The sequence below is a fragment of the Somniosus microcephalus genome, unplaced genomic scaffold, assembly GCF_052327205.1.
Source record: "Somniosus microcephalus isolate GS21.2 unplaced genomic scaffold, FLI_Smic_1.0 unresolved_chr3, whole genome shotgun sequence".
In the NCBI taxonomy this organism is placed as follows: domain Eukaryota; kingdom Metazoa; phylum Chordata; class Chondrichthyes; order Squaliformes; family Somniosidae; genus Somniosus; species Somniosus microcephalus.
The window spans coordinates 71,659,798-71,731,886 of NW_028225181.1; the positions used below are offsets into that span (position 1 = coordinate 71,659,798).

At 44.8% G+C, this 72,089-nt stretch overlaps 1 gene segment (V, D, J or C); it reads left to right on the forward strand.

Annotated features, from left to right (window-relative positions):
* The first annotated feature begins 14,016 nt into the window (after positions 1-14,016).
* Positions 14,017-46,756, forward strand: LOC147091956 (Ig heavy chain C region, secreted form-like). The segment is given in 9 exon segments: positions 14,017-14,106; positions 24,166-24,462; positions 25,030-25,344; positions 27,455-27,763; positions 28,261-28,590; positions 31,090-31,398; positions 31,898-32,227; positions 46,011-46,138; positions 46,279-46,756. Coding segments are annotated over 9 exon segments (2,046 nt in total).
* Positions 46,757-72,089: the final 25,333 nt, after the last annotated feature.

Genomic DNA, 72,089 nt, shown 5'->3' on the forward strand with positions numbered 1-72,089 from the left:
TATCTAACCGGTGCAATACCTGCCCTGGGAGTGTTGGATGGGACAGTGTAGAGGGAGCTTAAATCTGTATCTAACCGGTGCAATACCTGAATAAAAACAGCAAATGCTGGAAATATTCAGCCGGTCAGGCAGCATCTGTCGAGAGTGAAACAGAGTCAACGTTTCAGGCCGATGACCCTTCGTGAATACTGGAGAAAGTTGACGATGTAACAGGTTTTTGAACAAGTGTAGGGTCAGGGAGAGGGGGAGGTTAAGAAAGAACAAAAGGGAAGGTCTGTGATTGGATGGATGTCTGGAGAGATTAAGAGACAAAAGGGATGATGGCGCAAGGGAAAAGGTGATGGTAATGGGACAAGTTAAGAAACAATGGATGACTCTAGATGAAATGTAAATTGCACTGGCAGGGCGATCAACAGCTGCCTTGTGAGAGAGAGAAAAAAATGATTGGGGCTGAGGTTATGGTCTGAAATTGTTGAAATCGATGTTGATTCCAGAATGTTGTAAAATGCCTAATCGAAAGTTCCTCGAGCTCACGTTAAGCTTCATTGGAACCGTGTAACAGGTCGAGGATGGAGATGTCAGAGAGGGAGTGGAGCGGAGTATTAAAGTGACAGGCTACTGGAAGCTCGGGCTCAACTTTATGGATTAAATGGAGGTGTTCAGCAAAGCGATCACCCAATCTGCCTTTAGTCTGCCTATTGAAGAGGGGACCGCAAAGTGAGCGGCGAATACAGTATAATAAATTGCCAGAAGTAGAAGTAAATCCCTTTTTCACCTGGAAGGGGTGTGTGGGTCCTTGGACAATGGGAAGGGTGGAGTAAAAGGGCATGTGTTGCATCTCCTGTGCTTGCAAGGGAATGTGCCATGCGAAGGGGAAGTGGTGAAGGTGGTGATAGAGGTGTGGCCCAGGTTGCCGCGGAGGGAGTGCTTCCTTCAGAATGTTGAATTGGGAGCTGAGGGTACAATGTGCTTGATGGAGGTATCATGCTGGAGTTGGCAGAATTGGTGTAGGATGATCCAATGAATGTGAAGTATGGTGGGGTGAAATGTGAGGACAACGGGACACTATCGTGGGTCTGGCAGGGAGGGGACGGTTTGAGATCAGAAGAGGAGGAAATAGAATTGACTCTGTCAAGGGCCGTGTCAACCAAGGTAGAGGGGAATCCTCTGCTGAGGGAAAAGGAAGACATATCGGAAGCACGCATATGGAAGGTGGCATCATCAGAGAAAATGAGGCGGAGATGGAGAAACTGGGAGAATGCAATAGAGTCCTTAAAGGAAGTGGGGTGGGAGGAAGTGTAATACATGTAGCTGTGGGAGTCAGTGGGCTTATAGTGAATGTTTGTCAATAGCCTATCGCTATGTAGGCAGAGAATGCGAGAAAGAGAAGGGAAGAGTCGGAGAAGAAGAATGGGAAGGTGAGGGAAAGGTGGAAATTGGAAGCAAAGTGAATGACATTTTCTAGATTAGGGCCAGAGCAGGTAACGGCACAGATACAGCCATCAATGTACCAATATCGGCCCTGGAAGTGTTCGAAACGCAGTACAGAGAGAGCTTTACTCTGTACCTTACAGGTGCTGTATCTGCTTCGGGAGTATTTGACGAGATAGAATAGAGAGAGCTTTACTCTGATGCAGGAAGGCTGTTCCCAATGGCGGGGGAGTCCAGAACCAGGGGTCACAGTCTAAAGATAAGGGGTAATCCATTTAGGACAGAGATGAGGAGGAATTTCTTCACCCATAGAGTGGAGAACCTGTGGAATTCTCTACCACAGATGGCAGTAGAGGTCAATTCATTAAATATATTCAAGAAGGAGTTGGATATATTTCTTAAGGCTAAAGGGATCAAGGGATATGGGGAGAAAGCAGGGACAGGGTACTGAATTTGGATGACCAGCCATGATCGCATTGAATGGCGGAGCAGGCTCGAGGGGACGAATGGCCTACTCCTGCTCCTATCTTCTATGTTTCTAAGCTGTACAAGTTCTGGAATTGATTGATGGGACAATGTAGAGGGAGCATTACTCTGAAAATATAGCTTGCTCTGCTGCCCTGCGAGTGTCTGATGAGAATGTGTAGACGGAGATTTACTCTGAATGTAATCCGTGCAGTACATTCCCTGTGATTGTTTGAAGGGACGGCAAAATGGAGCTTTACTCGGTATCTAGCCCATGTTACACCTGTCCTGGGAATGTTTGATGGGGCATTGTTGAGGGAGATTTAATCTGTATCCAACCCATGCAGTAACTTCCCTGCGAATGTTCCATGGGACCTTGAAGAGGGATTTTTACGCTGTCTCTAATCCATGCTGTGGCTACCCTGGGAGTGTTTGATGGGCCAATATAGAGGGGGCTTTACTATGTATCTAACCCATGCTGTATCTACCCCGGAATGTTTGATGGAATAGTGTAGATGGAACTTTACTCTGTATCTAACCCTTGCTTTTCCTATCCTGGCAGTGTTTGATGGGCATTGTAGGGGGAGCTTTAATCTGTATTTAACTCACCCTGTAACTGCCCTGGAAGTGTTTGATGGGACCCTGTATTCAAAGCTTTACTCTGTAACTAACCCGAGCTTTACCTGCCCTGGCAAATTCGGATGGAACATGGTACATAAGAACAAAAGAACATTGGAAATAGGAGCAGAAGTAGGCCATTAGTCCCCTCGAGCCTGCTCCGGCATTCAATAAGATCATGTCTGATCTGATATTTGCCTCAAATCCACTTGCCTGCCCATTCCCCATAACCCTTGACCCCCTTGTCATTCATAATTATTTCTATCTCCACCTTAAATATATTCAATGACCCAACCTCCTCAGCTCTCTGGGGTAGAGAGCTCCACAGATTCTCAACCCTCTGAGAGAAGAAATTCCTAACATCTCCCTTTTAATTGGGCGAAACCTTATTCTAAAATTATTGCCCCTGCTTCTAGTGTACCCCACGAGGGGAAACATCCACTCTGCATCTACCTAGTCAAGCCCCCTCAGCATCTTTTATTTTTAATAGGATCACCTCTCATTCTTCTAAACTCCAATGAGTATAGGCCCAACCTGCTCAACCTTTATTCATAAGAAAACCCCTTCATCTCAGGAATCAACCTAGAGTGCCTTCTCTGAACTGCTTCCAAAGCAAGATAAAAACCCTTAAGTAAGGAGACCAAAACTGTATGCAGTACACGAGGTGTGGTCTCACCTATACCCTGTACAGTTGTAGCAGGACTACCCTACATTTATACTCCTTCCCACTTGCAATAAATGCCAACATTCCATTTACCTTCAAAATTATTTGCTGTACCTGCATGCTAACTTTTTGTCTTTCATGTACAAGGACCACTAAGCCCCTGTGTGCTGCAGCATTTTGTGATCTCTCTTCGTTTAAATAATTATTTGCTTTTTTATTTTTCCCACAACGTGGATAACCTCACATTTCCCCACATTATATTATCCCAGCCAAATTTCTGTCCGCTCCCTTAGCATGCCTATATCTCTTTGCAGATTATTTGTGTCCTCTGCACAACTTGCTTTCCCACTTATCTTTGTATCATCAGCAAATTTGGCTGCATTACACTGGCATCCTTCATCCAAGACATTAATATAGATTGCTATTAGTTGAGGCCCCAGTACCGATTTCTGTGGCACCCCACTAGTTACAGTTTGCCAACCTCAAACTGATCCATTTATCCGGACTCTCTTGTTTCTGTCAGTTAACTAATCCACTTTCCATGCTAATATATTACCCCCAACCACTTGAGCTCTTATCTTGTGCGGTAAACTTTTTATGTGGCCACTTATCGAAAGCCTTCTGGAAATCCAAATACACAACAGTTACTGGTTCCCCTTTATCCACCCTGCTCGTTACATCCTCAAAGAACTCCAGAAACTCTTACTCTCTGTTTTTATATCTCTTGCTTGCTTACTCTCATAATCTATCTTCTCTCTCTCTTCATTAATTTTTTAGTCATCGTTTGCAGGTACCTAAAAGTGTCCCAATCTTCTGGACTACCATTAATCTTCGCAACATTTTATGCCATTATAACAACAGAAAATGCTGGAAAAATTCAGCAGGCCAGGCAACAGCCGTGGAGAGAAAATAACGTAAACGTTTCGGGCCAAACCCTTTGTCAGGACTGAAGGCCAGGTTGGCAGAGAACAAAAGAGAAGTGAAGAGACGTTATGAGGTATTCAAAACGAGATGAGATGGTGATAGGACCAGTGGAGACAAAAGACGGCTCTAGATTAGGTGTGAAATGTGCTGGCAGAATGGGAGACAGCTGCCATGTGGGAGAGAGAAAAAGGTGGGGAAAGGGCCAAAACAAAGGTGTCGGTTAAAAACAAGTAACAATGTAACGGGGCCGAGGTTATGAGCTGAAGTTGTTGAAATCAATATTGAGTCCAGAAGGCTGTAAAGTGCCTAATCAGAAGATGAGGTGCTGTTCCTCGAGGTTTCACTGAGCTTCTGTGGAACAATGCAAAAGCCCGAGTACAGTGAGGTCTGAGTGGGAATGGGGCGGTGAATAAAAATGCCAGGCGACTGGAAGCTCAGTGTCATCCATACAGACTGAATGGAGGTGTTCCGCAAAGCAGTCCCCCAATCTGCGTTTGGCCTCCTCAATGAAGAGGAGACCACATTGTGAGCAGCGAATACAATATACTAGATTGCAAGAAGTGCAAGTAAATCGCTGTTGCACCTGAAAGGAGTGTTTGGGGCCCTGGACAGTAGGAAGGCGGGAGGTCTAAGGGCAGGTGTTGCAGCACCTGTGCTTGCACAGGAAGTTGGCAGGCGAAGGGGAAGGTGTGCTGGGGGTGGTAGAGGAGTGGACAAGGGTGTCTGGGAGGGACCTGTCCCTACGGAATGCTGAAAGGGGAGGGGAGGGGAAGATGCGTTTTGTAGTGGGATCTCTCCCAGCCTGGCCTTCAGTCTTGACAACGTGTTTGACCCGAAATGTTGACTCTATTTCCTCTCCACAGATGTTGCCTGGCCTGCTGAGTTTTTCCAGCATTTTCTGTTGTTATTTCGGATTTCCAACATCTGCAGTATTTTGCTATCATTTTATGCCATTGTTTTCAATGTGATAATATACCTTAGTTCCTTAGATAGCCACGGATGGTTCGTCCTTCTCTTAGGGTCTTTCCTTCTCACTGAAATATATATTTGCTGAGAGTTACAAAGTATCTCCTTAAATATCTGCCACTGCCGCTCTACTGACTTATCCTTTAATGTTTTGTCCCCGTCAACTGTAGCCAACTCTGCCTTCATACGTTTGTAATTGCCTTTTATTAAGTTCAGAGCACTGGTTTGTGAACCAACTTTCTCACCGTCAAACTGAATTTGGCGTCCTTTCATTCAATGCTCACTCTTTCCTAGAAAATCCTTTACTATGAGATCATTCATTAATCCTGTGCCATTACACACCGGAGGGAGCATTAACCTGTATCTATGCAGCACTGTACTGGGAGTGTTTGATTGGAGAGTGTAGAAACAGGTTTACTCTGTATATAAACCTGAATATACACGCCTGGGAGGGTTTGATGGGAAAGTTTAGAGGGAGTTTTACTCTGTTGCTAAGCGTGGGTATACCTGTCCTGGGAGTATTTGATGAGAGAGTGGAGAGAGAGTTTTACTCTGGAAATAAACCATGCTGTTCATGTTCTGGAAGTGTTTGATGGGAAAGTATAGAGTGAGCTTTAATTTGTATCTAACCCGTGCTGTTCCAGCCCTGAGATTATTTGATGCGACAGCATAAAAGGATTTACTCTGTGTCTACCGCTTGCTCGACCTGCCCTGGCATTATTTGATGGGTCATTGTACAGTCTGTATATAACACATGATGATGTAGCTGCACTGGGAGTGTTTGAAGAGAAAGTGAAGAGGGAGATTTACTCTTTATCCAACCTGTGTTGCAAATGGCCTCGGAGTGTTTGATGGGACATTGTTGAGGAAGCTTTACTCTGTATCTAACCCTTGTAATATCTGCCCTGGGAATGTTTGATAGCAAAGTGCAGATGGAGAATTAATCTGTATCTAATCCGTGCTGCATATTCCCTTGGATTGTTTGATGGGAAAGTATGAATGGAGATGTACTCTGTATCTAACCCGTGCTCTACCTGCCCTGGGAGTGTCAGATGGGATTGTATAGACAGAGCTTTACTCTTTATCCAACCAATGCTGTATCTACTCTGTAGTGTTTGAAGGGATAGTGTAGTGGGAGCATTACTCTGTTTCTAACCTTTGCGTACCAGTCCTGGCAGTGTTTGGTCGGACATTTTAGGGAGAGTTTATCTGTATCTAACGCGGTCTGTACCAGCAGTAGAAGTGTTTGATGGGACAGTGTTCAGGGAGCTTTGCTCTGTTTCTAACAAATGCTTTACTTGCCTTGGTAAAGTTTGGTTGGCAATGCAGAGGGAGCTTTCATCTTTATTTAACCTATCCTGTAACTGCCTTGAGATTGTTTAATGGGACAGCATAGTCAGAGCTTTAATCTGTATCCAAACCTTGCTAAAACTTCCTGGAAATGTTTGCCTGCAATGTGTAGAGGGAGCTGTATTCTGTATTAACCCACGCTCTAGCTGCCCTAGGAAAGATTGATGGGACATTGTAGAAAGATCTTTACTCTGTATGTAACCCATGCAATACCTGACCTGGTAGCGTTTGATGGGACAGTGTAAAGGGAGCATTAATCTCTATCAAATCCTTGCAGTACCTGCCCTGGGTGTGTTTTATGGGACAGTATGAAGGGAGCTTTACTCTGTTTCTAACCCGTGCACTAAATGCCCTGGGAGTGTTTATTGAGACAATATAAGGAAGCTTTACTCTGTATCTAAAGCATGCTAATCTACTCTGGAGTTTAGTGGGACAGTGTAGCTGGAGCATAACTCTATATTTAACACGTGCTGTACAGCCCTGGGACTGTTCGATGGGACAGTGTTGAGGGACCTTTACACAGTATTTAACCCGTGCAAAACATGTTGATAGGAGAGTGCAGAGGGAATTTGACTCTATATACAACCCGTGCTATACCTGCCTTTGGAGTTTTTGATGGGATATTTTAGAGGGAGCATTACTCTGTATATAATGCATGCGGTGCCTGAACTGAGAGAGATTAATGAGAACGTGTAGAAGGATTTTTCTCTCTATCTACACCTCGCTGTTCGTTTCCAGGCACAGTTTCATTTGACAGTGTAGAAAGAGCTTTAATCCGTATCTAAACCGAACTGTACCTGCCCTGGGAGTTTTTGATGGGCAGTGTAGAGGGAGCTTTAGTCTGTATCTAACCAGTGTTGTACCGGCCCTGGGAATGTTTGATGGGACATTGTAGAGGGAGCTTTACTCTGTATATAACACATGCTGTACCTAGCCTGGGAGTGTTTGATGAGAAAGGTTAGAAAGAACTTTACTCAGTATCTAACAAGTGCGATAGCTGCCCTGTGAGTTTTTGATATAACAGTGCAGATGGAGTGTTACTCTGTATCGAATCAGTTCTTTACCTTCCATGGGAGTGTTTGAATGGTCGGTATTAAGGGATTTTAATCTCGATCTAAACCGTGTTGTTCCTGCCCTGGGAGTGTTCGATGGGACACTGTAAAGGGAGGTTTACAGTTTTTAGAACCTGTGTTGTAATTGACCTGGGAGTGTTTGATTGGGCAGTGTGGACGGAGCTTTATTTTGTACCTAACCCTTGTTATAGCTACCACCGAGTGTTTGAAGTGCAATATAGAGGGAGTTTCACTCTGTATCTACCTCATGCTCTATGTATCCTGGAATGCTTTGTGGGATAGTTCAGAGTGAACTTTACTCTGCCTCTAACCATTGCTGTACCTGCCCTGGCAGTGTTGATGGCACAGTGTGGAGGGAGCTTTACTCTGTTTCTCACCTGGGCTGTACCTGCCCGGGGAGTGATTGATGGGACAGTGTAAAGGGAGCTTTACTCTGTTTCTAAACTGGGCAGTGCATGCCCTGGGATTGTTAAATGACATAGTGTGTCTCCAGTGCCCTTGCAACATGTTTCTATAGGTTCAACTTCCTGTATATTGCATTACGGTTTTAGCAGTTTGGTTTCTTCACATCAGCAACACACATCATCATGATGTGTCATCATCATCAAAACAATTCAGCGTCATCAGTGCCACTTGGTCACCATAGCAACATCAGTGTGACCTCTAACCATCAGCCACTGGAGTACTCGATGTGACCTCATCAGAGTGGCCTGAAATTGGACCTTGCGTTGGGGGCTGGGGACACTGCACAGGCGGTGTGGCATTGATCGCCCGTTATACGCACGGCCTGATATTCCAGTCCATGGACTACAACGTAGCTGAATATTGGGCACGTCAGATAACGGGCGGAGAACGCGATTGCGCCTGTTTTACACTCCCCACGCCCAATGTATTATTCAATATCATTATTGGAAGGAAATCCCGTTACTGTGAAAAACCCTCTGCTCATTCCCTGTAGTGCTGGAGTAAAAAACACATCAACACGTTAAAAGGGTTAAGCTACTGATTATGTGGGGATCAGCAGTATGTGTCCACAAATGCTGGAAGAGCTTGGAGAGGAAACTGTGAAGGGAGTAGTCAAGAAATAGAAGATTGTGGAAACAGAAATAGTGTGAAATTCGCTGGAGGGTAACAAGTATCATTCCTTTCCAAACGAGAGAAATATTAATCAGGGATTTACAGATTTATTAACCTCACGTCAGGAACAGGTACAGTTTCACTTTCACCATCACTTACACCAATCATCACACACTGGAGTGTTATATCATGAGCTTCTTTGTGAAGGTGAGGTGATGACTGGGCAATAAAGTGCAGAGACTGGTGGGTGGCTGCTCATTATCCTCGGTGTGATTTAATCCCCTTTCCAGCTGAATATAGTCGGAGTCATAGAGTCATAACGACACAGAAGGAGGCCATTCGACGCATCGAGTCCATGCCAGCACTCTCTAGAGCAATCCATTCAGTCACATTCCCCCGCTCTAGCACTGTAGCCCTGCAAGTTTATTTCCCTCAAGTGCCTATCCAGTCTCCCCCTGAAAACATTGAGTGTCTCCGCTTCCACCACTTCCATCGGCAGTGAATTCAAGGTCCTCACCACTCACTGCATAAAAAGCTTTTCCTCATATCCCCCCTCTATCTTTTGCCCAAAACCTTAAATCTGTGTCCCCTCGTCCTTATACAATCAACTGGTGGGTACAGATTTTCTCTGTCTAGCCTAACGAAACACGTCATAATCTTGTACACTTCTATCAAATCTCCTTTCAACCTCCTTTGCTCTAATGAAAACAAATCCAAATTTTCCAACATCTCCTTCTAGCTAAGATCTCCCATCCCCGGAACCATTCAGGTAAATGTCATCTGCACCCTCTCAACGGCCTTCACATCTGTCCGATGGTGTAGTGGCCAGAACTGAATGCCATACTCCAGTTGTGGCCTAACCAGCGCTCTGTAAAGTTTCAGCATAACTTCACTGGTTTTGTACACAATACCTCTATTTATGAAGCCCAAGGTCCCATATGCTTTGACATCTACACTCTCAATATGTTCTGCCACCTTCGGGGACTTATGCACATTAACTCCCAGGTCCCTCTGTCCCTGCACACACTTTAAAACTGTGCCTCTAAGTGTATATTGCCCCTCTCTGTTCCTTCTGCCAAAAGGAATCACCTAACAATTCTCCTTACTAAATTCCATCTGCCACTTCTCTGCCCACTCTGCTAGCTTATCTATATCCTGTTGCAGTCGATTGGTATCATCGTCACTGTGTCCCACACCTCCAAGTTGGGTCTCATCAGCAAAATTAGAAGTTCTACTCTTTATTTCAACATATCCAAATCATTTATATATAAATATATATATATATATGTAGCAAAAACCCGAGGCCCCCGCACAGACCCTTGGGGAACACCACTGTGCACCATCCTCCATTCTTCAAAAACAGCCATTTACCACTACACACAGTCTTCTGTCCTAAAGCCAACTCATTATCCAAGCTGCCACTGACCCACCTATTCCATCAGCCTCATTATATTTAAGCACAATTCTATGCAGTACTTTGTCAAACGCCTTCCAAAATCCATGTGGACAGCATCCATTGCATTCCCTTCATCAATCCTCCATGTTACATCATCAAAAAATTGAAAAAACTATTTATAATGGGAAGAGACATGCTCAACTTGGGAGCGGAATGGTCAATGTGACATTGCTTTCTAAACAAGAGCCCGCAAGTGAATGGGTTATCAATAAATGTTAAAGATATTAAAGGCTCTACAATTACATTTTGAATAAAACGAAATAAAACGTTAAAAAAAATTGTGATTTGAATCCTTTATCTTTGTTGAATTCTCTAGCAAAATTTAAGAATCATGTGTTTTGTACACACACACCGACACACATGTATATTATATACATATATGGCAAATACATTGTGTGTGCATTTTCAGTTGTTCATCTTAACCAGATGAGTTAGTGTTCTGTATGGATACTAGGACCCTTCATCAGCCCACCCTGTGGGGTCATGGTTCCAGGCTCCATCTAAAACAATCTGTGGGTTGCTCGAAAGCTAAATGGAAAATACTGCAGGAAAAATAATCCTTAACTAAAAAATCTGTGAGCAATTGGCACAGAACAACACAAGTGTAAATTTGTAAAGCTCGATCCATCCATCCATCCATCGTCCATTTATCTAATCCTCCATCCATATATATATATGTATATATATATTTATATATCTAACTACTGCCTATATATCTATCGTTCTAAATCGCTATCTCGCTACTTGTCTATCTGGCTATCTATCTAGCTAGCTATCTATCTATCTATTTATCTATCTATCTATCTATCTATCTATCTATCTATCTATCTATCTATCTATTTATCTATCTATTTATCTATCCCCCTCTCTCTCTCTCTCTCTCTCTCTATCTATCTATCTATCTATTTATCTAGCTATCTGTCTATCTATCTATCTATCTATCACTCTCTCTCTATCTATCTCTCTATCTATCTATCTATTACAGGGCTGTGAAGAGCTGGACAGATCCTCCAGCTGACTGCTGTCTGAGACGTTGGATATATTTCCATTCCTGTGAGATGGGAAGAGTTACAACTAGATATACAACTAAAATAGTTAATTTTTCTCCCGTAGTGTTGCTGGGTAGATTTGTATATAAATAGGCCTGATTGACAATGTAAAGGGTTTGAAGTTGACTTTCAGCCAAGCGGTCAGTAATGAGGAAACAGATCTTTGATTTACTGCACTGAACCCCCAGATGCTTCCTGTAAATGACACTGGGCGTTCAGCCTCGCTAACGGCAGTCGGCTGGGTTGCTGCCAAATGCTGTATGGGGCAGATTAGCGTCAATATGAATGGAATCATGATGAGATTTTACTATTTGAGCATTAAATGATTCAGTAGCGCTCTTAAAAGAAAGAAACATTTTAATGATATTAAATTGTAACAATGATTTTCGGTAAACTCCATGCTCACAATATCACAAAATAGGATCCGAAAATAGAAATTGATCCATATGGTATTCAATTAAATCTATTTTCAAATAAAGTTAATTCTAGATAATTCAGCCCATTTATTCGGCACTGCATGAAGTGCCGGGGAGAGATTTAATGGACCCATACACACAAGTTAATGAGCTGAGTGGGAATCCCAAAGTAAATAATACAGCGGTGGAATTGCCTTGAACCCGCTGGGCTACATTGTATATTCTCAGAGTTGTGTGCCTGATTTAAACTGAAGGCTCCCTTATTACTGATTAGCAGCTGCGCACTGTGCAGTTTAATTTGTGCTGATTTGGATTCCTGAACAAGCCCGCTCGCAGCCCAGCTACCAATGGGTAGAGACATGTCCAGTTTGTGATATCTTTCAGCGGGAGATAAAGCATTTAATCTTGTGACATTCTGTAACATACCGCTGTGTCCTGATATACTGTGTTCCTGATACCAGTGTATGTTACACAGTAGGTCGTTATTAAAGGTCGCTGCAAGGATTTGGATGCTGGGGTTTACTGATCGTATTATCGGTTGTCATTCACCGGCTTCTCTCTTAAGAAGCTGATCTGAAGCGGGCGGGCCCCAAATTGTTATGTGTCTCTGTCAACTCAATCCTTAATTATCAGGCAAGCGGCCTTATCATACAGCTAATTTTATAAAGGACTGTCTTAGGGTCACAGACTCGGGGGCAGTTAGAGAAATACAATGAAAGACACTTGTATAATGTGGGGGTATTGTACTCGTCTCCAGACACAAATCGTGCAGCTATAGTCATCCACATTGTAAATACAATCACATTACCCAATCCCGCATTAAGTTACATAGACCTAAAGCAGTTCATAATATAGGGGATACTTTATTGGTGCAGAGTGAAGGGAAAGGTACCGGGAGATGGAGTAACACACACTGGCAGTCTCTTTAGACCCTGATAATGTAATTTAAACTTAGAGATCCACTCCTCCTTTAATATTGAGGATATAAAGGGGTTAATTACAGACCAGATGTAAGTCCTTTCTCTTGGTGATGTGGACGGTGTGACGTGGCTCCAGCAGACACCTCTATCAGTGAATCAATAGGCGGCGCCTCTAACCACGCCCCCATCTGCCGGGTATTTAACTGCCGGTCACTGGGTCCGTAATACAAGAGTCCGGGAGTGGGTTTGTTCAGTGAGTTCCTGCCAGAACCATTTCCCACACATTGCCAGAAGGATGGGGTCGGCGATTTTTCTCAGTCTGTTGCTGGCTTTCTTATCCGGTGAGTAGTTTTTATTGTCCAAGTCTCTCACTATTACTGTTTCAGTGTTAGTCTCTCTCTGACAGAGTCGGAAATCATTTCACCAGGATTATTCCTCGGGGTTTTTGATTTTTTTTCAGGTGTCCAGTCGGATGAAATAGTGTTGACTCAGCCCGAGGCCGAGACCGGACATCCCGGGAACTCCCTGAGACTGACCTGTAAAACCAGCGGGTTCAATCTTGGTAGCAACACCATGTACTGGGTCCGACAGGTTCCCGGACAGGGGCTGGAGTGGCTGGTTCTCTACTACAGTTCATCCAGCAACTACTACGCCCCCGGGATTGAGAGCCGATTTACTGCGTCCAAAGACATTTCAAACAACATCTTCGCGTTGGACATGAAGACCCTGAAGACCGAAGACACCGCCATCTATTACTGTGCTAGAGCATCACAGCGAGAGAAACCAGGGCTGGACCCGTACAAGAACAGACCGAGGGGAAATTCAGCAACTTCCATCATAACCTGACGGTCAGTAATTGTATCAAATGCAATATTAACGGCCGTGTTCAGAACAAGATCACAAGCCGCTTGTTACAGAAATAACAAACTGAACATTCAATGGTAAATGTCTAACCCACTAACCGATGTATGGAGATGTTCTGGTTGTGCTCCTGTTTACAGTTAACAGTGTCAGCAATTGTAGAGCTGGATATGATGCTCGGTTCAATCTGACTGATACCAGGAGGGAGATGGTTGGAACTGTGTTCAGTTTCATTCAGTTTTGCATACTGTTGGAGTAAATTCTAAACTGGATCAGAAATGAATGTCTATTTGAAGTGAATGTCTATTTGAAGTGAATGTTGAGAGTCAGTACTGCACAGAGAGTGAGTGCAGTATTTGTGCGGGTTCCTGTCACTGTGGGAGGATACTGGGATGGCACAGCAGTTAGTGTCAATACAAAAACCCCTCAGCACTTATTGACAGAGTTTGGGTCAGTGATCGCTTTTACAATCCAACTGTATATGCAATAGAGTATTATTTGTGTCCAGCACTGTCCTACTAGCACGTTTCAATATGAATACACTGTGATATTTATTCATTCAACAGTTGGTGATTTCGATAAATGTTCTTGGGCTACTCTGTGAAACATAAACCATCACGTTATTTTGTGAAGAGTGAAAAGTTTCCATTAACGCATTTAGCATTTTATGAAGATCCAGCGTGATTTTCTTTGCCCTGGGATATGGATATTTAAACTAATGTTGTGTTTCTGTCTCTTCCCTGCAGTGCCGGTTATTGTGTGACCAGCCCGGGGAATGTAACACTGTGACTATCTCGACTACTGGGGACAAGGGACCATGGTGACGGTGACTGCAGGTAAGAAACATGCACTCATTCAGTAACTGTTGTCTTCGTATTTTGATTTTATATTTCTGTTAATTTTAACAATGAATTCATTCACTGAAACTTGGGCTCGGTCGATCCTGTATTGAGATTTTTTGCAATGTGTTATTTGATTCTGCTGCAATGGGATCATCGATTTAAACTGTTTCTTCACTGAAACTGCTGTTGAGGGCTTGAGTCTCTGATTGATGTGATTTGTTGTTTATCGGCTGATGAGATTGTGGGCCTGGGTTACTTTAAAAACCTAACGGTTTTTAAACTGATAGGAGTTTTTGCAATGTTTAATCTCGGTGACATCGATTTTTCTACAGGTTTTCTGATCAAAACCAAACATTGTGTTTAAATGTGTCTGAAAGGAGATTGTAGGCACAAAACAGAGAGCGTTAGTGCTCAGAAATAACCTTAAGATATTTTAACGATTTTTTATTTGTGATACTTACAAGACATCTATTAATCTAATGTTCATGAACGTTTATATTTAGTACGTGATATGTTACTGTAATTAAGAAATTCAAAATTAACAAATTAGCAACCGGAACAGAATTAAATTAATATTACTTACAAAATTAGTAATATCACCCAATATTATTAAAATATGCTATAAAATCAATATTAATGTATTGAACATGATCTGTCTAATCACAACTCTGCCATCATTATTATATATTCCTGCTTATTTCAATAATGAATTAGGTCAGTGACAAGCGGATTCGTTGGATTGTGTATTGAGGTTTTATGCAATGATACATTTGATTCTGCTGAAAGAGTTTATAGAATTAAGCAGCTGCTCCATGAAAGGTTCTGTCGCGGGATTCAGCCCCTCAGTGATGTGATTTAGTGTTGATCTGCTGAGGAGAGTGTGGATTCAGCCCCTCAGTGATGTGATTTAGTGTTGATCTGCTGAGGAGAGTGTGGATTCAGCCCCTCAGTGATGTGATTTAGTGTTGATCTGCTGAGGAGAGTGCGGATTCAGCCCCTCGGTGACATGATTCAGTGTTGATCTGCTGAGGAGAGTGCGGATTCAGCCCCTCAGTGATGTGATTCAGTGTTGATCTGCTGAGGAAAGTGTGGATTCAGCCCCTCAGTGATGTGATTTAGTGTTGATCTGCTGAGGAGAGTGTGGATTCAGCCCCTCAGTGATGTGATTCAGTGTTGATCTGCTGAGGAGAGTGTGGATTCAGCCCCTCAGTGATGTGATTCAGTGTTGATCTGCTGAGGAGAGTGTGGATTCAGCCCCTCAGTGATGTGATTCAGTGTTGATCTGCTGAGGAGAGTGTGGATTCAGCCCCTCAGTGATGTGATTCAGTGTTGATCTGCTGAGGAGAGTGTGGATTCAGCCCCTCAGTGATGTGATTTAGTGTTGATCTGCTGAGGAGAGTGTGGATTCAGCCCCTCAGTGATGTGATTTAGTGTTGATCTGCTGAGGAGAGTGTGGATTCAGCCCCTCAGTGATGTGATTTAGTGTTGATCTGCTGAGGAGAGTGTGGATTCAGCCCCTCAGTGATGTGATTCAGTGGTGTTCTGCTGAGGAGAGTGTGGATTCAGCCCCTCAGTGATGTGATTCAGTGTTGATCTGCTGAGGAGAGTGTGGATTCAGCCCCTCAGTGATGTGATTCAGTGTTGATCTGCTGAGGAGAGTGTGGATTCAGCCCCTCAGTGATGTGATTCAGTGTTGATCTGCTGAGGAGAGTGTGGATTCAGCCCCTCAGTGATGTGATTTAGTGTTGATCTGCTGAGGAGAGTGCGGATTCAGCCCCTCAGTGATGTGATTCAGTGTTGATCTGCTGAGGAGAGTGTGGATTCAGCCCCTCAGTGATGTGATTTAGTGTTGATCTGCTGAGGAGAGTGTGGATTCAGCCCCTCAGTGATGTGATTCAGTGTTGATCTGCTGAGGAGAGTGTGTGTCTGGTTACTCTGAATACCCAGAATTTGTGAAACTATTTGCCGTTTCTACAATGTTTAATCTGGGTGACATCGACGGGCAGCAGGTTTCTGATCTAAAGCAAACATTATATGTGTTTCAAACTATCACAAAACAGGAAGGTTTTAGAAATAAAAAGTAATTGAAGGGTATTTAAAGTATCTTTATATTGAAGTGATAATTATGCATTTAACTATTAATCTATAGACTATTATGCTCATATTTAATACGTGAAATGTTACTGTAATTACTATCTACATCATTAACAAGTGTTCAGGTTGTAGTTAATTTTAATTAATATTAATCAGCGATAATAACGCGATAATGTCTCCCAATATTACTAAAATATGCTACAGTAAAAATATGAATTACTAAAGTTTATTCACCTTCCACAGTTCTGCAGTACACTGGGAAAATTAACATGAGCGGAAAAGTTTATTCGCCTTCCACAGTTCTGCAGTACACTGGGAAAATTATCATGAGCAGAAAAGTTTATTCGCCTTCCACAGTTCTGCAGTACGCTGGGGGAAATTAACATGAGCGGAAAAGTTTATTCGCCTTCCACAGTTCTGCAGTACACTGGGGAAAATTAACATGAGCGGAGAAGTTTAGAGGCTGGAGAGAGTTGTTAATTATGCCTGCAATGATTCTCATAACATCCTGATTTCACCGCTGTGTTCAGATGGATTAGGGATGTTTTACACAGATGAATGACGGGTTGTATTCAAATACTACTTAAATCCGTGTTGTAAATTGCAGTTTGTCAATTTAATATACGCGGCGAGTTATGAAATTCATACTGTGCTACCAAAACCATATTATTCCTTCAATAATATTGATTGTTTGACAGTGAGACAATTATCACTAAACTACTCAGCAAGTCCAAAGTCTAAGAGAAAAAAGGTCGCTGGCAGTCAAATAATTGTTCATGTGATTCTATTTTAATTCAAGGAAGGTTCAGACTGCGTAAGGCTGGAGACAGAAAAATAATCTATTGAAAGTCAAACACTTTAATTTAAACACAAGAGGTTCATATTATCTTAAATTTAAAACAACATCCTGTCTCCCATAGCTCTGCTCTATATGGGATAGAACGAAAGGCAAAGGACAGATTATTTCTGAGAGTTATGTTTCATTCTTATTAATATTAAATTGATTAACAATATTTCTCCTCCAATTGCTCAATAAGTTTCAGTGCCGCAGATGGTCTGAATGAATTGTTCTCCTCCAGTTTTATTTGATCATAATGTAAATAGCAGACTATATATAATAATGAATTTACGGGCATTCTGTGTTACAGGAGTAAAATATAAAGGATTGCCTGTGTTATTAAATAGCAGAGGCTATGTTACTGACTGCAAACTGCACCGGTGGTTTTTAATTAATACAAATATTTGTTATTTTTAAGATTGAGGAGAATATTTCAACTCGAGAGTCCAGCTTTAGGTAACAGGTGGTGTTACAGCCCGTCGGTAGTTAGTGAGATGTGACCCCGGCCGGAAATTGTACTATTTAAAACAGTCCACTCCGAAATCCATAATGTGAAATACACTCTGAGAGTAGACAGACTTCAGTTTATATCAGAGTTCAGAAACATGATGAGAATGAATACGTGTAGGCAGAGAGCTGGAGAGTATTACATTTTCCTGATCATTTTTAATGATTCAAATGTGATTGGATTTAAGTAAAAATAATACATTTATCTGATTGTATTGATGTATTATACTATTTAATATTTTAATTATGTCGAATTATCCTTCCAATTGAAGTAAAACCCTATTATATCAAAAATAGTCAGAATTAGGTTTAAAATTACTATTAATTAATTTTATTAATAAGGCTGCAGATGACAGGCAACACAATGAATTTCAAGCAGATTCATTTCATTACACAAGTTCCAGGAGCGGGTGGTTCTGAGGAGGAAGGTCCAGAAAGGCTCACAGAATATTAACACGAAATCACCCGTGGGGACCCGAATTTCTGGCCCAATGAATTGATAATCTTTAAACATTTTGAGTATCAGCTAATTATTGAATGAGATTGGCGTGATCCTGAGCTCACTTTCTGAATAAACATTTTCAGGAAGTGACGGTAACGCTCCAGAAAGCAGCGCCGATTCTGATCTTCCGGGAAGCTGGAAGTTATTTTGACAATTTAAACAGATAGTGTAATGCTTTACTCAGTATCTGACCCGTGTTGAACCTGCCCTGTGAGTGTTTGATGGGACAGTGTAGAGGGAGATTTGCTCTGTATCTAACCCGTGCTTTAACTGCACTGGGAGCGTTTGGTGGGACAGTGAAGAGGGAGTGTTACTCTGTACCTAACCCGTGTTGTACCTGCCCTGGGACTGTTTGACGGGGCAGTGTAGAGGAGGTTTTATTCTGTATGTAACCTGCGCTGTACCTGCCCTAAGTGTGTTTGATGGGACAGTGCAGAGTGCGCTTTACTCTGTATCTAACCCGTGCTGCACCTGTCCTGGGAATGTTTGATGGGACAGTGTAGAGTGAGCTTTACTCTGTATCTAACCCGTCTTGTACCTGCCCTGTGAGTGTTTGATGGGACAATGTAGAGTGAGCTTTACTCTGTATCTAACCCGTCTTGTACCTGCCCTGTGAGTGTTTGATGGGACAGTGTAGAGTGAGCTTTAGTCTGTATCTAAGCCGTGCTGTACCTGCCCTGGGAGTGTTGATGGGACAGTGTAGAGTGAGCTTTGCTCAGTATCTAACACGTGCTGTACCTGCCCTGAGTGTGTTTGATGGGACAGTGTAGTGGAGATTTTAGACTGTATCTAACCTGCGCTGTACCTGCCCTGAGTGCGTTTGAAGGGCAGTGCAGAAGGAGATCTAGCCTCCTACTTACAATGACGTGGAGGTGATGGGCACGTTCAATACAGATTCACCTTCTATCCAATCATTGCTATATGTGAGCTGGAACGCTTTAATGAAATAGTGTATTTGAAGCTTTATGTTGTATATAATTGTGCTTTACCTAACTGAGCAAATTGTAAAAGCATTTTATGGAGAAGTTATTTTGTATCCAAACTGTGCTTTTGTAGAGCTGGGAATCGTTGATGGGACAAAATGGTAAAAAGTTTTACTCTGTTTCTGAACTGAGTATCAACTTGCCGCACAGTCTTTGGTCGGACCGTGTAGAAGGAGGTTTACACTGTATGTAGTTTCTGTTGTATGTGAGCCGTGAATATTTGCCTGGGCAGTGCTTATGGAGCTGTTTTCTCTATCTAACTCGTCTTGAATCTGACCTGGCAATTTAAAAATATATCTATCTCTTACTATATTTGACCCAGAGAGCCTGACAGGACAGTGGAGAGGGAGCATTTCTCAGCATCCAAACCTTGCTACTCCCGATCTGACCAGCAGGTTAATTCAGAGCGATCGTCATTCTATCTTATCCGTGCTATATCGGACCTGAGAGTGCTTGGTCAGACCCTTAAACTGCAGCTAACCAATAACTTGAGAGTGCTCGAGTCAGATATATAACAATAAATTGTTCCATTGCCCAGGTTGAACAAGGCACATTTATTGATGGCAACATTTTTTGGAAAACATGCCCAAATTTGAATAAAGTGTTAATGTTTAATCATTTTGGATATCAGCTAATTATTGAATGAGATTGACCTGATCCTGAGCTCACTTTCAGAACAAACAGTTTGAGGAAGTGGCTGTAGCGCCAGAAGGCAGCACCTGTTCTAATCTGATGGGAGGCTGGAAGTTATTTTAAAAATTTAAATGCAGAAAGTTGATAGTCCCGCTCGGTGTAACCATCTTGGGAACTTTAAGTTTGACATCATAACTTCGTTCATTTTTCTTTTGAAAAGGGACAAATTCGACCGAGTTGCAGTTATTGGACTGGGTCACAACACAAGGCAGACAGTAACTGAGCTGCACTTCTGTGAAACAATTAAAGATTTACATTCAGCCTGCAATGAGTCATCATTCACAATGAGCTTTAAGCCTTTATAATATAACCAAGTCACACATTTGCGTCAGATTGCTCAGATCCCTTTGTTTTAAATATCCTTTCATTGTAACAAACAATAAAATAGATCTGATAGAAGTGGCATAAAAATAAAACAAAAAAGGTGACTCAATCGCGGCTAACAAGGGAAATTAGGGACAGCATAAGATCCGAGGAGAGGACATATAAATTAGCCAGAAAAAGCAGTAAACCTGAGGACTGGGAGCAGTTTACGATTGAGCAAAGGAGGACAAAAGGATTAATTAAGAGGGGGAAGATATATTCTAGAGTAAGCTTGCAGGAACATAAAAACTGACTGTAAAAGCTTCTATAGGTATGAGAAGAGAAAAAGATTGTTGAAGTCAAGCATAGGTCCCTTGCAGGCAGAATCAGGGGAATTTATAATGGGGAACAAAGAAATGGCAGACCAATAAAATACATACTTTGATTCTGCCTTCACAAAGGAGGATACAAAGAACCTCCCAGATATGTTAGGGTACATAGGGTCGAATGAGTGGGAGGGATTGCATGACATCAGTATTTGTAGGGAAATGGTGTTAGGGAAATTGATGGGATTGAATGCTGAGAAATCCCCAAGTCCTGATAATCTACATCCTAGGGTACTTAAGGAAGTGGCACTGGAAATACTGGATGCATTGCTGGTCATCTTCCAAAATTCTATAGACTCTGGAGCAGTTCCAATGGATTGGAGGGTAGCTATTGTACCTCCACTATTTATAAAGGGTGATAGAGAGAAAACGGGGATTTATATACTGATAAGCCTGACATCGGAAGTGGGGAAAATGCTAGAGTACATTATAAAAGACGCAATTGCAGAGCACTTGGAAAACAGTGACAGGATCGGACAAAGTCAACATGGATTTAGAAAAGGTAATTCATGCTTGACTGTTCCACTGGAAGTTTTTGAGGATGTAACGGATAGAATAGATAAGGGAGAACCAGTCGATGTGGTGTATTTGGAATTTGAGAAGGCTTTCGAAAAATCCCGCATAAGGGATTAGCGTGCAATGTTAAAGCACATGGGATTGGGGGTAAGGTAATAACTTGGATAGAAAACTGGTTGGCAGAAAGGAAGCAAAGTGTTGGAATAAACGGGTCTCTTTCTGAGTGGCAGGCAGTGACTAGTGGGTACTGCAGGGTTCAGTGCTAGGACCCCAACTATTCACAATATATATTAATGAACTAGACGAGGGAACTAGATGTAATATCTCCAAGTTTGCAGATGGCACAAAGCTGGGTGGGCGTGTGTGCTGTGAGGAGGATGCAGAGAAACTCCAGTATGATCTGGACAGGTTGGGTGATTGGGCAGATGCATGGCAAATGCAGTATAATGTGGAAATATGCGAGGTTATCCACTTTGGTGGCAAAAACAGGAAGAAAGATTATTATCTTAATGGCAATAGATTGGGAAAAGAGGAAGTGTAACGAGACCTGGGTTACCTTGTTCACCAGTCGCTGAAGCTAATCATGCAGGTGCAGCAGGTGGTTAAGAAGGCAAATGGTATGTTGGCCTTCATAGCAAGAGGATTAGAGTAGAGGAGCAAGGATGTCTTGCTGCAGTTGTACAGGGCCTTGGTGAGACCATACCTTGAGTATTGTGTGCAGGTTTGGTCGGCTTATCGGAGGAAGGATTTTCTTGCCATGGAGGGAGTGCAGCGAAGATTCACCAGGCTGATACCTGGGATGTCGTATGAAGAGAGATTGGATCGATTAGGCTTATATTCGCTAGCGTTTAGAAGAATGAGAGTTGATCTCATTGAAACTTATAAAATTCTGACAGGACTAGACAGACTAGATGCAGGAAGGATGTTCCCCATGGCGGGGAGTCCAGGCCCAGAGGTCACAGTCTACGGATAAGTGGTAAGCCATTTAGGACTAAGAGGAGGAGGAATTTCTTCACCCAGAAAGTGGTGAACTTGAGGAATTTTCTGCCACACAGGGCAGTTGAGGCCAATTCATTACATATTTTCAAGAAGGAGTTAGATATATTTCTTAATGCTAAAGTGATCAAGGGATATTGGGAGAAAGCAGGGACAGGGTAATGAGTTTGGATGATCAGCCATGATCTCATTAAATGGTGGAACAGGTTCGAGGGGCCGAATGGTCTACTCCTGCTCCTATATTCTATGTTTCTATGGTTCAGGATATGAAGTGTTTCCTTCCATTAAATCGGGAAGAACAATTTCCGCTGACTCCTCTAGAATCAGAGCAACGTACATCACAGGAAGAGGCCATTCGGCCCGTCCTGCCTGTGCCGGCTCTGAAAACTGTCCAATTTCCTCAAAAACCCCAGCCTTTTCCTCCTAACCCTGCAAATGGGTCCTCTTCAAGTACATGTCCAGCCAGCTGGTGCTTTCCAGTAATTAGCAACCCTCTTGTGGGAAATACCCCAATTGTCCCGCTTGATCTTCGGGAAATTATTTTAAATCTGTCACCTTCGGTTACCAACCTACTTGCCAAAGGAATCAGTTTCTGCCTATTTGCTCTAGCAAACCTCCCATAACTTTGAACAGCTCTGTTAAGTCTCCACTTAACCTCTGCTCTAACTAGAATATCCCAGCTTCTCCAATCTCTCCACAACTGAAGTTCCTCATCCCTGGTAACTTCCTGGTAAACCTCTTCTCTACCCTCTCAAAGGCCTTTCATCCTTCCTGAATTGTGCTGACAGGATTGTGCTCAATACTCCAGCTGAGGCCTGACCCCTGATTTGTAAAGGTTTTGCATAGCTTCCTTTTTTAAATAATCCGTGTATCTATTTACAAAGCCCAGTGTCCTATACGCCTTCATAACAGCTTTATCAACTTTCCCCGCCAACTTCAATGATTTGTGTATATGCACATCCATATCTCTCTGTTCTTGCATCCTCTCAAAATAGTACCATATAGATTATACTGCTTCTCCATGTTGTTCCTCCCAAGGTGCGTCGCTTCACACTTATCCACACTAAATTGCACCTACCATGTGCCTGTTCTTTTCACTAGTCTGTAAGTCCTCCTGAAGTCTGCTACTATCCTGCTCACTATTTGCTACTTTGCCAAGATTTGAATCATCTGGGAACTTCAAAATTGTACTCCGTATACCCAAGTCCAGGTCATTTTTATATAACAAGAACAACAATGGTCCTCATACCGATCCATGGGAGACCCCACTGCATTATTTTCTACAGTTTGTACAACATCCGCTCACCACTACTCCCTGCCTCATATAAATGTATAATATTTAAGTGTTACCAATATTAGATTTTTATAGAAGAAACCTCTCCCCATGATTAGATTATGCTCGATACAATCAGCAACAAGAGGTGCCTGTTACGACCCAGAAAGCAGCGCCTGTTCTCACTGGTGGGAGGTCATCAGGTACTTTTGTAACTAAAATGGGCCATTTAAAGAGACACTACCATTAACCGGATTTCGGAATCATATATTATAGTCGGATAATTAATTGAGTGGGAGCGAGGAGGAACTTCATGAAGCATCCATTCAATAGAATGGGACAGAGCACAAATGACAGGGCGTTGAAGTACATCGCTCAAATACTGAGCAGGAAAGAGATAGATTCGACCCAATCCCGATTCATCTGCAGCTTTTATCTTAGAAACTAGCCGTGAAAAAGTTTCCTGTTCAATTCTGTGTGTGTCGGATTTGAGCTGATGTTTTGCTAGTTTTATAAGCGCGGATTACGCTGTTACTTTTGAAGTAGAGTAACTGCTGTTTTGTAGGGAAAAGCATTAGTCAATTGACACAGAGCAAATTTCCAAAAACTGCAATGAAGTAAATGACCAGAAGTGGTGTTGATTGATAAATAAATGCTGGCCGAAATTGCAGGAAAAACTCTCTGCCCTTCTATTGTAAGATCGAATGAAAGATACCTTATTGAGGTGAGGTGAAAATGTTCTTATATTTGCAATATGATAGAACTCGGACAGAGAGGTGTGTTCCCGACCAGGGGGTCGACAGGCGCGTATGATGGACCTGACAAAAGCGCAAATGCCGCTGTAGTTTTTGATCGTCAAATGATGGAAAGAGTTTATCCTGGAGTCAAATTTCGCGTTGTTTGGTTGTTTTATGAGCCCGGATTACAGATTCTAATTTGCCTAATTGGCCATTCTTTCCCAGCGACACCATCTCCTCCCAGCCTCTACGCTCTACTCTCCTGTGAACCACCCAACACAGACGGCTCCATCATTTTCGGCTGTTTGGCAATGGACTACAACCCCGAAATCACCAGCGTTTCCTGGACAAAAGATAAACAGCTGATCAACACTGGATTGATGACTTATCCATCATTGCTCAACAAGAGGGGAACCTACACACTGAGCAGCCAGTTAACCATCACCGAGTCAGAAATGGGGAGCAGCACAATCTACTGCGTGGTTCGACGAAAAGATTCCGTGTGGATCGTTCCAATGCCAGGTTAGTGTAGTGGGATGCAGGGGCAAACTGTGAAAAGCAGGGAAGTTATGTTCAACTTGAATAGAAACTTGGTTAGTCCACACTTAGCGTATTGTGAACAGTTCTGGTCTCCACTTCACACTTAGAGTACGGAGCACAATCCTAGACTCCATATCACACTTCGAATACCGTGTACAGTCCGGTTACCTTCTCACACTTGCAATACTGTGCAGACTTCTGGTCACCGTATCACACTTAGAATACTGTGCACATTCCTGGTCTCCATATCACTCATAGAATACTGTGCAGAGTTCTGGTCTCCATATCACACTTAGAATACTGTGCAGAGTCCTGGTCTCCATATCACAATTAGAATACTGTGCAGAGTCCTGGTGTCCATATCACTTTTAGAATATTGTGCACAGTCCTGGTCTCCATATCACACTTCGAATATCGTGCAGAATTCTGGTCCTTGGAAATGCCTTGCTAATGTGTGCCAGATAGTAAAGGACTTGTTTAATGATAAGGACACTATGCATTTCTTAATCATTTATTTTGCAATGAATGTCCAAAACATGTATTCCCCAGAACGTGATACAGTGGTCCATCCAACTGTTATCCTCACGGCGAGTTCCAGTGACCAAATCACCAGCAGCAGATATGCAAAGGTCGTGTGTTCAATCATGGACTTCCATCCAGAGTCACTGACCGTGAATTGGCTGAAGAATGGACAACTCATGCATTCGGGCTTCGTCACCTCTCTCGTCTGTGAAGTGAACGGGACCTTCTCGACCACCAGTCTGCTGACAGTCCCCGCCGGCGAATGGTTCAGCGGCTCGGTCTACACCTGCCAGGTCACTCATGAAGGGGTTACCCAAAGCCGAAACATTGCCAACTCTCAGGGTAAGAGGCACAGTCGGGGAGTTCCAACCCATTTCCAGTGCCGCTCTGAGTCAGAATTTTATTGGAATTAGTCCATAGCACAGCACAGTTTCTAATTTACAAGCAAACACTTTGGTGTTTCCTTCCGATGTAAGTGGGATTCCTCAAGGTTTAGGATTCCATCCCTTCACCAGCAAAGAAGAATTCCCTCAGCTGTAATGTCAGACAGTGAGTGAGGTGTCCTTATTTTCAGATTTACCCTGTGTTAGCTCTAATTATAATATACAATCATGCAGTTTGTGTTTCCTTCGGATGTAAAAGATAATAAAGAATTGGCTTTATACAGCGCCTTCCGGGACCTCAGACTGCCGCAAATCGATTGACAACCAATGAATTACGCTTGAAATGTGGCCACTGTTGTAATGTACAAAATGAGGAAGACATTTTGTGCACAACAAGCTCCCACAAACAGCAATGTGATAAAGACCAGGTTTTTTTTTTGTGATATTTGTTGAGGGGTAATTATTTGCCATGGCACCGGGACAACTCCCCTGCTCTTCTTTGAAATGGTGCCATGGGATGTCTTACGTCCAATTGAGAGGGCAGATTGATCCTCGCTTGAACACCTCATCCAAAATACAGTGCAGCGCTCAATCAGTACTGCATTGGGAGTGTCAGTTTCCATTCTGTGTTCAAGTCTCTGGAGTGGGACTTGAACCAACCATCTTCATCAATTAGGATTCCTCACAGTTCTGGATTTAATAACCTCGCTATAGGTTTCCCTCGACTCTGATGTCAGACAGTGAGTGAGGTGTCCTTGGGCTCCGGTTTATCCTGAGCTGGCTGATCATATTCCGAGCGGCAGTAGGTGTCTGGAGGCCTTTACTGATAATTTTCCAGGAACCCACTGCTAGAAAGGTCATTTACCCTATTTAGAGAACTGTGTTCAGTTCTGGGCTCCACACATCAGGCAGGATATACTGACCTTGGAGGGGGTGCGTTGCAGATTTACCAGAATGTTACGGGGCAAGAAGTATTACATTTTGAGGACATATTGCACTGACTAGGCGTGCATTGCTTTGAGTATAGAAGATTAAAGGGTGAACGAATTAAGATAATTTTTGGAATTGGTGGTCATATAGAGATAAAGTATTTCCTCTGCTGGAGAAGTCCAGAACAACGGGGGATAATCTTAAAATTTGAGCTAGGCCGTTCAGGGGTGAGGTCAGAAACCACTTCTTCGTGCAAAGGGCTGTGGAAATCCGGAACTCTCTCTCCCACAAAGCTGTTCAAGGTGGGCGTCAATTGATAATATCAATACTGAGATTGATAGATTTATGTTGGGCAAGGGTTACAGAAACATTGCAGGTAGATGGTGTTGAGGTGCAGATCAGCCATGATCTCATTGAATGGTGGGCCAGGCTGGATGGGCTGAATGGCCTCCTCCTGTTGCTGTGTTTCTACTGCTGCCATGAGGTCATATTTCATTCTGAGTCTCTCTCTCTCACCAGGCATGAGAAAAGCTCACTATGACAGAAATAAACAAACTACCTCACACCGGCTTTACAAATTATTCCCCACCAAAAACACCCCTTTGGAATTCCAGCTCCCGACATTTCACTTCTACTCTGAGTATTCCTACACATTTTCATCGCCCCAAATATCGGAACAAGAAACCAGAAGATTCAGTTTTTTCTTGTTGCACCGAAAATCATGGATTTTATTTGACAGCCTTTTTGAAACTGTGTAATTTTCGTGAAGAGCTCTTGAACCTGGGGACAGAGACATTATAATGAGCGGAGATGTGTTCGGGCACCAGGATGTATGGACGGGCATAAAGGAGCAAGGGATTATGGGAAGAGCTGTTTTCAGTGCGTAAATAAATTGCACCCGAATTTATTCATTGTTTAACGCCTGGTAATTGCTTCACAGCCCATTACAGGAGTTCTGGGGGCAAATACACAGGAAATATTAAAGAGTCCCCCAGAATCGTTGACAATTTATTGTCATTCCAATAACGCTGGTGCTTAATCAACAGGGAGATTTATTCTGCTTGAGTCAGAAATGGGTGAATACTGGTGTCCTGATTCTGAAGATGAAACATTGCTTGACTTTCATTTCTGTTTCACAGATTGTTCCTCATGCAGCGATCTAGTGATTACTCTTCACCAACCGTCACTAGAACAGGTCTTACTGGAGGCGACGGTCACCTTAACCTGCGTCCTGTCTAATGGTCCTTATGGAGTCACCGTGACCTGGACCCGAGGAAAGGAATCTTTGAAATCAGAGATTGCCGTTCAACCTGGAGAGGATCCCAACAGCGTGATCAGCAAAATAAACATCTCGACACAAGCCTGGCTGAGTGGGGATGAGTTCTACTGCGTGGTGAGCCATCAGGATATGCCAACTCCTATCAGAGATTCCATCCACAAAGAAACAGGTGAGCAGTGAGAGTGTAGCAATAAGTGAGACACTGTGGCTGTTTCCTAGGTTTGAGTAAGGACCAATTCGTTCTATTATGAGTTCTAATGGACCACTCTGATCATTCAGATTGATAATTCCACTAACTAAATACCCTGGGAATCGAGGTAATGCACTTAAGGGGAAGATAGATAAGTTCATGAGGGAAAACAGAATCGAAGGATATGCCATTAGGGTTTAGATAAATGAGGTGGGAGGTGTCTCTTGTGGAGCATAATCACCGGCTCAGAGCTGTTGGGCCGAAGAGCCTGATTCTGTGCGGTAAACCCAACTCTTCAGGCTCATAGAGAAGGATTGCATATCAGTCAGCTCAGGCTTGGAAACCGAACAGGGTCCAGAGGAGAATATAAATCCTTTAAAAATCGGCGTGAAGCACATTTCTCTCACATCTAACCACCGCTTCCATTGTCTCTGGAATTCTCCAGCTTATTGTTCTTTATTCTAATTGTCCTGCAGCTCAAGATCCGCGGCAACCGTCCGTGTCTGTCCTCCTGCCCTCGGCAGAAGATGTCTCCGCTCAGAGGTCCGTCACCCTCACCTGCTTAGCGAGAGGTTTCTCCCCACGAGAGGTCTTCGTCAAGTGGACCGTTAATGACAAGCCGCTCAATTCCAGCAACTACAAGAACACCGAGGTGTTGGCGGAGAACGGCAGCAGTTCCTTCTTCATCTACAGCCTGTTATCCATTGCAGCGGAGGAGTGGGCCAGCGGCGCTTCCTACTCCTGTGTGGTGGGACATGAAGCGATCCCCTTGAAGATCATCACCAGAACGGTCAATAAATCCAGCGGTAAAGAATGCTAATGAACATTTCCCTTGTACTGATGGACTCCGTTAATTCTTGTCAATGAGAAATACTCGCTTGCATTTAAGTTCTTAAATAAACATCAATAAAGGTCTTTTCTTCCATTCCTGAGTTAAAAAAACACCTTTCAATTAATTTTGTTTCCATTTTTGCCAAGGTTTCAGGTCGATTACCTTTCGGCAGCCCGTTTTGATGAAGGGTCGTCGACCTGAAAGCTTGACTCTGTTCCTATCTGCACAGATTCCGCCTGACTTGCTGAGTTTTTGCAGCCATTTCTGTTTTTATCCCAGTTACCATTGTTGTCCATCCCTTCAGAATTGGGGACATTTACATTTCAATAATCGCAGCAACTGCGAACTGATGTGAGGGCCACAAACGAGCACGAAATGTACCCCCACCAGAGAGAGAGGAAGGCCAATTGTTAACCCACAGTAGCCTCACTGTCCCACCAGAGAGAGGGTAAAGGGCAGTTATTAACCAACTGTACCCCCACTCTCCCAGCACAGAGAGGGGAAAGGGCAATTGTTAACCCACACTAGCCACACTAGCCTCACTGTCCCACTAGAGAGATGGTAAAGTGCAATTATTAACCCACTGTACCCACACTCTCCCAGCAGAGAGAGGGGAAAGTGCAATTATTAACCAACAGTACCCCACTGTCTCACAAGATAGAGGGGAAAGGGCAATTGTTAACCCACAGTAGTCACACTGTCCCACCAGAGAGAAGGGAAAGGGCAATTAATAACCCACTGGACCCCTACTGCCCCACCAGAGAGAGGGGACAGTGAAAATCTTCACTCACTGTATCTCCACTCACCCAGGAGAGAGATGGTAAGGGCAATTGTTAACCAAATGCACCCACACTCCACCACCATAGATAGGGACAGGGCAGTTGTTAACCAACTCTACCGCCACTCCATCACCACAGAAAATGAAAGGGCAGTGTTTAACCCACTGTGCCCCACACACCCTCCAATGATAGGGCAAGGGCAGTTGTTAACTCGCTGTACTCCACTCCCACACCATTGATAGGGAAAGGACAATTGTAAGCCCACCGTATCTTCAATCGCCCAGCAGAAAGAGGGGAAATGGCGACTGTTAACCCATGAACCCCACTCTCCCACCAGAGAGAGGGGAACAGGCTATTGTTAACCCACTGTACACCCACTACCCCACCAGAAAGAGGGGAAAGGGGAATTTTTAAGCCAGTGTATCTCCACTCACCCACCAGTGAGAGAATGAAGGGCAATTGGATTACCACTCTACCTCCCACTCCCCCAACAGAGAGAGGGGAAAGTGCAATTGTTATACCCACTGTATCTCCACTCACCCACCAGAGAGAGAATAAAGGGCAATTGTTATACCACTGTAACTCCCACTCCCCCAACAGAGAGAGGGGGAAGGGCAATTCTTAACCCACTGAATCTCCACTCACCCACCAGAGAATGAGGAAAGGGCAACTGTTATACCACTGTAACTGCCACTACCCACCTTCGAGTGGGGAGAGGGCAATTGTAAAGCCACTGGTTCTCCAGTCATCCACCAGTGAGAGAGGAAAGGGCATTTGTTATACCACTGTATCTCACAATCTCTCCCCCAAATGATGTTGAGGATGGGCGGCAACTGAAAATAGCAAAACAGAGATTGATAGATTTTTGTTAGGCAAGGTTATCAAGGGTTACAGAAAGAAAGCTGGTAGATGGTGTTCAGGTGCAAATCCGCCATGATCTCATTGAATAACAGAACAAGCTGGATGGGATGAATGCCCACCTCCTATTCCTGTGTTCCTATTGCTGCCCTGCGGTCATACTTCATTCTGACTGTCACACCAGACATGAGAAATGCTCACTAATGACACAAATTAGCAAACTAACACACCACGGCATTTCAAATCATTCCCCACCACAAAAGAGGCCTTGGAGCTCCATTCTCCCGACGTATCACCTCTCCTCTGATGGGGGCTGCAACAGGTTCCTGCACATATTCATCGCCCCAAAAATCATAACAAGAAAACAGGAAATTCACTTTTTTCCTGTTTCACCTAAAATCCTGGATTTTATTTGACAGCCGTTTTGAAGCAGTGTAATTTTCGAGCTCCTGACACCTTGGGGCAGATGCATTATAATGATCAGAGATGTGTTTGGGCACCAGGATCTATAGACGGGCATAAAGGAGCAATGGATTTCGGCAAGAGCTCTAGTTAGTGCGTAACACAATTGCGCTTGAATTTATTCTTTTTTTTACGCCACGTATTTGCTTCACAGCACATTACAGGAAGCTCTGGGTGCAAATACTCAGGAAATGTTAAAGAGTTAGCCGGATTCGGTGCCATTTCTTTGTCTATCCAATAACGATGGTGTTTAAGCAACAGCGGCAGGGTGAATTCACAATGGTGATTGAATCTCCTTGAGCCAGTAATGGCTGAATGCTGGTGTCCAGATTCTGAAGATGAAGCTTTGCTTGACTTTCATTCCCATTTCACAGATCCTATCACAAACAGCGATCCACTGATTATGCTTCGACAGCCATCACTAGAACAGGTCTTACTGGAGACGATGGTGATCTTAACCTGCGTCGTGTCTAATGCTCCTTATGGATTCACCGTGTCCTGGACCCGAGGAAAGGAGACTTTGAAATCAGAAATTGCCATTCAACCCGGAGAGGAACCCAACAGCGTCATCAGCAACATAAACATCTCGACACAAGCCTGGCTGAGTGGGGATGAGTTCTCCTGCGTGGTGAGCCATCAGGATATGCCGACTGCTATAAGCGATTCCATCCACAAGGAAACAGGTGAGCAGTGAGAGTGTAGCAATAAGTGAGACACTGTGTCTATTTCCTGTGTATGTATACGGGCCAATTCATTATAGTAAGAGCTTTAATGGACCACTCTGATAATTCAGATTGGTAATTCCACTAACTAAACATTCTGGGACCCGAAATAATTCACCTAAGGGGAAAGTAGATAAGCCCATGAGGGAAAAGGTAATAGAACGATATACTATTGTGGTTAGATGAAGTAAGGTGGGAGGTGTCTCCTGTGGAGCATAAACACCTGCCCAGATTTGTTGGGCCGAATGGCCAGTTTCTGTGCTGTGAATTCAACTATTCAAGCTCTCAGAGAGAAGCATTGCATATCCCTCAACTGCGGGTTGAAAACCGGACAGGATCCAGAGGGGAAAATATGTACTTTAAAAGTCAGCGTGAATCACATTTCCCTCACATCTAACCACCGCTTTCATTGTCTCTGGAATTCTCCAGCTTATTCTCCTTTATTCTAATTGTCCTGCAGCTCAAGATCTGCGTCAACCATCCGTGTCTGTCCTCCTGCCCTCGTCAGAAGAAATCTCCACACAGAGGTCCGTCACCCTCACCTGCTTAGCGAGAGGTTTCTCCCCCCGAGAGACCTTCATCAAGTGGACCGTCAATGACAAGCCGCTCAATTCCAGCAACTACAAGAACACCGAGGTGTTGGCGGAGAACGGCAGCAGTTCCTTCTTCATCTACAGCCTGTTATCCATTGCAGCAGAGGAGTGGGCCAACGGCGCTTCCTATTCCTGTGTGGTGGGACATGAAGCGATCCCCTTGAAGATCATCACCAGAACGGTCAATAAATCCAGTGGTAAACCAAGTTTTCTGAACATTTCCCTTATACTGATGGACACCGTCAATTCTTGTCAATGAGAAACTCTCGATTGCATTTCCGTTCTTAAATAAATATCAATAAATGCGTTGTCTTCCAACTGTGAGTTAAAAACACAGCCACTTAGTAAGTTGTGCTTCCCATTGTTGTCAAGGGGCGGGCTTTGTATCTGAAGTTGGGAGTTTTTGGGTCTTGGGTCCATGGCTTGTATAGTCAGCGCTCCCTGCTCAGATTCACCGTGAGTTAGAGATAAAATGAAGCTTTCTCATAAAACTTTACTCAACGTAACTTCAGCAACTTTCCTCCCGCTGGGGGAAGCTTAAAATTCCCATTTCCGATAAACAAAAGCAGCAGATTAAGATCTCGGTCTCCGCATTTCTCGTTCAATAGCAGAATACTGCAGATGGTGGAAATCTCAGATAAAAACAGGAAATGCTGGAAATTCTCAGCATTCAGGCGGCATCTGTGCAGAGAGAAATAGCTAACGTTTCAGGTCGATGACCATTTGCCTGCCTGTTGTTAACCCAATGTACCACAACACCCCTACCAGAGAGAGAGGAAAGGGCATTTGTTAACCCACTGTGCCACAACTCCACTACCAGAGAGAGGGGAAAGTGCAATTCTTAACCCACTGTACCACAACTCCCCTTCTAGAGAGAGGGGAAAGTGCAATTCTTAACCCACTGTACCACAACTCCCCTTCTAGAGAGAGGGGAAAGTGCAAGTGTTAACCCAATGTACCACAACTCCCCTTCTAGAGAGAGGGGAAAGTGCAATTCTTAACCCACTGTACCACAACTCCCCTTCTAGAGAGAGGGGAAAGGGCAATTGTTAACCCAATGTACCACAACTCCCCTTCTAGAGAGAGGGGAAAGTGCAATTCTTAACCCACTGTACCACAACTCCCCTTCTAGAGAGAGGGGAAAGGGCAATTGTTAACCCAATGTACCACAACTCCCCTTCTAGAGAGAGGGGAAAGTGCAAGTGTTAACCCAATGTACCACAACTCCCCTTCTAGAGAGAGGGGAAAGTGCAATTCTTAACCCACTGTACCACAACTCCCCTTCTAGAGAGAGGGGAAAGGGCAATTCTTAACCCACTGTACCACAACTCCCCTTCTAGAGAGAGGGGAAAGTGCAATTCTTAACCCACTGTACCACAACTCCCCTTCTAGAGAGAGGGGAAAGTGCAAGTGTTAACCCAATGTACCACAACTCCCCTTCTAGAGAGAGGGGAAAGTGCAATTCTTAACCCACTGTACCACAACTCCCCTTCTAGAGAGAGGGGAAAGTGCATTTCTTAACCCACTGTACCCCAACTTCCCCACCAGAGAGAGAGGAAAGGGCAATTGTTAACCCACTGGACCACAACTCCCCTACCACAGAGAGGAGAAAGAGCAATTGTTAACCCAGTGTACCACAACTGCCCTACCAGAGAGAGGGGAAAGGACAATTGTTAACCCAATGTACAACAACACCCTGCCAGAGAGAGAGGAAAGGGCAATTGTTAACCCACTGTACACCCACTCCTCTACAAGAGAGAGAGGAACGTGCAATTGTAAACCCACTGTACCCCCACTCCCCCACCAGAGAGAAAGGAAAGTGCAATTGTGAACACATTGTACACCCACTCCCCCACCACAAGAGAGAGAGGAAAGGTCAATTGTTAACCCAATGTACCACAACTCCCCTACCAGAGAGAGGAAAGGGCAATTGTTAACCCACAGTACACCCACACCCCTTCAGAGATAAGTGAAAGGGCAAATGTTAACACACTGTACTACCACACCCCTACCAGAGAGAGAGGAAAGGGCAATTGTTAACCCACAGTAATCCCACACCCCAACCAGAGATATGTGAAAGGGCAAATGTTAACCCACTGTACGACCACACCCCTACCAGAGAGAGAGGAAAGAGCATTGTTAACCCACTGTACACCCACTCCCCCACCAGAGAGAGGAAAGAGCAATTGTTATCCCACTGTACACCCCACCCCACCACAAGAGAGAGAGTGGAAAGGACAATTGTTAACCCACTGTATCACAACCGCACAACCAGAGAGCGAGGAAAGGGCAATTGTTAACCCTCTGTACTCCCACACCCCTACCAGAGAGAAGGGAAAGTGTAAATGTTAACCCACTGTACTCACACACCCCTACCAGAGAGAGAGGAAAGGGAGATTGTTAACCCACTGTTCCCCGACTCCCTCTCCAGAGAGAGAGGAAAGGGCAATTGTTAACCGACTGTTTCTCCACTCCCCCAAAAGAGAGAGAGGAAAGGGCAATTGGTAACCTACTGTTCCAACCACGCACACACCAGAGAGAGAGGAAAGGGCAATTGTTAACCCAATGTACCACAACTCCCCCACCAGAGAGAGGGGAAAGAACAATTGTTAACCCAATGTACCACAACTCCCCCACCAGAGAGAGGGGAAAGAACAATTGTTAACCCAATGTACCACAACTCCCCCACCAGAGAGAGGGGAAAGAACAATTGTTAACCCAATGTACCACAACTCCCCCACCAGAGAGAGGGGAAAGTACAATTGTTAACCCAATGTACCACAACACCACACCAGAGAGAGGGGAAAGTACAATGGTTAACCCAATGTACCACAACTCCCCCACCAGAGAGAGGGGAAAGTACAATGTTAACCCAATGTACCACAACACCACACCAGAGAGAGGGGAAAGTACAATTGTTAACCCAATGTACCACAACACCCCCACAAGGGAGAGGGGAAAGTACAATTGTTAACCCAATGTACCACAACTCCCCCACCAGAGAGAGGGGAAAGTACAATTGTTAACCCAATGTACCACAACTCCCCCACCAGAGAGAGGGGAAAGTACAATTGTTAACCCACTGTACCACAACACCACACCAGAGAGAGGGGAAAGTACAATTGTTAACCCACTGTACCACAACTCCCCCACCAGAGAGAGGGGAAAGTACAATTGTTAACCCAATGTACCACAACTCCCCCACCAGAGAGAGGGGAAAGTACAATTGTTAACCCAATGTACCACAACACCACACCAGAGAGAGGGGAAAGTACAATTGTTAACCCACTGTACCACAACACCACACCAGAGAGAGGGGAAAGTACAATTGTTAACCCACTGTACCACAACTCCCCCACCAGAGAGAGGGGAAAGTACAATTGTTAACCCAATGTACCACAACTCCCCCACCAGAGAGAGGGGAAAGTACAATTGTTAACCCAATGTACCACAACACCACACCAGAGAGAGGGGAAAGTACAATTGTTAACCCACTGTACCACAACTCCCCCACCAGAGAGAGGGGAAGGAACAATTGTTAACCCAATGTACCACAACTCCCCCACCAGAGAGAGGGGAAAGAACAATTGTTAACCCAATGTACCACAACTCCCCCACCAGAGAGAGGGGAATGTACAATTGTTAACCCAATGTACCACAACACCACACCAGAGAGAGGGGAAAGTACAATTGTTAACCCACTGTACCACAACACCACACCAGAGAGAGGGGAAAGTACAATTGTTAACCCACTGTACCACAACTCCCCCACCAGAGAGAGGGGAAAGTACAATTGTTAACCCAATGTACCACAACTCCCCCACCAGAGAGAGGGGAAAGTACAATTGTTAACCCAATGTACCACAACACCACACCAGAGAGAGGGGAAAGTACAATTGTTAACCCACTGTACCACAACTCCCCCACCAGAGAGAGGGGAAGGAACAATTGTTAACCCAATGTACCACAACTCCCCCACCAGAGAGAGGGGAAAGAACAATTGTTAACCCAATGTACCACAACTCCCCCACCAGAGAGAGGGGAATGTACAATTGTTAACCCACTGTACCACAACACCCCCACCAGAGAGAGGGGAAAATACAATTGTTAACCCACTGTACCACAACTCCCCCACCAGAGAGAGGGGAAAGAACAATTGTTAACCCAATGTACCACAACTCCCCCACCAGAGAGAGGGGAAAGAACAATTGTTAACCCAATGTACCACAACACCACACCAGAGAGAGGGGAAAGTACAATTGTTAACCCACTGTACCACAACTCCCCCACCAGAGAGAGGGGAAAGTACAATTGTTAACCCACTGTACCACAACACCACACCAGAGAGAGGGGAAAGAACAATTGTTAACCCACTGTACCACAACTCCCCCACCAGAGAGAGGGGAAAGAACAATTGTTAACCCACTGTACCACAACTCCCCCACCAGAGAGAGGGGAAAGAACAATTGTTAACCCAATGTACCACAACTCCCCCACCAGAGAGAGGGGAAAGAACAATTGTTAACCCACTGTACCACAACACCACACCAGAGAGAGGGGAAAGTACAATTGTTAACCCAATGTACCACAACACCACACCAGAGAGAGGGGAAAGTACAATTGTTAACCCAATGTACCACAACTCCCCCACCAGAGAGAGGGGAAAGAACAATTGTTAACCCAATGTACCACAACTCCCCCACCAGAGAGAGGGGAAAGAACAATTGTTAACCCAATGTACCACAACACCACACCAGAGAGAGGGGAAAGTACAATTGTTAACCCAATGTACCACAACTCCCCCACCAGAGAGAGGGGAAAGAACAATTGTTAACCCAATGTACCACAACTCCCCCACCAGAGAGAGTGGAAAGTACAATTGTTAACCCAATGTACCACAACTCCCCCACCAGAGAGAGTGGAAAGAACAATTGTTAACCCAATGTACCACAACACCCCCACCAGAGAGGGGAAAGTACAATTGTTAACCCAATGTACCACAACTCCCCCACCAGAGAGAGGGGAAAGTGCAATTGTTAACCCAATGTACCACAACTCCCCCACCAGAGAGAGGGGAAAGTACAATTGTTAACCCAATGTACCACAACTCCCCCACCAGAGAGAGGGGAAAGAACAATTGTTAACCCAATGTACCACAACTCCCCCACCAGAGAGAGGGGAAAGAACAATTGTTAACCCAATGTACCACAACACCACACCAGAGAGAGGGGAAAGAACAATTGTTAACCCAATGTACCACAACTCCCCCACCAGAGAGAGGGGAAAGAACAATTGTTAACCCAATGTACCACAACTCCCCCACCAGAGAGAGGGGAAAGTACAATTGTTAACCCAATGTACCACAACTCCCCCACCAGAGAGAGGGGAAAGAACAATTGTTAACCCACTGTACCCCTACTCCCCTATCAGAGAGCGAGGTAAAGGCAATTATTAACCCATTGTACCACAACACCACACCAGAGAGATGGGAAAGGGCAATTGTTAACCCAATTTATCACCACTCCCCTACCAGAGAGAGAGGAAAGGGCAATTTATAACCCACTGTACCAAACACCCCACCAGAGAGAGAGGAAAGGGCAATTGTTAACCCACTGTACCAAACACCCCACCAGAGAGAGAGGAAAGGGCAATTGTTAACCCACTGTAATACCACTCGCCTACCCAAGAGAGAGGAAAGGGCAATTGCTAACCCACTGTAACACAACACCCCACCAGAGAGTTGGGAAAGGTCAATAGTTAACCCAGTGTATCTCCACACCCCCCACCAAAGATACAGCAAAGGGCAATTTTTAACCCACTGTACCACAACTCCCACACCTGAGAGAGGGGAAAGAGCTCTTGTTAACCCATTGACTGCCCCACCAGACAGAGGGCAAAGAGCAAATATTAACTCACTGTACCACACATTCCCCCACCAGAGAGAGGGGAAAGGGCAATTGTTAACCCACTGTACCAAACACCCCACCAGAGAGAGAGGAAAGGGCAATTGTTAACCCACTGTAATACCACTCGCCTACCCAAGAGAGAGGAAAGGGCAATTGCTAACCCACTGTAACACAACACCCCACCAGAGAGTTGGGAAAGGTCAATAGTTAACCCAGTGTATCTCCACACCCCCCACCAAAGATACAGCAAAGGGCAATTTTTAACCCACTGTACCACAACTCCCACACCTGAGAGAGGGGAAAGAGCTCTTGTTAACCCATTGACTGCCCCACCAGACAGAGGGCAAAGAGCAAATATTTAACCCACTGTACCACACATTCCCCCACCTGAGAGAGGGGAAAGGGCAATATTTAACCCACTGTACTTCCACACACACACCAGAGAGAGGGGAAAGGGCAATATTTAACCCACTGTACTTCCACACACACACCAGTGAGAGGGGAAAGGGCAATATTTAACCCACTGTACTTCGACACACACACCAGAGAGAGGGGAAAGGGCAATATTTAACCCACTGTACTTCCACACACACACCAGAGAGAGGGGAAAGGGCAATATTTAACCCACTGTACTTCCACACACACACCAGAGAGAGGGGAAAGGGCAATATTTAACCCACTGTACTTCCACGCACACACCAGAGGGAGGGGAAAGGGCAATATTTAACCCACTGTACTTCCACACACACACCAGATAGAGGGTAAAGGGCAATATTTAACCCACTGTACTTCCACACACACACCAGAGAGAGGGGAAAGGGCAATATTTAACCCGCTGTATTTCCACGCACACACCAGAGAGAGGGGAAAGGGCAATATATAACCCACTGTACTTCCACACACACACCAGAGAGAGGGGAAAGGGCAATATTTAACCCACTGTACTTCCACACACACACCAGAGAGAGGGGAAAGGGCAATATATAACCCACTGTACTTCCACACACACACCAGAGAGGGGAAAGGGCAATATTTAACCCACTGTACTTCCACACACACACCAGAGAGAGGGGAAAGGGCAATATATAACCCACTGTACTTCCACACACACACCAGAGAGAGGGGAAAGGGCAATATTTAACCCACTGTACTTCCACGCACACACCAGAGAGAGGGGAAAGGGCAATATTTAACCCACTGTACTTCCACACACACACCAGAGAGAGGGTAAAGGGCAATATTTAACCCACTGTACTTCCACACACACATCAGAGAGAGGGGAAAGGGCAATATTTAACCCACTGTACTTCCACACACACACCAGAGAGAGGGGAAAGGGCAATATTTAACCCACTGTACTTCCACACACACACCAGAGAGAGGGTAAAGGGCAATATTTAACCCACTGTACTTCCACACACACACCAGAGAGAGGGGAAAGGGCAATATTTAACCCACTGTACTTCCACACACACACCAGAGAGAGGGGAAAGGGCAATATTTAACCCACTGTACTTCCACGCACACACCAGAGAGGGGAAAGGGCAATATTTAACCCACTGTACTTCCACACACACACCAGAGAGAGGGTAAAGGGCAATATTTAACCCACTGTACTTCCACACACACACCAGAGAGAGGGGAAAGGGCAATATTTAACCCACTGTACTTCCACACACACACCAGAGAGAGGGGAAAGGGCAATATATAACCCACTGTACTTCCACACACACACCAGAGAGAGGGGAAAGGGCAATATTTAACCCACTGTACTTCCACGCACACACCAGAGAGAGGGGAAAGGGCAATATTTAACCCACTGTACTTCCACGCACACACCAGAGAGGGGAAAGGGCAATATTTAACCCACTGTACTTCCACGCACACACCAGAGAGAGGGGAAAGGGCAATATTTAACCCACTGTACCTCCACGCACACACCAGAGAGAGGGGAAAGGGCATTTGGTAACCCACTGTACTTCCACACACACACCAGAGAGAGGGGAAAGGGCATTTGGTAACCCACTGTACCTCGCAGTCCCCCACCAGAGAGAGGGCAAAGGGCCATTGATAACCCTCTTTAACCCACACTCCCGAGAGAGAGAAAGGGGAGGTGACCCAATATCTATTGTATGTACTCAGTTATCGTTAGTTAAAAAGCAGCTTCTAACTCACTGCTCAAAACTGTTCAAAATGCCGCATGAGAATCATATTGTAAAAAAATATATTCAACATGCTATTTTTATATAGGGTTTGGGATAAATTTGTCCCTTTTATTTGTAAAGTAATATATTATTATGTTAGACCAGATACATGCTGATGATTGACTCCACTTCTCATTTATCATGGTTGTGTCCCTGATGTTGCTGAGGACCATCAGTTGAAATGTTGCATTCCACCCTCTCTGTGCACACTTACACTTAAACACACACAGACACTCATATTAACACACACATCAATACACACACACTAGCACATCAAAACACAGACTCTCACCCTAACACACACATCAATACACTCACACTTACACATCAACACACAGACACTCACCCTAACACACACATCAATACACTCACACTTACACAAAGCACACACAGACACCTGTATTAACACACACATCAATACACACACCCTTACACAAAGCACACACAGACACTCACCCTAACACACACATCAATACACTCACACTTACACATCAACACACAGACACTCACCCTAACACACACATCAATACACACACCCTTACACAAAGCACACACAGACACTCACCCTAACACACACATCAATACACACATACTTACACAAAGCACACACAGACACCTGTATTAACACACACATCAATACACACACCCTTACACAAAGCACACACAGACACTCACCCTAACACACACATCAATACACTCACACTTACACAAAGCACACACAGACACCTGTATTAACATACACATCAATACACACACCCTTACACAAAGTACACACAGACACTCACCCTAACACACACATCAATACACACATACTTACAAAAAGCACACACAGACACTTACCCTAAAACACACATCAATACACACACACTTACACATCATCAGACACTCCTATTAACACACGCATCAATACACACACTCTTACACATCAACACACACAGCACACACCCTAACACACACATCAATACACACACACTAACACATCAACACACAGACACTCACCCTAACACACACATCAATACACACACACTTACACATAAACACACACAGACACTCCTATTAACACACACATCAATACACACACACTTACATATCAACACACACAGACACTCACCCTAACACACACATCAATACACACACACTTACACATAACACACACAGACACTCATATTAACACACACATCAATACACACACACTTACACAAAGCACACACAGACACCCGTATTAACACACACAAACAGACACCCACAATAACACACACACAGACACACGCACAAACATACACATTAACACACAATTATACAAAACACACGCGGACACCCATATTAACACACACAAACAGACACTCACATTAATACACACACACACAGACACCCGCACAAACATATACATTAACACACACTTACAGAAAACAAACACACACACCCGGATTAACAAACACACACATTCACTCATATAAGCAGAAACATCGACACAGACACACTTACAGAAGAGACACACAGACACCTGCATGAGCACACACATCAACACACACACTCATTAAAAAAAAGCACACACAGGCTCCTGCATTAACACAAATTTCAACATACACATTTGCACAAAACACAAACAGACACCCAAATTAACACACACATCAAGACACACACACGTACACAAAACACACACTGACACCCAAATTAACAAACACATCAATACACACACACTTACAAAAAACACACACCGACACCCACATTAACACACACATCAATACACACACACTTACACAAAACACACACAGACACCCACAGTAATGTAAATATCAACACACACAGACCATTACACCAAACACACACAGACACCCGCATTAACACAAACATCAACACACACACACACTTACATAAAACACACACAGACACCCGCATTAACACACACATCAACACACACACACCCTTGCACAAATCACACACAGAGACACCCGCATTAACACAAACATCAACACAGACACCCTTACAAAAAACACACACAGGAACCCACATTAACATAAATATCAACACACACAGACCCTTATATAAAACAGACATAGACACCCGCATTAACATAAATATCAACACACGCACACACTTACACAAAGCACACAGAAACATGCACATTAACACACACATCAACACACACACACTCTTATAAAAAACACAAACAGACACCCGCATTAACACAATCATCAACACACACACTTACAAAAAGCACACACAGACACCCGCATTTATGCACACATCAAGGCACATACGCTTACACAAAGCACACACAGACACCCACATTAACACACACTTCCACATACACACACCCTTACACGAAGCACAAACAGACACTCACATAAAAACTCACATCAACACACACACACAATACAAACACACACAGACATCCGCATTAACACATCCATCAACATACACACCCTTACACAGAACACACACAGACACGTGCATTACCGGCACATCAACACACACACACACACTTACACAAAACACACACAGACACCAGCATTAACACACACACAACACACACACATTCTTATCCAAGAACACACAGACACCCGTGTTATCAAACTCAACACACAAACAATCCCTTACACAAAAACTCACAGACACCCACATTAACACATACATCAACACACAAACAAACACTTACACAAACACACACAGACACCTGCTTTAACAGACAAACAAGCACTTACACAAAAACACTCAGACACCCGCATTAACACACACATCAACACACAAACAAACCCTTACACAAAACACACACAGACACCCGCATTAACACACATCAACACACACACCCTTTCACAAACTCACAGACACCATCATTAACACAAACATCAATACAAACATACACAGACACCCACATTAACACACATCAACAGGCACACACACCCTTACACAAAACACAGACAGACACCCACAGTAACACACATAACACACACACACACTTACACAAAACACAGACAGACACCCACATTAACACACACATCAACAAACACACATCCTTACACAAAACACACACAGACACCTGCATTAACACACATCAACAGACACACAAACCATTACACAAAATACCCAGAGACACCAGCATTGACACACTCATCAACAGACACACACACTTACATGAAACACACACAGACACCCACATTAACACACATATCAGCACACTCAGACCCTTTCACAAACACACAAAGACACCCGCATTAACACACATCAACAGACACACACACCATTACACAAAACACACACAGACACCCGAATTAACACATATCAACAGACACACACACCATTACACAAAACACCCAGAGACACCAGCATTGACACACTCATCAACAGACACACACTTACACGAAACACACACAGACACCCGCATTAACACACATATCAACACACACACCCTTACACAAAACGCACACAGCCACCAGCATTAACACACACAACACACACACACTTACGCAAAACACACAGACACCAGCATTAACACATACATAAAAAACACACCCTTACACAAAACACAGACAGACACCCGCATTAACACACACATCAACAAACACACATCCTTACACAATACACACACAGACACCACAATGACACACACATCAACACACACAAACCCTTACACAATACACAAACAGACACCAGCATTAGCACACATCAACAAACACACATCCTTACACAAAACACACACCGACACCCATATTAACACACAACAACATACACACACCGTTACACAAAATACACACAGACCCCCGCATTAGCACACACATCAACACACACACAAATCCTTACACAAAACACGCACAGACACCCGCATTAACACATGTCAAAACACACACACACAAATCCTTACACAAAACACACACATACACCTGCATAAACACACATCAACACATACACCATTACACAAAACACACACAGTCCCCCGCATAAACAAACACATCAACTCGCACACACTTACAGAAAACAAACACCGACACCCACCTTAAAACACACATCAACACCCACACACGCTTACACAAAACTCACACAGACACTCGCAAAAACAAACACAACACACACACACCCTTGCACAAAACACACAGAGGCACCTGCATTAAGACACACAACTCACATACACACCCTTACACACAACACAAACAGACACCCTCATTAACACACAAAACACACACACCCTTACAAATAACACACACGGACACCCACATTAACACACATATCAACGCACACAATCGTACAAAATACACACATACCCGCATTAACACGCACAATACACACATTTACACAAAACGCACAGAGAACCCCACGTTAAAACATATATCAACACATGCACACAACATTACACAAACACACACAGACACCCGCATTAACAAAAACATCATCACAAACACAACCTTGCAAATAACACACATAGAGATCCGCATTGACACACACATCAACACACACACACACACACTTACACAAAACACAAACAGGCACCCGTATTAACACACACATAAATACACACACACCCTTACAAAAACATGCACATCATCGAGCATACACCCTTATAAAAAACACACACAGAGACCCGCATTTTGATACAGAACACACACACACACTTACACAAAACACACACATAACCCCGCATTAAACACACATCATCACACACACTCGCTTACGCACAAAACTCAGACAACTGCATTAACACATATTAACACACATACAGAATTACACAAAACACAAAGACACCAGCATTAACACACAAATCAACACACAAACCCTTACACAAAACATAAACAGACACCCACAATAACGGATAAAACACACACACACCCTTACACAAACAGACAAAGACACCCACAATAGCACACACAAACACACACACCCTTACACAAAACACACGTAAAACCCTGCAGTACCACTCTCACAACACAAACACTAACACAAAACACACACAGAGACCCGCATTAACAGAAACATCAACAAGACACAAAACACACACAGACCCCTGCATTAACACACACAACACACATGCACCCTTACACAAAACAAACACAGACACCCGCATTAATACACACAACACACACACACCCTTACACAAAACACACACAGACACTCGCATTAATACACAAAACACACACACACCCTTACACAAAACACACACAGACACCCGCATTAACACACACAACATACACACACCCTTACACAAACACACACAGGCACCCGCATTAACACACAAATCACACATACACCCTTACACAAAACACACAATGGCACCCACATTAACACACACAACACACACAGGCACCCACATTAAAACACACAACACACTCACACCCTTACACTCAACACACCCAGACACCCGCATTAATACACACAACAAACACACACCCTTACACAAAACACACACAGACACTCGCATTAATACACAAAACACGCACACACCCTTAAACAAACACACAGCACCAGCATTAACACACACAACACACACAAACCCTTACACAAAACACACACAGAGACCCACATTAAAACACACAACACACTCACCCTTGCACAAAACACACACAGGCACCCACATTAAAACACACAACTCAAACACACCCTTACACAAAACATACACAGACACCCGCATTAACACACAAAACACACACACACCCTTACACAAAACACACACAGGCTCCTGCATTAAAACACACAATACACTCACATGCTTACACAAAACACACACAGGCACCCGCATTAACACACACAACACACTCACACCATTACACAAAACACACACAGACACCCGCATTAACACACAAAACACCCACACACTATAATTATATGATATCTTGGATTAAAAATGATCTGAATTTATTTCCTCCTCTACATCCCCGTAGATTCCTCAGACCACATCTGGATTGAAGACTATGAGGACGAGAGCGGCAATATTTGGACAACCGCTTCCACATTCATCCTCCTGTTCTTCCTGAGCATTTTCTACAGCGCTGCTGTCACACTGGTGAAGGTGAGAAGATTCAATCCACTCAAACTTCGACATGACTGAAGCGGTTTGACAAATCTCTGAAAGTTTCATTGATAAAAATACTGAGATAATTATCCTAGACCACTAAAGCCCTGCTTTATTCTTTTATCCCTCTTTTAAAGGTCAAGTGATGGGCTGAATTTCAGATGCCATGGATTTTCCTCATCTGTTTATTAACATCGCTGTGTTCTGAAAATAAAATATTTCCACTTGTTGATTCTCAAAGTAAAATGTCTTCAGTTATAAAGATCCGAATCTATAGCTGAGAAAAATATAACCTTGAATTCCGTCTTTCTGTTTGAAATGTGTGAGATAATCGGGGCTAAGGTATATGTATCTTAGAGTTGTTTGAATGTTTCACATGTAAGTAAGTCACTTTTTTCTATTCTAATTCACAATTGTTCCCTTCCCTTTATGTGGAGCCCCTGTTTTCTCGCTCTGGTGTCTGTAAGAGATGTACAGATAACTTGCAGCTCAGACCACATGTATTCAGTTCTCAATGTGACGCTCAGTTATTATATTCACTTTGTGTTACCTTTTTAAACCATTCTCTGTAAATTGTATGCTGTGAAATTGTTAATAAATCTGGAATGAAAAATTGACTAACTTAGACTTTGCTGATTTCCTTTCACCGAGGCTCCTCCACACCGCTCCAGTTTCCCTATCACACATTCTTTATTTCCCTGACAGGTATTTTTCACCCGTCCTGTCTGAGTTATAATTGAACCCAAGTCCCTTTGGTTAAGGAGCCGCTGCGCCACCCAGTGTCCCATCAGAGAAAAGACACTTTTACCCAGGCCTTTTTATGTCAGGCAGTATAGGTGGAATGATTGCAGAGAGCCCAGACGCACCATGCAGTCTCCTCTGATATTATGGTCCGTACGATTCACATGTCAGGCTCTGTTAAAGAGCAGGGCTCTGCTCTATCGCAGCCTGATACAGTGCAGTACATGGCAAAGTAAATCTCCCTTTAAACTCCCCAGCTACCACTGCCAGGCAAGGCACAGCACTGGTTAGTTACAGAGTAACGCTCCCACTTCACTCCCCATCCAACACTCCCAGTGCAGGTTCACAACATGCGTTATGCAGAGTAAATCTCCCTTGACACTGACCCATCAAAGAGTCCCATGCTGGTGCAGCACGGGTTAAATACAGAGTAAAACACCATCTATAATGTCCCATCAAACATTCCCAGGGAAGGTACAGTTCTGGTCAGATAGAGAGAACAGCTCCTTCCACACTCTCCCATCAAATAGTATCAGGGCAGGTACAGCACGGCTTAGATACAGCGTAAAGCTCCCTCTATACTGTCCCAAGACACACTCCAAGGGCAGGTACAGCACGTGTTTGATACCGAGTGATGTGCCTCAATTATTCCGAGACTCGAAGTTAGCAGAACAAAAGTAAGGCTTTTATTAACTTAGAACATAACACGTAAATTAGAGAGATGTCTTCCTTCAGGAGGCTGATGCCTGACTGACTTGGATTACAAAGGAGCCAGGTATGGGCGGAGCCCTGCACACAACCAATTCCAGCACATTCCAATACATAATACATGAGGACTGGGGGAAGGGAAAAGACACAGAAAGCAGGCAGTTACAAGACACAGAAAACAGGCAGTGATGAATGGAATATATTTCATCACATTCACCCCTTCTATAGATTTAGTCTGTTCGGGTGTTTGATAGTCCTCTGCGACCGACGTGGCTGTTGTGGTGCCGCGGGTGTCGGCTGGGTGTCCCCGGTAGCCTTCTGGGTCTCTGCCGGGGGTGCCGCCGGGATTGTTGAAGGGGTAGTTGGTGGGGGTGCCGTTGGTCGATGTTCTTCCGGGGGAGATGGAAGAGTAGTGGGTGGGTAAGGGTTGCTGTGATCGTCGTCGCTGCTATTGCCATGGTTGTTGTCGATGCCGGCTGGGGCGACGTCTTTTATGGACACGGTGTCCTCCCTTCCATCGGCGTGCCGGACATATGCGTATTGGGGGTTGGCGTGGCGTAGGTGTAGTGGCTCCACGAGAGGGTCCGTCTTGTGGCCCCTCACATGCCTTCGCACGAGTACCGGACCTGGGGTGGAGAGCCATGATGGCATGGATACGCCTGAGGTGGATTTCCGAGGAAAGACAAACATTCGTTCATGAGGCGTGACATTAGTGGCCGTACACAATAGCGACCGTATCGAATGGAGCACATCCGAGAGGACTTCCTGCCAGCGGGAGATAGGGAGGCCCTTGGTCCTTAGAGCTAGAGTGACTGCTTTCCACACTGTCCCGTTCTCTCGCTCCACCTGGCCGTTACCCCGGGGGTTGTAGCTGGTGGTATGGCTCGTGGCGATCCCCTTGGACAGCATGTACTGGCGTAGCTCTTCACTCATGAAGGGCGCCCCCCTATCCGTGTGGATATAGCTCGGCATACCGAACAGGCAGAACAGGCTGTTGAGGCATTTAATGACCGTGGCGCTGGTCATGTCTGGGCAGGGGAAGGCGAATGGGAAACGGGAGTATTCATCCACAATGTTCAGGAAGTAAACATTGCGGTCGACGGACGGGAGGGGGCCCTTGAAATCTAAGCTGAGCCGCTCGAAGGGCCGTGTAGCTTTGATTAAGTGGGCTCTATCTGGGCGGTAGAACCGAGGCTTGCACTCAGCGCAAGTGCGGCAGTTCCTGGTCAGAGACCGAACTTCCTCAATCGAGTAGGGTAAGTTACGGGACTTTATGAAGTGGAACAGCCGCGTGACCCCTGGGTGGCAGAGGTCGTTGTGGAGGGTCTGTAGCCGATCCTCAGTGGCGCTGGCACACATCCCTCGTGAGAGGGCATCAGGGGATTCGTTAAGGGCCCCTGGCCGGTAAATGATGTCGTACTCGAAAGTGGAGAGCTCGATCCGCCACCTAAGAATCTTATCATTTTTAATCTTCCCCCTCTGTTTATTGTTGAACATAAACGCTACCGATCGCTGGTCGGTAAGTAGGGTGAAGCGTTTGCCGGCTAGGTAGTGGCACCAGTGGCGCACTGCCTCCACGATGGCTTGGGCCTCCTTTTCCATGGAGGAGTGTCTGATCTCGGGGCCTTGGAGGGTCCTCGAGAAGAAAGCTACGGGCCGCCCCGCCTGGTTGAGGGTGGCCACCAAGGCGAAGTCGGAAGCATCACTTTCCACTTGAAATGGAGTGTTCTCGCCCACTGCCTGTCGCGTGGCCCGCTCAATATCCTGCTTAATGCTTTTGAAGGCGGCGTGGGCCTCAGCAGAGAGCGGAAAAGAGGATGCTTTCAAGAGGGGGCGGGCTTTGTCGGAGTAGTTGGGGACCCATTGGGAATAGTAAGAAAATAACCCCAGGCACCTTTTCAGGGCTTTGGGAGTGTTGGGCAGGGGCAGCTCCCGTAGGGGGCGCAATCGGTCGGGGTCTGGTCTGATTTCCCCATTCTCCACCACGCTGCCCAGTATGCAGAGGCACGTGGTGTTGAAAACGCACTTGTCCTCGTTATAGGTGAGGTTGAGTTTTTGTGCGGTTTTCAGGAACCTCTCGAGGTTCGAGTCGTGATCCTGCTGGTTGTGACGGCAGATGGTGACGTTGTCGAGGTAGGGGAAGGTTGCCTGCAAGTGGTGGTCATCGACCATGTGATCCATCTCCCTCTGAAAGACCGAGACCCCGTTCGTCACCCCAAAGGCGACTCTGAGGAATTGGTAGAGGCGTCCGTTCACCTCGAAGGTGGTGTACGGGCGGTCCTCTGGTCTGATAGGGTGCTGGTGGTACGCTGACTTGAGGTCGATGGTGGAGAACACCCGGTATTGGGCGATTTGGTTCACCATTTCTGATATGCGGGGTAGCGGGTAGGCGTCTAGTAGGGTGTACCTGTTGATCGTTTGACTATAGTCGATCACCATCCGTTTCTTCTCGCTACCCCTTACCACTACCACTTGGGCGCGCCACGGGCTGTTGCTGTGTTCAATAATGCGCTCTTTCAGGAGCCTGTCTACCTCGGTCGCGATAAACCGCCTGTCCTCCCAGCTGTACCTCCTGCTTTTGGTCGCTATTGGCCGGCAGTTAGGGGTAAGGTTCGCGAATAGCGAAGGCGGCTTTACCTTCAGGGTAGCCAGACCACACACTGTGAGGGGCGGCTGGGACCCACCGTACTTGAGCGTGATGCTTTGGTGGTTGCACTGGAAATCCAGGCCCAAGATCACGCTCGCACATAGATTCTTCATGATTAATACTTTAAAATTATCATACACAGTTCCGTTAATGCACAATTGTACCGTGCACTAACCCAGAATGGTCGATGTCTGGGTTTTACCGGCCATAGAGATGGTACCCTGAGCGGGGACCACCTTTAGGGAGAGTTGTTGTGCCAGTTCAGGGTGGATAAAACTCTCCGTGCTTCCACTGTCAATTAAGCATTTAACCCGGCACCCGTTTACCTCGATGTCCACCATTGATTTGGATAGCGGATGTGGCCTGGTCTGGTCCACTGTGACCGATGCCACTGTAGGGCCCTGATCGAGACAAGATGGCGTCCACGCTGCCTGCTCATAAGATGGCGGACCCCACGAGGTCGGGCAAGATGGCGTCCAAGATGGCCGCTCCCACGGCGCACACGCGGCGGTGGCGGGTTTTCCGGCAGTTGGTTTTCCGGCGGGGTTCCCTCTGCACACCTTCCCGAAGTGCCCCTTCTTACCGCACTTAAAGCAGGTGGTGCCTTTCGCCGGGCACAGGTTTCTGGTGTGCTTTGGCTGCCCGCAGAAGTAGCAGTTGGGTCCTTGACGCGTCGCGGCTGTCGTAGGGCTTCTGGGGGGAGAGCTGGGCCCCGCCGGTGTCGGGCTGCCGGGCAGGGAAGATGCCTTCCAAGATGGTGGCGCCCTCGGCGCACACGTGGCGGCGTGGGCAGCGCGGGCTGAAGAGTAGGCGTCCGAGTTTCTCTGGGCCATCTCCAGGGACCGCGCGGTGTCCGCAGCCTGTTTCAGGTCCAACTCCGTTTTTTCCAGCAGTCTTTGCCGGATGTGAGTGGAGCTGAGGCCTGTGATAAAGGCATCGCGAACAAGCTCGTCGGTGTACACTGCGGCTTTTACATCTCGGCACTTACAGTCCTTGCCAAGCTTTTTCAGGATGCTTAGGAACTCCTCCACCGATTCCCCAGGTCGCTGTGCGCGAGTAGCGAGTAGATGCCTAGCATACACCTCATTCGTAGGCTGCTGGTAATGCGCCTTTAAGGTGTTGCAGGCGGCCAGGTACGTATCGGCGTCTTGGATGAGGGGGTAAACCCGGTGGCTTACCCAATTCCGTAGCATTACGAGTCTCATCTTCGCAGTGTCCGTAGCGTCTTTGACGGCTGCGGAATTGTCCAGGAAGAATTCCATACAGTCAAACCAGTGTCCGAAGCGTGCTGATGCGTCCGGAGCATGTTGATCCAAATCCAAATGTTCGGGTTTCAGGAGTTGATCCACAGTGTTGAAAATTAAGTTAATAAAATTGATGTGCCTCAATTATTCCGAGACTCGAAGTTAGCAGAACAAAAGTAAGGCTTTTATTAACTTAGAACATAACACGTAAACTAGAGAGATGTCTTCCTTCAGGAGGCTGATGCCTGACTGACTTAGATTACAAAGGAGCCAGGTATGGGCGGAGCCCTGCACACAACCAATTCCAGCACATTCCAATACATAATACATGAGGACTGGGGGAAGGGAAAAGACACAGAAAGCAGGCAGTTACAAGACACAGAAAACAGGCAGTGATGAATGGAATATATTTCATCACACCGAGTAAAGTTAAGAACATAAGAACATAAGAAATAGGAGCAGGAGTAGGCCAATCGGCCTTTCGAGCCTGCTCCGCCATTCAACAAGATCATGGCTGATCTGATCCTAACCTCAAATCTACTTCCACTCTCCATCCCACCAGATCCCATGTGATCTCCCGGGAGAGGCAAAAAACCAGGTAAAAAACCCAATGGCCAATTTGGGAGAATAAATCTGGGAAATTCATCTCCGACCCATCTAGGCGATCGAAACTCGTCCAGGAGATCACTCTGTACCTATATTTGCTGCAATACTTACCTTCTGTAAAAGGCAATCTCCACCCCAGCCAGGAACAGGCCCAATTTACTCTTGAAGGACTCCTAGCTGGCAGCCTGTTCCCGAGGTCTCCACTAATCCCTGTGAATAAAACCATCTCCTGAAATCTAACACAGAATTAGAACACAAGAAGTAGGAGCAGGTCCAGGCTACACGGCCCCTGGGCCCGCTCCGCCACCCACAGGGCCATGATCGATCCGAACCTAGACTCATGTCCAATTTCCTGCCCGCTCCCCGGAACCCCTAATTCCCTTTACTTCTAGGAAAGTGGCTATTTCTGTTTTAAATTTATTTAATGATGTAGCTTCCACAGCTTTCTGGGGCAGCAAAGTCCACAGACCTACTACCCTCTGAGTGAAGAAGTTTCTCCTCATCTCAGTTTTGAAAGAGCAGCCCCTTATTCTACGATTATGCCCCCTAGTTCTAGTTTCACCCATCATTGGGAACATCCTCACCTCATCCACCCGATCAAGCCCCTTCACAATCTTATATGTTTCAAAAAGATCGCCTCTCATTCTTCGGAACTCCAATGAGTAGAGTCCCAATCTACTCAGCCTCTCCTCATATGTCCACCCCTTCATCCCCGGGATTAACCGAGTGAACCTTTTTTGTACTACCTCGAGAGCAAGTATGTCTTTTCTTAAGTATGGACACCAAAACAGTATGCAGTATTCCAGGTGCGGTCTCACCAATACCTTGTATAACTGCAGCAATACCTCCCTGTTTTTATATTCTATCCTGCTAGCAATAAAAACCAACATTCCATTGGCCTTCTTGATCATCTGCTGCACCTGCATACTAAATTTTTGAGTTTCGTGCACCAGGACCCCCAGATCCCTTTGTAATGCGTTATTTTCCAGTTTCTTGCCATTAAGATAATAACTTGCTCTATGATTTTTGCTGCCAAAGTGCATAACCTCACACTTTCCAGTATTGTATTCCATCTGCCGAATCTCTGCCCACTTACTTAGCCTGTCTATGTCCCTTTGCAGGTTTTTTGTATCCTCCTCACTCCCTACTTTCCCTCCCATCTTTGTAAGTTGCCTCTATACTGTCCCTTTAAACACTCCCAGGGAAGTTACAGCACTGGTCAGATACAGAGTAATGTTTCCTCCACACTGCCCCATCAAATACTCCCTGTGCAGCTACAGCACTGGCCTGATACAGAGTATATCTCCCTCTACATTGTCCAATCAAACAGCCCCAGTGCAGGCACAGCACGGTACACATCAGGGAGCGCAAAGCTGGGAATGATTCCCAGAGTCTGGTGCCTATCAGACAGACACACTCTCACGATCGTCTTGTGTTATACACACCGACTCTCTCCATGTTTCAGTTAAACACAAAGAGTGTCTCCAGCTTTCTGACATTATTTGAGGTAGATGAGAGGGGGGATCACATTGTGTCCGCGGGCATTTTGAGCCTTCTGCGCCAGTGGGCATCGCTGGACACAGGTTCAGGATAGAATCATAGAAATTTACAGCACAGAAGGAGGCCATTAGTTCCATCATCCATGCCGGCCGACAAAGAGCAATCCACCCTGACCCCAGTTTCCAGCATTAGGCCCGTAGCCCTGTAGGTTATGGCACTTCAAGTGCATATCTAAGTAATTTTAAATGTGTTGAGGTTCTCTGTCTCTACCACCCTTTCAGGCAGTGAGTGCCAGACCCCACCAACCTATGGGTTCACAAAATTCTCAAATCCCCTCAAAACCTCCGACCAACTACTTTGAAACTATACACCCCTGGTTACTGACCCTTCTGCTATGGGAAATAGGTCCGTCGTGTCCACTCTATCTGGGCCTCTCATAATATTTACACCTCAATTAAGCCTCCCCTCAGCCTCCTCTGTTCCAATGAAAATAACCCCATCCATTCCATTATTTTCTCATAGCTAATGATTCCCCAGCCCAGGCAAAATCCTTGCATATATCCTCTGCACCCGCTCTAGTGCAATCACATCCTTCTTATAATGCGGTGACCAGAACTGCACGCAGTATTCTAGCTGTGGCTTAACTAATATGTTATAGAGATGAAGCACAACCTCCCTGCTCTTATATTTTAAGCCTCGGCTAATAAAGGCATGTATCCCGTCTGCCTTATTAACTAGCTTATCGACCCTTCCTGCTACCTTCAGGGATCTGTGGACAGGCACTCCAAGGTCCCTCTGATCTTCCGCACTTCTCAGTGTCCTACAAGTTATAGTGTCTTCCCTTGCTTTGTTAGCCCTCCCCATAAGTATTAGCTCACACTTTTCCAGATTGAATTCCATTTGCAATTCTTCTGCCCACCTTTCCAGTTCATTGATATCTTCCTGCAGTCTACAGGTTTACTCTTCATTATCAATCACACGACTAAATTTTGTATTATCTGCAAACTTCTTAATCATACTTCACACATTCAAGTCAAAACCATTGATATATACCACTAACACCAAAGGACCCAGCACTGGACACTGCAGAAACCCACTGGAAACAGTCTTCCAGTCACAAAAATACCTTTCGACCAATGCCCTTTGCTTCCGGCCTCTGAGCCAATATTGGAACCAACTTGCCAGTTTGCCTTCGATCCCATGGGCTTTTACTTTCGTGACCAGTATGCCATATGGGACCTTATTAAAAGCCTTGCTAAAATACATATGAACTACATCAAATGCACTACCGTCATCGAACCTCCCTGTTACCTCCGCAAAAATTCTATCAAATTATACAGACACGGCCTTCCCTTAACAAATCGACGCTAACTGTCCCTGATTAAACCGTGTTCTTCTAAATGATGATTTTCCTGGACCTCGGGATTTTACATACAATTTTCCTACTACCGAGGTTAGGCTGACTGTCCTAAAATGACTCGGTCTATCCCTTTCTTCCTTTTTAAACAACGGTACCACATTAGCACTCCTCCAGTCCTCCGGCACCATAATCTAACCAGATAGGATTGGAAAACAATGGTTAGTGCCTCTGCTATTTCCGATTTTACTTCTCTTAACTGTCTGCAATGCATTTCATTCGGGCCTCGAGATTTAGCCACTTTCAAAGAGGCTAAACCCGTTAATACTCCCTCTTTCACTCTATTTATTTCTTCTAATATTTCACATACCTCCCCCCTGATTGCAATGTCTGCATCGTTCGTCTCATTTGTGAAAACAGACGCAAAGTACTCATTAAGAACCATACCCATATCTTCCCCTTCCACACACAGGTTACATTTATTGTCCCTAATAGGCCCAACACTTACATTGTTATCCCCTTTCTCTTAACGTATTTGTAAAACATATTTTACTTGCCAATGCTTTTTCATGCCCCCTGTTTGCTTTTCTAAATTCCTTTTGAACGTCACTTCTGCACTTTTTATATCCACTAGGCTTTCTGCAATATTGCGTTCTCGATATCTGTCATAATCTTCATTTTTTAAATCTTTATCCTATCCTGTAGGCCCCTTGACATCCAGGGTGCTCTAGATTTGTTAGTCCCTCACATTTACTTTAAGAGAACATACTTGCGCAGAATCCTCACTATCACCTCCTTGAATGCCTCCCACTGCTCTGATAATAATTTACCATCAGGTTTCTGTCTCCAGTCCACCTTGGCTAAATCACCTCTCAGCTTAGTAAACTTATCTTGTCCCCAATTGAGAAATTTAATTCCTGGTCTGTCCTTAGCCTTTTTATAAACTGCCCTAAATATAACTGAGTTATGATCACTACCAGAAATATGCACTCCCATTGATAACCTTTCCACCTGCCAAGATTTGTTCCCTAAAACTAGATCCAAAACCGCCACCTCTCTTGTTGGGCTTGCTATGTACTAGGTAAAAATTACCTCCTGAATACAATTTAAGAATTCTGCTCCCTCTATACCTGTCAAAGTACTTTTATCCCAGTTATTATTAGGGAAGTTGAAATCCCCTTCTATAACTGTCCTATTTCTGCAAGTTTCAGAAATTTTCCGACATATTTCCTCTTCTAACTCCTTCTTACCAGCACTGCGATTGCCTCTTTTTTTGTTTATCAGTTCAACATATAAGGACTCACTTGATGATCCTTCTAAGATATCATCCCGCCTCACAGCTGTAATTGATTCTTTAATCAATATTGCGTCCGCCTCTTTTTTATCCACCTCTCCATCTCATCAGATATCCCAGTAACGAGAAATGTTGAGTTGCCATTCCTGTCCTTCGTTCAGCCATGTCTCAGTAACACCTGTAATATCAAACTCCCACGTGCATGTATGTGCGCTCAGCTCATCTGCTTTATTCCCTTGACTCCTTGCTTTGACGTATATGTCATTTAGCACTGCCAAACTCATTTCTTGTCTATTTAATAGTCTTTCTTTCCTCTGCCTTACAAACTCGCTTACTAATTTGTTGAATTGCAGGGTTGCTTCTTGCCCTTCTGAAAATACTCCCAGGTTCCTATCCACCTGCCAAGCTCGTTAAATCCTCCCCAACAGCACTAGCAATGACCGCCCACCCTCAAGCCATGAGGACATTGATCCAAGTCTGTTGAGGTGCAACCCTCCAGTTTTTGGCGGTATAAGCGAGTTGTCTCTCTTTATATTAAACTAGATCCTGTCTATGTTTATATTACACTAGATCCAGTCTCTGTTTATATTACACTAGACACTGTCTCTTTTATTTTAAACTAGACCCTGTCTCTGTTTATATTACAATAGGCAATGTCTCTGTTTATATTACTCTAGATGCTGTCTATATTTATATTACATTAGACCCTGTCTGAGTTCATAATACATAAGACCCTATCTCTGATTATATTAAACTAGATCTTGTCCCGGTTTATATTACACTAGACCCCGTCTCTGCTTATATTTCACTAGACCCTGTCTCTATTTATATTACACTAGAGCCTGTCTCTGTTTATATTACACTACACGCTGTCTCTGTATATATTACACCAGACCCTGTCTTTGTTTATATCACACTAGACCCTGCATTTGCCTATATTACACTAGACCATGTCGCTGTTTATTTTATACTAGGCCCTATCTCTGTTTTTATTTCACTCGACCCTGTCTCTGTTTATATTACACTAGGCACATTCTCTGTTTATATTTCCCTAGACCTGTCTCTGTTTATATTGCGCTAGACCCTGACTCTGTTTATATTACTCTAGACCCTGACCCTGTTTATATTACACTAGACCCTGTCTCTGTTTCTATTTCCCTAGGCCATATCTCTGTTTATATCACATTGGGCCCTTTCTCAGTTATTAATATACCAGACACTGTCTATGTTTCTGTTACACTAATGTCTGTCTCTGTTTGTAGTACACCCGGCATTGCCTGTTTATATTACACTAGACCCTGTCTCTCTTTATATTACACTAGACCCTGTCTCTGCTTATATTCCCCTAGGCCCTGTCTCCTTTTATATTACACTAGACCCTGTCTCTGCTTATATTACCCTAGGCCCTGTTTATATTACCCTAGGCCCTGTCTCTTTTTATTTTACACTAGACTCTGTCTCTGTTTCTATTATCCTAGGCCATATCTCTGTTTATATTACATTGGTCACTTTCTCAGTTATTAATATACCAGACACTGTCTCTGTTTCTGTTACACTAATGTCTGTCTCTGTTTGTAGTACACTCGGCATTGGATGTTTATGTTACACTAGGCACTGTCTCTTTTATTATTGCACCAGAGAATGTCTGTTTCTATTGCACTAGACATTGTAGCTGATGCTGATGCAGTAGACCATACTGCTTTTTGAATTACACGATACCCTTTCTCAGTTATTACTGCCATGTCAATGTTTAAACACATCATGACTGATCAATATATTGACTCTATCAAGCTATCGTTTCCTAACTAAAATCTACCAATCAATCTCTGGCAGAATAGAGAAATTAATGCCACTGCCTTTCCAAGCTTTCTCTGCATGAAGGGGTTTGAGCGATCTGATAGTGAGGTACAATTTCAACTGACAGGAGTGTCGGTATCCAGAGGACACAGATTTCATATATTTAGCAAATAAAATCAGTGGGGGGAAGATGAGAATTTTTGGCCAGCGAATTGTTTTAATCTGGAATGCACTGCCTGAAAGTGTCAATAGAAAATATCAAAAGGGACATGGAAATATGTTGTAATGAAATATTTGCAGGCCGTTGGAGAAAAGCAGTAGAGTGGGACTAATAGGATATCTCTTTCAAAGAGCGGACACAGGAGCAATGGGCCGAATGTTCCTTCTGTGCAATAAGATTGCACGATTCTCTTCATTTAAATTACACTAATCACAAATTTTCTAAATGTACTATTGAAGTTGATATTTGTGATATTAATGTGCGGATGCTTAATGACAATGATATTATCCAATATTACTCTAAAATAGTACATATAAAATTCCACCTGAGACCATGAAACATTTTAGCAGCAGCTTGTCTAAAGTGGCTTGATTCTTGTTTCAGAATCAGTAGATTGTGGATTCCAGCTCAAACTAATCACACATTAACTCGGTGTCTAATCATAGAATCATAGAAATTTACCGCAGAGAAGGAGGTCATTTCGGCCCATTGTGTCCATGCCGGCCAACAAAGAGCTATCCAGCCTAATCCCACGTCCCAGCTCTTGGTCCATAGCCCTGCTGGTTACAGCATGCCGAGTCTGCATCCAAGTACCTTTTAAATGTGGATAGATTTTCTGGCTCTACCACTCTTTCAGGAAGTGAGTTCCAGACCCCCACAAACCTCCGGGTGAAGAAGTTTCCCCTCAACTCCCCTGTAAACATTCCACCAATTACTGTAAATCTATTCCACCGGAATAAAGACAGGGTCTAGTGTAATATAAATAGAGACAGGGTCTAGTGGCTTATAAACAGAGACAGGGTCTAGTGTAATATAAACAGAGACAGGGTCTCGTGTAATATAAAAAGAGACAGGATCTAGTGGCTTATAAACAGAGACAGGGTTTGGTGTAATATAAACAGAGACAGGGTCTCGTGCAATATAAATAGAGGCAGGGTCTAGTGGCTTATAAACAGAGACAGGGTCTAGTGTAATATAACAGAGATAGAGTCAAGTGTAATATAAACAGAGACAGGGTCTAGTGTAATATAAACAGAGACAGGGTCTAGTGTAATATAAACAGAGACAGGGTCTAGTGTAATATAAACAGAGACAGGGTCTAGTGTAATATAAACAGAGACAGGGTCTAGTGTAATATAAACAGAGACAGGGTCTAGTGTAATATAACAGAGATAGAGTCAAGTGTAATATAAACAGAGACAGGGTCTAGAGTAATGTAAGCAGAGACAGGGTGTAGTGTAATATAAACAGAGACAGGGTGTAGTGTAATATAAACAGAGACAGGGTCGAGTGTAATATAAACAGAGACAGGGTCTAGTGTAATATAAACAGAGACAGGGTCTCGTGTAATATAAACAGAGACAGGGTCTAGTGTAATATAAACAGAGACAGGGTCTAGTGTAATATAAACAGAGATAGGGTCTAGTGTAATATAAACAGAGACAGGGTCTAGTGCAATATAAACAGAGACAGGGTCTAGTGTAATATAAACAGAGACAGGGTCTAGTGTAATATAAACAGAGACAGGGTCTAGTGTAATATAAACAGAGACAGGGTCTAGTGTAATATAAACAGAGACAGGGTCTAGTGTAATATAAACAGAGACAGGGTCTAGTGTAATATAAACAGAGACAGGGTCTAGTGTAATATAAACAGAGACAGGGTCTAGTGTAATATAAACAGAGACAGGGTCCAGTGTAATATAATCAGAGACAGGGTCTAGTGTAATATAAACAGAGACAGGGTCTAGTGTAATATAAACAGAGACAGGGTCTAGTGTAATATAAACAGAGACAGGGTGTAGTGTAATATAAACAGAGACAGGGTGTAGTGTAATATAAACAGAGACAGGGTCTAGTGTAATATAAACAGAGACAGGGTGTAGTGTAATATAAACAGAGACAGGGTCTAGTGCAATATAAACAGAGACAGGGTCTAGTGTAATATAAACAGAGACAGGGTCTAGTGTAATATAAACAGAGACAGGGTCTAGTGTAATATAAACAGAGACAGGGTCTAGTGTAATATAAACAGAGACAGGGTCTAGTGTAATATAAACAGAGACAGGGTCTAGAGTAATGTAAGCAGAGACAGGGTGTAGTGTAATATAAACAGAGACAGGGTCTAGTGCAATACAAACAGTGACAGGGTCTAGTGTAATATAAACAGAGACAGGGTCTAGTGTAATATAAACAGAGACAGAGTCTAGTGTAATACAAACAGTGACAGGGTCTAGTGCAATACAAACAGATACTGGAGATAGCGTAATACAAACAGTGACAGGATCTATTGTAACAGAAACAGAGACAGTGTCCAGTGTAATTCAAACAGAGACAAGGGCTAATGATATATACACAGAGACCGGGTCTAATGCAGTAATAACGTAACTGGGGTCTTCTGTAAAACTATAAGAAACAAGTCACTGTGCAATAATAACTGAATCAGGTGATATTGTAACACTAACAGAAGCCGGGTCTGCTTTAACAATCCCAGATGCAAACTCTGTTGAATACAACAGAGACAAGTTCTACAGTTATGGTAATTGAGGCACGCACTAGAACTGGAATAACCGGCAGGTTATTTTCTAATAACAGCCGAGGCAGCATCTAGTGTAACAATTAAAGAGACAGGGTCTCACACAATAAGAAATAAGAACAAAAGAATATAAGAAATAGGTGCAGGTAATAGGCCTTTCGGCCCGTCAAACCTGCTCTGCCATTCAACCTGATCATGCCTGATGTTCTACCTCAAATACACTCTCCTGTACTATCTCCATATCCCTTGATTCCCTTAATATCCAATAACCTATCGATCTTAAATATATTCAACGACTGAGCCTCCACAGCCCTGTGGGGTAGAGAATTCCAAAGATTCACCACCCACTCAGTGAAGAAATTTCAACTCATTTCAGTCCTAAATAGCAGACCCCTTATTCTAAGATTGTGATGCCTGATTCTAGACTCCCCAGCCAGGGGAAACATCCTCCCTGCATTAACCCTGTCAAGTCATGTCAGAATTGTGCATGTTTCAAATACATCACCTCCAATTCTTCTAAACTCGAGAGAATATAGGCCTAGTCTACACAATCTTTCCTCATAGGAAAATCTCCTCATCCAAGGATACTTCGGTGCAATCCCTCTATGGCATGTATATCCTTCCTTATGTATGGAGACCAAAACTGGGCCCTATATAATTGCAGTGCGACATCTTTACACTTACACTCAAATCATCGTGTAATGATGGCGAACATATAATTTGCTTTCCGAATTGTTTGCTCTACCTGCATGTTAACTTTCAGTGATTCGTGTACAGGGGCGCCCAGTTATCTCTGAATACCAAAATGTCCTAATACCTCACCATTGAAAATACACTATGCTCTTCTATTATCCTGCCAAATTGGATAACTTCACATTTCTCCACTTTATATTCCATTTGCCATGTCCCTTCCCACTCGCTTAGCCTCTGTATATCCCCTCACAGCCCCCTCACAACTTACATTCCCACTAAACCTTGTATCATCAGCAAACTTGGAATAGTAAATTTGTTCCCATCATCCAAATAATTGATGTAGATTGGAAATCGCTGAGGCCCAAGCACTGATCCTTGTGGCACACCAGTAGTTACATCCTGCCAATCCGAAAATAAACCGTGTGTTCCTACTCTCTGTTTTCTGTCCATTAACCCATCCTCAATCCATGCATGTACATTACCACCATTCTCATGACCCCAAATTTTGTTCAAAACTTCTTGAGTAGCACCTTATGGAATGCCTTCTGAAAATCCAAATTCAACACATGCACTGATGGTTGCCCTTCATCTATTCTGCTAGGTACAACCTCAAAAAACTAACCATGACGAGTGTGTAGTTTAACAAGTGTGATATGGAAAATTGTTTAAGAATAACATAGGGAAGTGATAAGAAGAGTACCGAGGTCTAGTGCAAATATAAAGGGGCAGGAGAGGTCTGAAAGCTGGAAGTTACATGAGTCCTTTTGAGGCCATAAGTAAGGCCCCGGAACCTTTACCTGGTTACGTGCATGTTAACTTTCAGTTATTGATGTACAGGGGCGCCCAGTTATCTCTGAACACCAAAATGCCCTAATACCTCGGCGGCAGTGAGTCAGGAGCAGCCCGACTAGAGCGGGCCTTGTGGGGACACAGCATCGGCGGCAGTTCAAACCGGTGGCAGTGAGTCAGGGGCAGCCCGACTAGAGTGGGCCTTGTGGGAACACAGCATCGGCGGCAGTTCAAACCGGCGGCAGTGATTCAGGAGCAGCCCGACTAGAGCGGGCCTTGTGGGAACCCAGCATCGGCGGCAGTTACACCGGCGGCAGTGAGTCAGGAGCAGCCCGACTAGAGTGGGCCTTGTGAGAACACAGCATCGGCGGCAGTTACACCGGCGGCAGTGAGTCAGGAGCAGCCCGACTAGAGTGGGCCTTGTGGGAACACAGCATCGGCGGCAGTTACACCGGCGGCAGTGAGTCAGGAGCAGCCCGACTAGAGCGGGCCTTGTGAGAACACAGCATCGGCGGCAGTTACACCGGCGGCAGTGACTCAGGAGCAGCCCGACTAGAGCGGGCCTTGTGAGAACACAGCATCGGCGGCAGTTACACCGGCGGCAGTGAGTCAGGAGCAGCCCGACTAGAGCGGGCCTTGTGGGAACACAGCATCGGCGGCAGTTACACCGGCGGCAGTGAGTCAGGAGCAGCCCGACTAGAGCGGGCGTTGTGGGAACACAGCATCGGCGGCAGTTACACCGGCGGCAGTGAGTCAGGAGCAGCCCGACTAGAGTGGGCCTTGTGGGAACACAGCATCGGCGGCAGTTACACCGGCGGCAGTGAGTCAGGAGCAGCCCGACTAGAGCGGGCCTTGTGGGAACACAACATCGGCGGCAGTTACACCGGCGGCAGTGACTCAGGAGCAGCCCGACTAGAGCGGGCCTTGTGGGAACACAGCATCGGCGGCAGTTACACCGGCGGCAGTGAGTCAGGAGCAGCCCGACTAGAGTGGGCCTTGTGAGAACACAGCATCGGCGGCAGTTACACCGGCGGCAGTGACTCAGGAGCAGCCCGACTAGAGTGGGCCTTGTGGGAACACAGCATCGGCGGCAGTTACACCGGCGGCAGTGAGTCAGGAGCAGCCCGACTAGAGTGGGCCTTGTGGGAACACAGCATCGGCGGTAGTTACACCGGCGGCAGTGAGTCAGGAGCAGCCCGACTAGAGCGGGCCTTGTGGGAACACAGCATCGGCGGCAGTGAGTCAGGAGCAGCCCGACTAGAGCGGGCCTTGTGGGAACACAACATCGGCGGGAGTTACACCGGCGGCAGTGAGTCAGGAGCAGCCCGACTAGAGCGGGCCTTGTGGGAACACAGCATCGGCGGCAGTTACACCGGCGGCAGTGACTCAGGAGCAGCCCGACTAGAGCGGGCCTTGTGGGAACACAGCATCGGCGGCAGTTACACCGGCGGCAGTGAGTCAGGAGCAGCCCGACTAGAGCGGGCCTTGTGGGAACACAACATCGGCGGCAGTTACACAGGCGGCAGTGAGTCAGGAGCAGCCCGACTAGAGCGGGCCTTGTGGGAACACAGCATCGGTGGCAGTTACACCGGCGGCAGTGAGTCAGGAGCAGCCCGACTAGAGCGGGCCTTGTGTGAGAACACAGCATCGGCAGCAGTTATACCGGCGGCAGTGAGTCAGGAGCAGCCCGACCAATTCAACAGCAGGGGAGAGAGGTAAAAAGTAATCAAAGTGTGACGTCACCAGGAAGCAGGTAAGTGATTGGTTGGTGAGTATTTGGTTGGTGAGTATATCTCTTTTTTTTTAAACTTTAACTCTGGTTTATAGTTTCTAAGGTCTCTCTGGTGTAGAAGGGACTGTTGGTAAACCAGTTAACTGTAGTGTAATTAGTGGGATTGATTGATTTAATTTAAATTCAATTAATTAAAGGGTAAGCCATGGCAGGAAAGCCGGGCCCCGTGATCTGCTCCTCCTGCGATATGTGGGAACTCAGGGACACTTCCTGTGTCCCTGACAACTACATGTGCTGGAAGTGCATCCAGCTGCAGCTACTGACAGACCGCATTGCGGCACTGGAGCTGCGATTGGACACATAATGGAGCGTTCACGATGCTCAGGACAACGTGAATAGCACATTTACAGAGTTGGACACACCGCAGGTAGAGGTTGGACAGGAATCAAGGGAACGGGTGACCAACAGGCAGAGTACTAGGCGCAGGCAGGTAGTGCAGGGGTCCCCTGTGGCTATCCCCCTCGCCACAGATACACCACTTTGAGTACTGTTGGGGGGGATGGCTTATCAGAGGAAGGCAGCAGCAGCCAACTTCCTGGCACCAGGGGTGGCTCTGCTGCACAGAATGGGAGGAAAAAGAGGGGTAGAGCTATAGTAATAGGGGATTCAATTCAAAGGAGAATAGATAGGCGTTTCTGCGGCCGCAAATGAGACTCCAGGATGGTGTGTTGCCTCCCTGGTGCAAGGGTCAAGGATGTCTCCGAGCGACTCCAGAACATCTTGGAAGGGGAGGGTGAAGAGCCAGTTGTCGTGGTGCATATAGGCACCAACAATATAGGTAAAAAGCGGGATGAGGTCCTCAAAGCGGAGTATAGGGAGTTAGGAGATAAATTTAAAAAACGGGACCTCAAAGTTAGTAATCTCAGGATTGCTACCAGTGCCACGTGCTAGTCAGAGTAGAAATAGAAGGATACTTCAGATGAAGACGTGGCTAGAGGAATGGTGCCAGGGGGAGGGATTCAAGTTCCTGGGACATTGGAACCGGTTCTGGGGGAGGTGGGACCAGTTCAAACCGGACGGTTTGCACCTGGGCAGGGCTGGAACCAATGTCCTAGGGGGAGTGTTTGCTAGTGCTGTGGGGGAGGGTTTCAACTAAAATGGCAGGGGGTTGGGAACCTGAGCAGGGAGACAGAGGAAAGGGAAACAAGGATAAAAGCAAAAGATAGGAAGGAGAAAAACAAAAGTGGCAGTCAGAGAAATCAACAGTTTAAATCAAACATGGCCACAGTAAATATTAATTCTAATAGGTCTAAGAGCATTAAAAAAACAAGCCTGAAGGCTTTGTGTCTTAATCCGAGGAGCATTTGTAATAAGGTGGATGAATTGGCTGCGCAAATAGAAGTAAACAAATACGGTTTGGTTGGGATTACGGAAACGTGGCTCAAGGAAGGCTAGGACTGGGAACTCAACATCCAGGGGTATTCGATATTCAGGATAGATAGGCAAAAAGGAAAGGGAGGTGGGGTATCATTACTCGTTAAGGAAGGGATTAACACAATTGTAATGAAGGATATTAGCTCTGATGAGGTGGAATCTGTATGGGTAGAATTGAGAAATACTAAGGGGAAATAAACGTTAGTGGGAGTGGTTTATAGACCTCCAAACAGTAAGGCGGAGGTTGGGGATGACATTAAACGAGAAATTAAAGAAGCGTGCATTAAGGGCACAGCAGTCATCATGGGGGACTTTAATCTACATATAGATTGGGCCAACCAAATTAGTACCAATACTGTGGAGGAGGAATTCCTGGAGTGTTTATGGGATGGTTTCCTGGACCAATATGTCGAGGAACCAACCAGAGATCAGGTCATCTTAGACTGGGTATTATGTAACGAGAAAGGATTAATTAGCAATCTTGTTGTAAGAGGCCCCTTGGGTCGGAGCGATCATAATATGATCGAATTCTTCATTAAGATGGAGAATGAAGTAGTTGACTCGGAGACTAGGGTCCTCAATTTAAATAAAGGAAACTATGATGATCTGAGGAGCGAGATGGGTAGGATTGATTGGGGAATGGCACTCAAAGGGTTGACGGTGGTTCGGCAATGGCAAACATTCAAAGACCGAATGGATGAACGACAGAATTTGTTCATCCCAGTTTGGCATAAAAATAAAACAAAAAAGGTGACCCAACCGTGGCTAACAAGGGAAATTAGGGGTAGCATAAGGTCCAAGGAGAGGGCATATAAATTGGCCAGCAAAAGCAATAATCCTGAGGATTGGGAGCAGTTTAGGATTCAACAAAGGAGGACAAAGGGATTAATTAAGAAAGGGAAAATAGAATATGAGAGTTAGTTTGCAGAGAACATAAAAACTGACTGTAAAAGCTTTTATAGATATGTGAAGAGAAAAAGATTGGTGAAGTCAAGCGTAGGTCCCTTGCAGTCAGAATCGGGGGAATTTATAATGGGGAACAAAGAAATGGCCGACCAACTAAATACATATTTTGGTTCTGTCTTCACAAAGGAGGACACAAATAACCTCCCAGAGATGCCGGGGAACATAGGGTCTGATGAAATGGTGGAACTGAAAGAAATCAGTATTTGTAGGGAAATGGTGTTAGGAAAATTGATTGGACTAAAGGCCGATAAACTCCCAGGGCCTGATAATCTACATCCCAGGGTACTTAAGGAAGTGGCCCTAGAAATAGTAAATGCATTGCTGGTCATCTTCCAGAACTCGATGGACTCTGGAACGGTACCCATGGATTGGCGGGTAGCTAATGTTACCCCACTATTCAAAAAAGGTGGTAGAGAAAAGGCGGGGAATTATAGACCAGTAAACTTGACATCGGTACTGGAGAAAATGCTAGAGTCCATTATAAAAGATGTAATAGCAGAGCACTTGGAAAGCAGTCACTGGATCGGACAAAATCAACATGGATTTACAAAAGGTAAATCATGCTTGACTAATCTACTGGAATTTTTTGAGGATGTAACTGGTAAAATAGATAAGGGAGAACCAGTGGATGTGGTGTATTTTGACTTTCAGAAGGCTTTCGATAAGGTCCCGCATAAGAGACTATCGTGCAATATTAAGGCACATGGGATTGGGGGCAAGGTATTGACTTGGATAGAGAACTGGTTGGTGGACAGAAAGCAAAGAGTTGGAATAAATGGGTCGTTTTCCGAGTGGCAGGCAGTGACTAGTGGGGTACCGCAAGGATCGGTCCTAGGACCCCAACTGTTCACAATATATATTAATGATCTGGACGAGGGAATTGGATGTAATATCTCCAAATTTGCAGACGACACAAAGCTGGGGGGGAGGGTATGCTGTGAGGAGGATGTCGTGAAACTCCAGCACGATTTGGACAGGTTGGGTGATTGGGCAGAAACATGGCAAATGCCCTGTAATGTGGATAAATGTGAGGTTAACCACTTTGGTGGCAAAAATAGGAGGGCAGATTATTATTTGAATGGTAATAGATTGGGAGAAGGGGAAGTGCAAAGAGACCTGGGTGTTCTTGTACAGCAGTCGCTGAAGGTAAGCATGCAGGTGCAGCAGGCGGTTAAGAAGGCAAATGGTATGTTGGCCTTCGTAGCAAGAGGGTTCGAGTACAAGAACAAGGATGTCTTGCTGCAGTTCTACAGGGCCTTGGTGAGACCACACCTTGAGTATTGTGTGCAGTTTTGGTCGCCTTACCTGAGGAAGGACGTTCTTGCCATGGAAGGAGTGCAGCAAAGATTCACCAGGCTGATACCTGGGATGGCAGGAATGACGTATGAGGAGAGTTTGTGTCGATTGGGCTTATACTCACTGGAGTTTAGAAGATTGAGAGGGGACCTCATCGAAACCTATAAAATTCTTTCAGGCCTGGACAGACTAGATGCAGGAAAGATGTTTCTGATGGCCGGGGAGTCCAGAACCAGGGGTCATAGTCTAAGGATAAGGGGTAAGCCATTTATGACTGAAATGAGGAGGAATTTCTTCACCCAGAGAGTGGTGAACCTGTGGAATTCTCTGCCAGAGAGGGCGGTGGAGGCCAGTTCATTAAGTATATTCAAAAAAGAGTTGGATATATTTCTTAAGGCTAAAGGGATCAAGGGATATGGGGAGAAGGCAGGGACCGGGCACTGAATTTGGATGATCAGCCATGATCTCATTGAATGGCGGAGCAGGCTCGAAGGGCCGAATGGCGTACTCCTGCTCCTATCTTCTATGTATCTATGTATCTATATATCCTGGGACAGAATTACTGCCCGGGAGTTAAGTTGAAAATAACTTGCTGGTTCTTTAGTGTAACCATAACAATACGAGTGACTTGTGCCAAAATAATCGGTGCATTACCTTGTTCAGAAGGGACAGAAGCCTTACTGGGAGAAAATACTGCTTTGTTTTGCCCACTATTTTCATGCTAAGGCAAGGATGTTATTGATAAAGCTTTATAAATCAGAGGTGAGGCTTCAGCTGAAGTGCTCTGTCCAACTTTGTAGTCTAAACTTTTATTTATGATTGCTAGAAGGGCTGAGAAAGAGAGAAATAAAGAGAGAAAGAGACTTTAAAAGAGGAGATACAATGAGGTAAGTGATAAAAGCTGTGAACTAGAATTACCAAATGAAATATTACAGGAAGAGGCCATTCAGCCCATCGTGCCTGTGCCAGCTCTTTGAAAGAGCTCTCTAATTAGTCCCACTCTCTGCTCTTTCCCCAAGTCCTGTCTCTTATTTTTCAATAAAGTATGTATTCAATTCTCTTCTGAAATTTATTATAAAAGCTGCTTCCACCACGCTCTAAGGCAGTGCATTCCAGATCATAACATCTCGCTGCCTAATGAAAAATGTCCTCATATACTGAAAGGGAGCAAACTACCAGCTCCCTGCTTCAGAGAGCAGAGGGAGCTCAGTGACTGATCCACAGAAACCGCCAGTCATGTCCGAGAATGGAGACCCTAAACACAATCAACAATTGCAAATGTCACCACAAAGTGATCTGTGTGGCTCTGCACCGACTCTGTGGCCAGATATACGCCGCCTTGCCAGATGTTTCCACCAGATTGTGGCCCCTGGATTTATTTTCTGCTCAGAACTGAGATGTGTGGCTTGGAGCCGGCAGTGAGAAAGAGGAAGTTGAGTCCCCTGAGACTGAAATCGCAGGTGTCAGTCTGATGTTATTACCATGAACAGGCTTCCTGTCTGTGGGGGCGGCCTCACTGTGACAGCACCAGGAACTGCAACACAGAGTGTTCCTCATCTCAACATTACTGTCACACCCAGTCTCATTTTAAGGACTATTTAGTTTTAACAGATTCAAAAAAGATGGAGATTGACTAATGACGCCGCTGAGGAGACCAGCCAACGAAGCTGAGGAGTGCTACAACTCCAGCCACATTACCACCAGATGCATTATTGAGCAAAACATCGGATTGCTGAAGATGCGCTTCAGATGCCTCCATAGATCAGGTGGAGCCCTACAGTGCTCATCAGCCAGGGTCTGCAAAATCGTTGTGGTATGCTGTGTGCTTCTCAACATGGCGCAGTGTCGTGGCTTGCCGATTCCGCAGGACCAAGAGGCTCCTCACAGAGCCGCCTCACATGAGGATGATGCTGAGGAGGAGGAGGAGGAGAGAAACGAGCATCCTGCAGAGGCCCGCCAACCAGCGGCACCAGTGCGCGAGAACATTGCTGGGAACGCACTCATGTTGGGCAGATTTGCGTAGCCTGGAACTTCAAACACTGCAGCCTCACTGCTTCTGAATTGACTATGGACAATGGCCCATGCCTGCACTTTCCAACAACTTTGACCAGCTTGCAGTCATCTGCAAGTTATCCTAAGACCTCTATGTGACATCCCCATTCGCCAAATGACAGACGCCATAACTGCAGCAGCTGGCACCAGATTTTTTATGTACAGGAAAATAATGGCATTAAAACTATTTACAAGACTGGATGGTGGAATAGTTCTGTGAATGTGAGCATGGAGAGAGATGGAATGGGTAAGGGTGCATGGATGTGACTGTGAAGTGGGATGTGGAAGCAGAGATTGCTGAAGCTGAGTGCTGTTGGGGAAAGGCAATGGGGATCAGGTTGAGGTTGATGGAAACTTCATACTTGCTTTCCCTGTGCGGTGAAGGTCATGGAAGCGCTTCCTGCACCGCAGTCAGGTGCGACTGGTGACACCCAGAGAGTTTACCTCTGATGCCACCTCCATCCAGGCAGCCGTGGATTCTTTGGGAGGCCTCTTCCTCCCTGAGCGAGGGTAGAGGACCTCCCTGTGGGCCCTTACCCCATCCACCAAAGTCTGCAATGACGTCCCGTTGAATTTGGCCGCAGCTCAGCCTCTGCCGCTGGCAGCAGCTGGTGCAGGCTCCTCTGCCATTGTGCAAGAGTGATTGAGAAGCCTGCAGAGGTGGAGACGCTTGCTGGACACTTTGAAAGCACCACGAATGATGACACCACACTGTGGGGCTTTCTGACACGAATTGGACAATTAGCAAAGCTGCCCACATGCTGGGAATTAATTGGCCACTTGAGGGAAAATTGCATGGATCTGGCTGACACATTTTTTTGTGTGTCAGGAGCTCCACATTCGGGGAAATCCGACCATTTCCCACACAAGCCAAAAATCGGGCCCAGTGCCTCCCATAAAATAATCAGATTCAGGGTCTAGTGTAATAATAAATATGAAATCTGTGTCCTCTGTTTAATAACCCCCTACCACTGGAAGCAGTTTCCCCCTAATCTCTCGATTATACCCGCTCATAATTTCGAAAACCTCTATTAAATCTCCCGTCGCCATTCTCGGCTCTAAAAAGAACAATCCCAGCTCCCAACTGCTCTCATGGTGCTTCTCCCGCAGTGTAGAGCTCAAGTTAAGTGAGCATTTCAGCCTCGGAAATTTCCAACTGTTCCTTTGCGGAGTCACTGACACTTCTATATGGATTCAGTGGAAATCCCGTGCACAGTTACAACAATGTCGCAAAAGCATTCCAGGCAAGATACGCCCCATGAATTAAATGGATCAGTGTAATACTGAGCTCAGGCCCTGAACTTTAGCCACACTGATCTAAATGGCAGCTTTAAAAATACAAGCTGTGATATGTTAAACCTGTAATGATATCAGCAAATAGTGATGGTATTTGCCTGTTTGATTATTTATGCCTTACCAGCATATTTGCCTGATTGATTATTTATGCCTGACCAGCAGAGGGCATGTGAGAGACAAGCAGTTTAGTTTTAGCTTCGTTTTAGATGGATCTCTAAGATGGTGTCTCCTGTAATGCTGTTAACAGAGTTGAACATACTTTAGATAAAAAGACATTCTCTTTCATGAATGTGTCATCATTGAACCCACATACAAATCAATACATGGTGCCAGGAGTGATTGAAAGAGATGAAGAGGAAAAATCTGAAGTTAAATCAGCTCTCCACATATTAGCAAGCCAAAAGAGAACATCGTTACTTACCTTTGGAGAATAGCTAACGAAGTGAAAAATGGTAGGATTGCACCCACCGGCGAAGCTTCAGTTGACAGGTAATGTGGCTGAAAATTGGAGGAGGTTCAAACAACGTTTGGAGTTGTACTTAGCGGCAATCGGAGCTGACGAGAAAAGTGATAAAATGAAAGCATCAGTGTTCTTACATGTCGTGGGTGATGAAGCGCTGGAGGTGTATAATAACTTCACATTCGCTGCTGATGGAGACAAAATGAAGTTGGATAAAATAATGGAACAGTTTGAGGCCAATGCATACCTAAATGTAACGTGAAGTTTGAGAGGCACAGATTTTTCACATGCGTACAGAAAACGGGAGAGACTATTGATCAGTATGTGACTGAACTGAGAAACAGAAGCAAAACATGTGAATTTGGGGGACTGACAGACTCGCTGATAAAGACAGACTGGTGTGTGGTATTCCAGATAATGGTCTAAGGGAAAGACTGCTAAGAGAGCAAGATCTAGACCTGGGAAAATCCATAGCACTGTGTAGGGCTACAGAGACTGTGAAGTCGCAGGCAAAGGAGCTGTTCAGTGACAGTAGCTGCAACGTGGATGCAGTGAGAAAGAATGGATACAAACCGTTTAAC